This window comes from Oncorhynchus keta, chromosome 29 (genome assembly GCF_023373465.1).
Source record: "Oncorhynchus keta strain PuntledgeMale-10-30-2019 chromosome 29, Oket_V2, whole genome shotgun sequence".
Lineage (NCBI taxonomy): Eukaryota > Metazoa > Chordata > Actinopteri > Salmoniformes > Salmonidae > Oncorhynchus > Oncorhynchus keta.
The window spans coordinates 51815706-51884521 of NC_068449.1; the positions used below are offsets into that span (position 1 = coordinate 51815706).

Consider the following 68816-nt stretch of genomic DNA (forward strand, 5'->3'; position numbering starts at 1 on the left):
AATGTACTTAAAACACAGATACTGTTCATTTGTACCGCTAGAACAAGCAGGTAGAGGTTGATTCATTAAAAACTGCAGTAGCCAAAGATGTCCATTTCTTAATTAATAATATAATTAATTAATATATATTCTATTCAATTGTTCTTCCACAGAAAGTCCTGACAGTCCAACAGACTTCTTTGAAAAGATTCAGTGGAGTTGCCATTTTACTTTATATCAAATATTCTTTTGGGAAGACCATTTCAGTCTGCAGTGTCCATCTACTCTCCAGTTATCAGAAGAATACATAATGGGGTAACGAATAAAAATGTCTTTATTTATTTAACATTGATCAAGAGGACATCCAATGTTACAAAATTTAAATGGATGCCAAGACCTTTAGACATGTCATGAATCAGTCTTAAATTACTGCAATGCAAAATGAGAGAACAAAAGCTCTTAGAAAAATGAAACCGGCTTTTTTGAACGGCAATAGAATAAAAGTATTGTGATGTGTTTAGTACACTTACAATTGTAAAAACCACTCAACTTCAATTCAGTTGACCACTTAAAAAAAGGGCTTTAGAATAGAATATACTTGGCATTTTGTGTGGCCTTTTAAAATAACTATATACACAGCCATAGACAATACGATTTGGAAAATACTGAATTTGTGGTCGTGGTAATAAAATATTTTCTTGTCAATTTGGTACAGAATGATAAAAATTAGATGTGAACATCTAATTTTCATAAATTCTGTTCAGAAAGATTGACCGTCAAATTTGGATCTATAAAACCGGTTTCCAATAAAACCCCACTGTTTTGCACATTCCCACACAACTGCGATGAGCATGGTCACACCTAAAGAATTGATTAGAACTTTAGATACTCATTCCATGTCATTTCAGCAAGCCATTTCTGTATTTTGAAACATAAGATTTCCATTCCTGCAACATCATTTTCTTTACATTTTATTTGAGAAATTAAGCTAATTGATTGCACCCAAGTTGGCCCTTGTAATTTATAGGATTCACATAATATTCAATAAATATAGTATCCAACATCTTACTTGGACCAAAGGTTTTCCTATCAAACGCCACCCAAGTACCCCCCACCCCAATGGTCAGTATACAGCATCAGTTCTGTCTAACAAGTAGTATGGAGCTGCAGCTTGTAATGTATTCCCTCTGAATCAGGTGTTTCAACCCAACAAATGGCAGCTGAGTGGGCAACACCTATGGTGCAATTCTCATGAAACTTTTCCTACAAGCCCAAAACTCTGAAGTGGGCTAGTGACTAAAATGTGACAAAAGCCCTAACAAAATCATAAACTATTGCATGGCAGTCGTACGTTTTTTAAATATCATTATTTGAAAATATATGTTGTGTGATTAGCAACTTGTACCATTAAACCCAACACCATTGCAAAATACTATACAGTGTGTGTTTGGGACTTTTCCCATTGAACTGCTGTAGCCTAATGGTTTGTTTATTCACCAGGAATGGTCAAACTAATCCAGACCTTTTTTTAAAAGGAACAAACCACACAGAGGGGCTGTTTCCTGGACACAGATTAAGCATAAGAGAAGGACAACCTGAATTGCTTTCATGGAGGACTAGCTTGAATTATGAGGATGGCCACAATTTAGTTTCATCATGAGCAAAATCTATTGGTTTTTCTACCCAAAGTTGCAAAGTAAACTGCATGGCAATTTTGTGATCCATGTTTGGTACAAGGGTCACAAAAGGTGTGACCCATGTAATAAACACAAGAGACAAGCAACATGGATAAAAGGGTGTGGCAGTAGCAGGAACAGCGGCATATAGTAGGAAAAGCCTGGTACTCACACTAATTTATGGTAATGCCAGCGACTTCAAAATGGCTATTTTCTCTGAACAAGGGGAACCCCCCCACCAGATTCACAGGAAATACATTATAGGATGAAGAAGCAACACTCCAAGCCACAGCTCCATACTACTTTCTAGACAGAGAACTGATACTGTATACTGGTTGTGGGGTGCAATTGGGGAGGATTGTGAGGGGTATGTGGGTGGCTATTGGATTCCTCATGTCTTATTCATTGGTAAGAAGAATTATGGTCAAATGTTACTATATTTATTAAAGATGATTTAAATCCTATTATTTTAAATAGCCAATATGGGTGCAATCAATTCGCTTAAATTCTTAGATCAAATTATGTTCCAGGAATGCTAATCTTATCTGTAACTACAGAAACAATTTCAGCACAATCTGAGATAGTGGGTGTCAAAATCCTCCTTGTTCTTTTTGAAGTGATAACGACCCGATAACTAGTCTAAGCTCAGACATCATTGAATGTCTAGGTCAACAAGTATGCAGAGGAAGTGTGTCTGAACCACAGAAATACAAGAACCGTTCTAGAAATATAATTACTATGGTTTGATCGAAGGAGAACCATTCCAATATGACTGCCTCTATGGCATGTCAGTGTACAATCAGTCACAACGGTGGATACCATATTTTGAAAAATAAAATAAAAAGCTAATATTGTGGTAAAACGAAAAAATGCAATCAATGTGCCAATTAAATAAATCACAATATACCAAAGCACCTCTTGAAGAGTATTTCAGACATTCTTCACGGAACACAACTCTTTAGCATTTTCCAAACATACCCGTTCAGTAAATACATGTCAACTGTCTTGGTGTTGTAAGGCACCTTAAAATGTTACTTTCTTTCCTATATCCAATATAATGGATTGTACATCATTGCTGGGGGATATCTATTATTATTCTGATTTAAAGTTAATGAACGTGTTGATGAACGCATAGTACTCGCCGGGCAGGGAAGGTGAGACTTGAAGGCATAAGAAAAAGTATGAATTTGAGAATGGGAGTGTGTCATCATCGACTTCATGGATACCATGTATAAGGTGACAGTTGGGCGAGATACAGCCATAGATGGTAGCAGGCCAGGCGACCCTTGGGTTTGGCATACAGCATCTAGACGTAGATTGTCAGGGATGACGAGACCCCTCTTCCACTAGCCTGATCCAAGATCTGTTTGTGCGGTCTTCCCAACAATGTTTTGCTGTATAACAAACTTCCACAGTTTGGTAATGACTATGACCATATAAAGGTATACAGCACAAACAGCTCTGGGACAAGGCTAGTCTTCCACAGAGTATACAGGCTAAGGTTCTGGACTACAGCATCTCCACATAGTTTTCAGGGATGAGGCCTTTCTTCCCCTCCAGCTCTCCTTCCAGCCAGCCAGGTTCTCTGGAAGGTGCCACTGCAGATGGGAACAGAAGGTACCAGGAGACAGGGTGAGATAGGGGAAAACATACTGCATTTCATCAGTGTTAGAAAACACAGATGGCTGTGTCAGTGAGAGAGAATTTTGCTCAGAGCTTTATAGTTGACATTTTATAGTCGGCATAGATAGAGTATATAAACAACCATCATCTCAGCAAACAATGAAATTGTGGTGGAAATAAAAATTAAACTTTCTGTGCTCTGGAAATACTCAGCAACTACGGAAAGTGATGGGCAATGTCCCCTTGCCATGTCATCCTCATTTTGTCCGTTCAGGTAATGTACCCCATTTGCTGGGAGAATGACTCAAGAGGGTATCATTGTAGGCTGTGTTTGGCACAGATAAGCTTTTCAGAGAACAGGGACATGTTCATTTGGCACTAAATGGATTAAAACAGACATACAGGGAGGGACTTCTCCAATCAGAATTCTTCATTTCAGTTCTGCATTGCAAAATGTTTGAAAACGTTTTTAAGTTGGTCTTCCCATGGTGCCGGACCATCTTCAGACTGAATATGAGATGAGTCGGAAGTAAATTGGCAGCAAAATACAGCACCATTGGATTCCTACCCAAACTCTGTATATTTGACTAAAGTGAAATGGGCTGAGATATGTTGATGCATAACTTTAGTATTTTCTAACCCATCTCTCTAAAATGTTTATACTACGTGATATTTGGCTCTCTTGCTTGTGGTGTATATTTTTTAATGTGATACGATTTCTTATGAGATGGAAAACTCAAGATAATATTAAAACAAGCTGTGCCATTATTAAAACTATTATTGATAAAATAGGTTGAGACCATGTTTGGTTAGGTATGCACAAGCCAATATAGGTCTCTAGTCAAGCGATTGGCCATATTTGCCCTCATACTGTAACACTTCTTTTGACAAGGGTTCTTTCATTTGTCGACCCATGCACTGCCAATTGACTGTGGCTTTGAGATAGTTGGATTCTCAATATGAGACAGTGAATCATATTTTTCAAATATTTTTGGCTCGAGGGCGTACATTTTATATTTTCCGTCCGAGTTACAATCTCAAATACCTCAGTTAAACTCAAATTGGAAAACAACCCCATACCAGATAATATTTTATTAGTAGAGTGTCTTACTTGCCTGACCACTCACCATGAATTTAATTCCTCTGCTCTATTAAAATTGCTATATACATTCAGTCAATCTGACATCCTAGAAGTCATTGAGGGGAGTTGTACAAACATTGAATTAGCGATTCAATCATCTCTAACAAATCAAAGTTGATAAAGTCATCATGGAGGCTGGCTCTGGCCCAACCCATCAGTTTCTGGGACCAATCAGAACTGTCAGAATGTGTTCGCATTCTAGAAATCATATGGCAAATATCCAGACTCATCGTTTGGCATGAGGCCTATGGATGGGTAGCTAGGCAAGTGTCTTGCATCTTCAGGAACCCCAGCCCATATGCATACTTGAGTAAGCCCTCAATGATAATTGACTGGTAATACCCAGCCACGGACGCATCTTATCAACAACAATTACATATCCTCTTGTTGTGAAAACTCATATCAAGTCCATTTCCCTTGACTGACTAGAGCTCTGTCAAGTCCCCTTTCAGATGGACTGGAGAGTCACGACCTCTCCTCTCTCCCTCTATCCATCACTCGGTCTGATTCAAGATCAGATTGGGCTGTCCTGTTACTGGTTCCCTCACGGAATCCAATATGCCCGGCGGTTCTTTGAGATTTGAGTGAGCGACCGTTGTCGGAGCGATAACACTTACCGGCGCTGAATATTGCTCCGACCTGGAAGGATAACTCAGATTCGTGCTCGGCCTCGCACGGGTACACCGCCATGGCTCTCTGGCCGCCGCCACCGGTGACACTGAAAAATGAAGAAAATCAGTGAGCTGGCGGGGCTTTGGGAGAGATCAGAGGATTACTCCACGGTTCAATCTAGGCTAGGTGATCAGTACTGAAACAGCAGGGAGAAAATGAGCAAAAGGACTATGGGCATCTCAGGGGCTGGCTCGAACCAAGAGGACTATGGGTATCTCAGGGGCTGGCGCGAACCAAGAGGACTGTTGTCTGGCCGCTATCTGAACCTGGCGAGCGAGTCCACACACCACCGTCCTCCTCTGAGACACAGGGTCAGTGTGGATGCATCTCAGACTGCAGGCATGCACCAGGCCACAGCGATAGACACCCATTATGGTTCTACTGAGATAAAGAGCGGGGCAATTCTAAAGCAGGTTTCTACACACACAGAAAAGCCGAATGGAATTCCTGAGTTCCTCTCCTGGCACGGTTTTATGAAAAATTCTACCCGTAGTGGTTACAGACCTAGACACCGAGGCTACATTCTTAAAGTGAATGTGAGGGAAAAGGGTTGTCTAAGACATATGCATGCATAGCCCTACAAAGGTTAGAGAAGATGCTTTTCTGGCCTTGACAAAACAACGTGTTTATTCTGCAAGGTTTTTGTTGTTGTTGTGCCCCCTTTGCAAATAGTAATGCCTGCTGCCAGTTGAGAACTATGTAGAAAACTCAGCCTTCAATACCTCATACCCTGATAAATATTTCATATAGCTACACTCTGCAACAACAACAACATTGGAGAGCAAAACATAACATCTATTCAAACTGAAAAACTTTTGCGGATGCCGAGTTGTCACCGCAACAATCTTCACCTGCACTTTGGGATTTGTTCTTTTGAATAGAAGGTATTCTTACTGCATCTGGAGGAACAGGCCTTTTGTATATATTAAATAACATAATGGATTGCCCATAACGACTTGGCCATGTGCAATTTCCTCAGCATAATTTGAAAGCTTGAATTAATCATTGTCTGGTAGGTAGCCCAACTATGGGCTTCATGTCTACAGAGTTCCCACAGAGTCCATTCAAATACCTGTGTGTGCGCGCACGCTTACCCATCCACTGTCTTGTCCCCATCAGAACTGGCTTTGGTCAGGGCTCCAGAGTTGAGCCACGAGGCTGCTACAGCAATGCAGGCCCTGCAGTCAAGAGGGAACAGAGGGTCAAACATCTATAACCAGATACCAAATACCTACAGTCGCATCCCAATGACACCAGACAGTGGTCTGCCAACAATGTCATTGACCACTGCATCCACCCAGTAGTGGGTCTTAGTCTTTTCCCTGGCCCGTGTGAAGCCTATGAACTCAGATTGTTGCGGCATGTTTAACTGAATGGTTAATGTCCTCCCATCTGTATTTTACTGCAGTGAGAAGGTCTAGGTGACCGCCATCGTTAAGTTGAAAAGTGAATTCCTTTCTCAAACGCATATTTCAAGTTGGTTAAGTTAAACATGCTCAATTCCCTGTAGTCACCAACATAATAAAAAAAAAAAGTACACAGCCATCTCAAAACGACTGCTATAATTTACACTGAAATCATTAGCAATTGTCGGGAGTGAGAAGTAGAGTGAGGTTTTAATGGCTAGTGCCCTTGAGCTGTGGGGGGGGCAAAGGGATTTCAGCAGGGGACAGTGTGTGGCAGAGAGAAGAGGCTGGGAAGAGCACCACACTTAACAGCTAGCTACTTTCGCACACAGCCAATTAATATTCCACCTCTAGAATCTACACAGCCTTGGCAAGGCTTACAGAAACTCACAGGTTTTGTTCTAATTACCTTTGTTTGTACAGTTTTTGTAAAAACAATTCTGTAGTGAAGGGCACATTTAGAAAATTCTACACAAGTTTATTTATGTGAGATAATAAAAAGAAAGGACAAAATCAGTGGAGTGTTTCAAAAAGGAAAGAGCAAAACAAAAGGAGAGATTTGGCCCTTTGAGAATTACAGCAGAGCACAGAATCAAGGTTCATCACTATAGAAAAAAACTATTGACAATTCATCAGATCTAAAAAAAAAAAAGAAGTCTCATATTGGGGCTGAATTAACACGGGCTGTTTCTTTGATAATACCCTTGACCCCTCGTCTGACCACCACACCTTCTCAGGGCAACTGCCTTTAACATGCTGATTGCAGAATGTCTGGGAGAGCAAATTCTCGACAGAGGAACACATACACCGAGAGAGGAACAAAGAGAGACTAGCGGCACAACCCCCTGTGAATAAAACATTGAGAGTAGGTGCAGAATTATTAAAATCTGGGGAAGTTCACAGCTGTCTTTATGAAGCATTGCTTGAATATTCTTGAAAATCAATGTCCTACATTTTAACCACTTGTTTTACTGATATTTGAAGTATGGATTAGTCCAATGGTATAAAAGTACATGCGATTGATCCATTCTTCTTCAGAGCGATAAATGATCTTTTCCCCCTAGGAACAACTTCCACTGTTCTCAGGACAGACAAAAAAAAAAAAAACAGTATCACCAACTTAGAAAGTTAGAGAATGTTCTAGAGAACTATTACCAGAGGTCCTTTAGCCTGAACACAGTGTAACTGGAGGGGAAAACAATTCCCTTAACAGTAAAGCCTCCACTTCCCCACTAATTCAACTGTCCTCTATAAACTACCTGGGGAGGTCACAGCCCATAACAACATCTGTTCACTAAATAGATATAAGAGGAGACACCCTATAGACATGACCATTCACCCTAAAACAGCTATACCAATCCTATTAACCATTACTAGTAAAGATGTCTTGTGCCATACGCTAAAGTAGGGGGACGGAGGGGGCAGAGTGCATCTGCGCTCTTATGCTCTCTGCATCAAGTCTCGTCCTACTTCAACCTCCAGAGACGGAGCAGGGCCAGCCAGGGCACAGAGGGGCTGAGAGGGACAGCCAGAGTCAAGCCGCCCTCCCTCCTTCCCTGCCCGGGGCCCATGCTAATACAGCGTAATGAGTAAATTGCTTCTAGCCGCTGCTCCCATAGAGACACTAAAATACAATTAGAGGGAGCAGCTTGGGAAGGCCTGGGGGGCAGGGGTTACAGGTGGGATGGGAATGAGGGAACATAGTCCCTACCTCTCTCTGGCCATGACTTCTGCTATCAGTGTGGTGTGATTGTGTTCAGATCTGTCTGACCACTTCAGGAGGTGGTCAGGGCTGCATTGTGTGTGGATTTCCTCAGTCTGGACGCAATCACGTCATCAGCACTCCTCCCACGAGTCTCCAGAAAACGTGTTTTGGGAGAGTCACCCTTTCATTATAAAGTCAGAGGAAATACGTTCCTAGCGTGTGAGGAACGTGTTTTCTGGACTCAAATGCTAGCCAGCTAGCTTACATTTTGAATAACTCCAGCCAAACAAAAAATTGTTTGTCTAACCTATTTGCAATCCATTTAGCTTTGCTTGCTATAGGGGTTAGCTGGCTAGTTAGCTACAGTAGTTAGCTACTGCCAACAAGTTGTTGTTGTGTTACCATATTTAGCCTATTCCAACATTTGTAGAATGCATACTGCCATTTTAATATAGCGGGAAAAAGGAAACTGGACACCCTGTGGCCATGGTAGACAGTTAAAATGTAGGTGTAGATGCATGAAGCGTTCAGAATTCCACGATCAGAATACGAAAACTGTATTAACTCAAGTGCAGACATGGCATCTATCCGTCCCCCCTCTCTCCAACCTCTCCCTCCATCAGGTTCAGTCAGTGGATGCCGGATGGTGTGGGTGATTTATAGCTCTGCAGTGTGTGTGGAGAGGGGCCACTGGTGTCTCAGCTGCTCCACGGGGACGGAGCGCTGCAGCAAATCCACTCATTAACCTCAGTCTCCGTCCGCACAGCACACTGTCTGCCTGGCCCTCTGCCTGGGCCAACAGCAGCACTGTCACTTCACCCACCTAAGGGTTGGTGCTGAGATGTACTCTTTACTGCTAAGGTAGGGTGATGAGGGGGGAAAGGGGGCAGAGTGGATGTGTGTGTGTGTCCACACACAGTATACAGGCAAACAATTACATGTTAGTGTGTACACGAGGGTACGCTCACCACACACAAAAACGAACAGAATCAAATCATACACTCAATCAAAATATTCAGTCACAAAAGTCGTGACTTTACTACACAAGCGAAGGCTAATAATGAAATGGCAATTATTAAGATCTGGAACAGACCTGTCAAGTAACTAAATACTGAAATGATTACAGGATAAATGGTTGGGAAAGTATTCAACATGGTCACCCTAGAAACCTGTCAAATTAACAGAGTGGAAAATGGATTTATGCAAAAACAAATTACAACTAAGCCACATCCGTTACACTCACCCCCCCTTTTGACCTTCCTCCTTTTCTGCAGCAACCAGTGATCCGGGTCAACAGCATCAATGTAACAGTATAACTTTAGACCGTTCCCTCGCCCATACCCGGGCGCGAACCAGGGACCCTCTGCACACAACAACAGTCACCCACGAAGCATCGTTACCCATCACTCCACAAAAGCCGCGGCCCTTGCAGAGCAAGAGGAACTACTACTTCAAGGTCTCAGAGCAAGTGACGTCACCGATTGAAACGCTATTTAGCGCGAACACCGCTAACTAGCTAGCCATTTCACATCTGTTACATATGTCCTGGGGAAATTTAAAAAAACTTTCAACATCATGCTAATCGTATTAGCCTACGTTAGCTCAACTGTCCAGAGGGGGTATGGTAGTATGTGCCTGGCGCACCAGTTTGAGTGTCAGGAACTGCAACACTACTGGGTTTTTCATGCTCAACCGTTTCCCATTTGTATCAATAATGACCTACCACCCAAAGGACATCCAGTCAATACAACTGTGGGAAGGATTGGAGTCAACATGGGCCAGCATCCCTGTGGAACACTTGACACCTTGTAGAGTTCATGTCCCAACTCAAGCCTAGTTATTCTGTGTCCATTGTGAAAAACTGAAATTCGTCCAACTGCCCATCTAAACCCCCCACAAATAAACACGCACGTTGAGAAGCACAGGGTAAGCCCCAGAGCAGTGCCTCTGGATTGAGAGCAGAGCAGTGCCCCTGGATCAAGAGCAGCTTTGGCATTAAGTGCCTTTGCCCAAGGGCACAACAGCAGGACAGGAGATGATACCTGGGATCAGACACTAGCAGCCCTCCGGTCACCAGTTCAGCTCCCACTAGTTTTATAATCGTGTGGCTATGGGGGCAGTCACTGTACAAAAGAGGTGCACTGCTGGTTCCCATTACCGTATGGCACGAAAGGAATTCAACCCCACAGCCTCCAGGCCTGGTAGGGTCTGCCAATGGGGGACTTTCTACTGCTCCTCTTTCTGGGCTAAGAGAGACTTTCCACATCACTGATTACTGGAGGAGTGGTGGGCAGGGTCTCATATGTTTTAACTGTACTCTAAAGTGACTAAGATACCTTAGAATAGTATAGTTGTGTGTAAATATTGCATCACCCATCTCATATGTATATACTGTATTCTATATCACTCAGTCCAATGCTGCCACTCTGACATATGTATATATTCTTAATCCCTCCCTTACTTTGATGTGTATTTTGGGTACATCTTGTGAAACTGTTAGATATTACTGCACTGTCAGAGCTAGAAGCATAAACATTTCACTACACCCACAATAACATCTGCTAAATACGCATATGTGACAAATACATTAGATTTGAGCTGGTAAGCACCAACAAACAACTGCCTTCAATCTGGGTGGGCAGGAAACCCTGTTTTATTGTCCACAGTTGTCCACCAACAGAGAGGGATGGGGAGGAAGAGGAGAAGAGGCAGAATTAGTCTCACTCTCCAGGTCTGGAAATGACTGCCACGGGGAGATCCAGTTAGTTAATTTGCAGGAAATAGTGTTTGATGTAGAGAGTTGTAGTTGAACTTGTGTATAAAATGTCATTTTTTTCAGGTAAAAGCTTAACAGATGTTATTCTAGCCTGGTCCCAGATCTGTTTGTGCCGTTTTGGCAACTCCTATGGTCAATGTCACCGTCAAGCTAAACAGGAATTGCCAAGGCAGCACAAATTGATCTGAAAACAAGTTACCTACCGTACACACTCATCCCACGCCTTTTTTAGGTGGCAAGTGACAGTGCCGTGGCCTCTGCCAGAAAGGTGCTCCCTGCCACGCTCTCACACGGCAGTCTTCATAAAGGTCAGAGCTGAGCTATAAGAGTGAACTAGAATATCTCCCAAAGCCAATACGAGTTACACGGCTGACGCACCGCCACCTGTCTCCCAAACAAATAATGGCGATATTCACGACCCCCTCCCGGTCACTCCTTCCGTTCCACTGGAGGAGAGGCGAAGCCACAATGTGGGAAAACATTGAAAAAACGAGTCTTGGTTATGTAACCCACTGTAGCGCCGTCTGTCTACCATGGTGACTTGGAGCCAAGGCTAGCTAGAGTTGCGACACAGAGAGCGAGAGACACCTACATGTTGAAAACCAAAGCGAAATCATATTTTTCTCCTCAGGTAAGTATGTGCTAATTTTGTTGTTTTTACAGCTCGTATGCCTTGTGAGAAGAACTCATTGCACTCTGAGCATCTCAGAGAGAGAAAGGGAGGGAAAGTGGGCGAGGGGTAGGGAGAGTCAGAGAAATAAAGTTTATTTCACAAGGTGAATCTGCAGACATGAGAAACTGCAGAGACAAAGAGCAGCCAAACATCTGCAGTCTAACCCAATATTATTATTAGCTCTCGCATCAGCATTCAAGGCAAGCTGTGGGCTGGAGACAACTAAAGGAAACGAAGGACTTCAGAGAAGGGTTGGATAGAGGGGGAAGAGAGCGAGCAGGGGAGAGCGAGCGAGAGAGCGCGGGGAGAGCGAGCGCGGGGAGAGCGGTGAGAAAGCAAGGAAATTGAGAGACATGCATATGTACATGGAGACTGGGAAGGGGTAGACAGGAGGAATTGGGCACCAATTTACTTCCTGTGCCACATAAAAAAACAAATAAAATACATATTTTCTTGGGCAGGTTATGACACTAGCGATATATTCAGCTCAAAGAGTTTCTCAGAGACAGAGATAGAGTTTCAATGAAAGAGATATGAAGGTTCGCGGTATGAATGGAGCCAGCAACACCAAAATGTCCCCGTCAGTGACTAAGTGGTGTGAGTAGAGAAAACAACATTCAATCCCACTGCAACACGTCAGCTCTTCCAGACTGTCTGAGTTTGAGAGGGTGAAGCCAGACGGCTACAGATCTTACTGTGGATGGTAGTGGGGGGGGTGGCTTGGGGGAAAGTTAGGTATGCAGAAGAAGTTTAGCTAGAGTGATTAAGAATGAATGACTATTTCAGGAGAGTTGGTAGCCTGTATTAGATACAGCATTTTAAAGAGGTTAGGGTAAAATAGCAGGCTTCTCTTTTGCCATGGAGCGATGTAATGATGGCTGATCCTATAGTGACACCAATCAGGATACATTACTTGCAACTGAACTTGCCAGAATATCTGAAAAGACTGATGCTGAGGTTAACCGCAGGCATTTCTCCATGTAGACCCACTTACCCTGGGCTGTCTGTGCTGAGGCTGGCGAGAAGGGGAGCATGGTTGGCCTTCTCCGGAGGCGTCCCCGAGGCAGTAGACTGGGACGACACCGACTCGTTGCTGCCGAGCGACGCCTCATCCGAGTTGGAACAGACATCAGGTGACGTCGGTAACACTGAGAGGAGAAGGCTGTTAGTCATTGAGAGCAAATTGTTGGATGAGAACGTCTTTGTCCTTTATTTAGGGGAGCAAGGCTAAACGTGGCTCTGTGGATGACCCTGTGCCGCTACAGCAGCTGAATGTGGCAGTGGACGACCAGGAGATCATCATGACTAAGGGACGCTAGGAGGTTCCAGGCCAAGTACAACTCTTAGTTCCTGTTTTTAAAACTGGAGGGACAGACGATCCTAAGCAGCAACTAAAAGTTAAAAAAGGAAGTTGCTTGTTTAAAATTTGGAAGTGTGTAGTTTCCTTTCCCACCACTCCGATCAAAGCAACAGGGCAGTCATTCTGGATTATGGGAGTCTATATTAAAGGAGTGATGTTCAGGCAGGGTCCCCACGTACTCCACTAAAAGCAAATGGCTGACAGCGCTGTGCGAGAAAGTGTTTGCAGATTCTGTCGAAGATAATCATGATCATAAAAGGGCCGTTCATGAAATACTGTAGCTTTTCGGCCCGTATACAATTGGCCTTATAGATCAGATGACACTGATATGAAAAATCCATATGTAACATCTAGCCTCGATTGTATCAAAACAACAAGCCTCTGGAACCAGTTAAACCCGCTCTCTTCTACCATTATTAAAAACGTTCACTACCGTCAGCTGTATAGAGTTAAGAAGAAGCATCTATCAAGAGGTTATTGCAGTCAAAACAAAACTCATGTTGACACGATCCAAATGAGCTATTCAGAACTACTTCATTACTTTACTAGAAAAGTCAACCCAAATAGAAGCAAATAATCAAAACCAGAGACTTCTTGTAGAATGTAACATTTGCTTTGTCCACAATGCCTGGGCCATTATGCGGATTAATTACCTTACGCATAATGGCGTGGTGTCGGTAAAATGAATTATGCAAATAAATTCACCTGGTACTTCCGGGTTGGAGCGAGCGGTCGCATCCGCATTTCGCTCCGCAGGTAGTATAACTTTTTCATTACATTTCATTATAGTACAACGGTTTGATTTGTCTAATCTTAGCAATTTCTTCTTAGCTAGCTACATAGCCGTCTTTGTATCAAAGATAATTGCGTAATTATCGTATTTCGTCGTCCTAACGTAGTCTTCACTGCTCTGCCCAGCAGCTAGCCAGCTAGCAAACGTCCACCGATTAGCAGCACTGTAGAAACTATTACACTCAACTGAACGACTTGATTAGTGTAGTGTTAGCTAGCTACATAGCGGTCTTTGCCGTCTTCGTATCCAAGATAATTGTGTAGTCTTAGAGTGATTATCTTAATTTACCGAGGTTAGCTAGCCAGCTATTTGTCGTCCTTAACGTAGGAGACACTGCTAGCTAGCCAACAGCTAGCCAACGTCTTCCGAATAGAACTCAACAACCCGGTCGCATTCCGCTTCGCTCCACAGGTAGTATCACATTTTCATTTAATTTCATTACAGTACAACGGTTTGATTTGTTTGATCGTGCTAGCCAGCTACATAGCTGAGTTCATAGGAGAGTTCATCAATGAGCTTGATGTCTTGATAAGCTCCTTTCCTGAGGACGGCTCACCTCTCACAGTTCTGGGCGACTTTAACCTCCCCACGTCTACCTTTGACTCATTCCTCTCTGCCTCCTTTCCACTCCTCTCCTCTTTTGACCTCACCCTCTCACCTTCCCCCCCTACTCACAAGGCAGGCAATACGATCGACCTCATCTTTACTAGATGCTGTTCTTCCACTAACCTCATTGCAACTCCCCTCCAAGTCTCCGACCACTACCTTGTATCCATTTCCCTCTCGCTCTCATCCAACACTTCCCACACTGCCCCTACTCGGATGGTATCGCGCCGTCCCAACCTTCGCTCTCTCCCCCGCTACTCTCTCCTCTTCCATCCTATCATCTCTTCCCTCTGCTCAAACCTATCTCCTGATTCTGCCTCCTCTCCTCCCTTTCTGCATCCTTTGACTCTCTATGCCCCCTATCCTCCAGGCCGGCTCGGTCCTCCCCTCCCGCTCCGTGGCTCGACGACTCATTGCGAGCTCACAGAACAGGGCTCCGGGCAGCCGAGCGGAAATGGAGGAAAACTCGCCTCCCTGCGGACCTGGCATCCTTTCACTCCCTCCTCTCTACATTTTCCTCCTCCGTCTCTGCTGCTAAAGCCACTTTCTATCACTAAATTCCAAGCATCTGCCTCTAACCCTAGGAAGCTCTTTGCCACCTTCTCCTCCCTCCTGAATCCTCCTCCCCCTCCCCCCTCCTCCCTCTCTGCAGGTGACTTCGTCAACCATTTTGAAAAGAAGGTCGACGACATCCGATCCTTGTTTGCTAAGTCAAACGACACCGCTGGTTCTGCTCACACTGCCCTACCCTGTGCTCTGACCTCTTTCTCCCCTCTCTCTCCAGATGAAATCTCGCGTCTTGTGACGGCCGGCCGCCCAACAACCTGCCCGCTTGACCCTATCCCCTCTTCTCCAGACCATTTCCGGAGACCTTCTCCCTTACCTCACCTCGCTCATCAACTCATCCCTGACCGCTGGCTACGTCCCTTCAGTCTTCAAGAGAGCAAGAGTTGCACCCCTTCTGAAAAAACCTACACTCGATCCCTCCGATGTCAACAACTACAGACCAGTATCCCTTCTTTCTTTTCTCTCCAAAACTCTTGAACGTTCAGTCCTTGGCCAGCTCTCCCGCTATCTCTCTCAGAATGACCTTCTTGATCCAAATCAGTCAGGTTTCAAGACTAGTCATTCAACTGAGACTGCTCTTCTCTGTATCACAGAGGCGCTCCGCACTGCTAAAGCTAACTCTCTCTCCTCTGCTCTCATCCTTCTAGACCTATCGGCTGCCTTCGATACTGTGAACCATCAGATCCTCCTCTCCACCCTCTCCGAGTTGGGCATCTCCGGCGCGGCCCACGCTTGGATTGCGTCCTACCTGACAGGTCGCTCCTACCAGGTGGCGTGGCGAGAATCTGTCTCCTCACCACGCGCTCTCACCACTGGTGTCCCCCAGGGCTCTGTTCTAGGCCCTCTCTTATTCTCGCTATACACCAAGTCACTTGGCTCTGTCATAACCTCACATGGTCTCTCCTATCATTGCTATGCAGACACACAATTAATCTTCTCCTTTCCCCCTTCTGATGACCAGGTGGCGAATCGCATCTCTGCATGTCTGGCAGACATATCAGTGTGGATGACGGATCCACCTCAAGCTGAACCTCTGCAAGACGGAGCTGCTCTTCCTCCCGGGGAAGAACTGCCCGTTCCATGATCTCGCCATCACGGTTGACAACTCCATTGTGTCCTCCTCCCAGAGCGCTAAGAACCTTGGCGTGATCCTGGACAACACCCTGTCGTTCTCAACTAACATCAAGGCGGTGGCCCGTTCCTGTAGGTTCATGCTCTACAACATCCGCAGAGTACGACCCTGCCTCACACAGGAAGCGGCGCAGGTCCTAATCCAGGCACTTGTCATCTCCCGTCTGGATTACTGCAACTCGCTGTTGGCTGGGCTCCCTGCCTGTGCCATTAAACCCCTACAACTCATCCAGAACGCCGCAGCCCGTCTGGTGTTCAACCTTCCCAAGTTCTCTCACGTCACCCCGCTCCTCCGCTCTCTCCACTGGCTTCCAGTTGAAGCTCGCATCCGCTACAAGACCATGGTGCTTGCCTACGGAGCTGTGAGGGGAACGGCACCTCAGTACCTCCAGGCTCTGATCAGGCCCTTCACCCAAACAAGGGCACTGCGTTCATCCACCTCTGGCCTGCTCGCCTCCCTACCACTGAGGAAGTACAGTTCCCGCTCAGCCCAGTCAAAACTGTTCGCTGCTCTGGCCCCCCAATGGTGGAACAAACTCCCTCACGACGCCAGGACAGCGGAGTCAATCACCACCTTCCGGAGACACCTGAAACCCCACCTCTTTAAGGAATACCTAGGATAGGATAAGTAATCCTTCTCACCCCCCCCCCCTTTTAAGATTTAGATGCACTATTGTAAAGTGACTGTTCCACTGGATGTCATAAGGTGAATGCACCAATTTGTAAGTCGCTCTGGATAAGAGCGTCTGCTAAATGACTTAAATGTTAATGTTAAAATGTTAAATGTTAAATGGGAGGTGGAAACACCTTTATGCGCAAATATTGATATAATAACCATCATATCACAGTAAACTTGGGAGTCAAAAAATAAGTTGACACGGAAAAGCATGCAGTTTATTAGGCTACAGATGAAATAAGTTACGATGAACTTCACAGGGTGGTGAAAGTGCACGGTGATGAGATTGATGCTCTCCCCCCCCAAAAAGAGATTATTCTGCTGACATGATGATCAATGCTGTTAGGCAAATAAATAAATTGTTCTTATCCATAATAATAATAATAATAATAATCTCTTTTAGCCTATCCGCACTGAGCTGTCGGCTAGAGCGTACATAGGACCAGAATAGGAACATCTGCTATATAACGTAACAGTTTGTGACAAAACCATCAGTAGAGTTGAAAATTCAAATGGAAACCATTTTTTGGGGTGCAGTTGAATTTAACCGCAAAACAATTTGTCAACCACGCACAGCCTTCTCTGCACAATGAGCCAGTTTGATAGAAACATGTCGGGTGGGAAAATGTGCATATCATTTTACACAGATGTGACAATATTCGCATGAAAATCTGTCGCTAATTGGATGGAAACCAAGGTACTGTAGCAAAACCTTTCATACAGAAAGCGCAAACAAGTGTTTAGTATTGGACAAGTTCAAGTAGTCTTCCATTTGATGACTAACGAATATAACCCTGGCTAATGCTAAAAGCTAAACACAGGATTGAACTGGCAACCCCGGCAGTCATATCTTTCACTAACGTGTCAACATATGTTCTGCTTCACCGGAGTTTTGGAAAAATGTAAGATGTCCATCACAGAGAGAAAATAGAGTACGGTATAAAACAAAACTTGATTGTGAATGATTTGATCCAGGAAAATATGATATTCCTGGCACTCCAAACTGCAGTGTCCTCAGAAATCCAATACCTGTTGGACAGTTGCCCCATTGCAAATGTGTTGATACACTTCCCTTTCAAGGGGCTGAAGCTACGGCCACACAAAGACTGGTGAAAATGGATGAGAAACACATACCTTCCTCACGGTCCATTGTAGTCCGTCAAATGTTTATCATTTCAACTTTTAAACACACCAGTTGCATATGTAAAAATGATAGACAAATCTATGGATGCCCTCAGTTCTCCTTCAACCATTTTCTGCCCCATAGAAAAAAAGCCCTTGGCTTATCAGTTTTCCATGGATACAAAATCTAGGTGCGGACGCAGCCTTCAGCGTAGTCGCCCATATCTACTGGGTATATTTGCCCACACATACATTAAAAAAATTTAAACGTTCTCCGCCAGGTAGTTAGACATCACTTTAAAAACATCATCCACAGACTCCGAACACAATATAGTTAAAGAGAGGATTATATATTTTTCATCCCAGGTATTAAAATGCCCCAATGGTAAAAGCCTGGAGCAATATGAAGGGAGGAGAGTCAGTCTGATAAGCAGATTCGGCCTCCTTTAGATCATGTTCCAGGAGGAGGAGCTGATGGGGGCTGGGGATCTGGGGTTTACAGTAGGGCAGCAGGTCAAGTCACCAGGCTAAATCAGCAGGCTCTCCTGGTAGAGCAGTGTGGGAGGAGAGGCCTGGTACAGCTGTCCCCTTTCTATTAGTGATGATCTATAAAAGCTATTGTGCAGGTTTACAAAGGTGCAACACCAGCTTCATATAGTACAGGAATCTTTACTGGGATCGTTTAGTCAAATACCCGAGTCATGAGAGTAGGGGTCCCTCATTCCAACTCAACCTTTCAGCAAGCCTGGCTGAGGATGTAACGTTAGGGCTCTGTCTCTTACCCGTCTGCAGGTCCACGGTCTTTGGGTTATAGACCGCAAGGGGTCGGTTCTGTCGAACAGACAGTTTCTTGGACTGCCTGGTGGGGGCGGAGAGTCCTGGGGAAGACGCGCCTGGGACATCACCAAAGATCTGAAACAAGAAGAGTAAGCGTGTGTGTGAGTGGCGGGGGATACTGTATTTGCATAACCAAAATGTGTTTAACTACTCCCTCAAAGCAAAGACGGAGCATATTGAGCCGAGGCATGTCCTCATTTGACCTTAGTAAAATGTGTTTTGAAGAGCTCACATCTTTGACACAAGTCAGATAGTAAAGCACTTTAGCCTAGCAGCATGGGTATCTCTAGGGACAGTTGAGATGCACTTTGCTCACTAATTGCGCACTAGGAAAACACATTGGATTTTCATTTGCAACTTACATCAGGGTTAACAAATAAGGAAGCTGCTGAAAGCAGTATTGTGTTTATTATAGCACCCAACAGAAAACATTTTTGCAATCGAAAACAAAAATGAACGTTTTCACTGGACAAACGCTTGGTTTTAGCGCCGTTTAGTGCCTAATGAACAGGAGCCAGAGGTGGCTAGGCGCTGCTGACCCACTGACGGACAGTAGATCTGTAGGAGGCTGACGTAGTGGATGTGTTGACATACAGACTAACTTCAGGATGTGGAGTTGAAAGAAATTAGGCAGAGAGGATCAGAGGGAGGGAAGAGAGCAAGGTAAAAGGAAATAAAAGAAAGTTGTGAGGGAAAAAAAGGATGATAGTGTGAGAGAAATCTGATATGGTTGAGAGCAGCAGAGTTTCAGCAATCTCTGCAGATGGATGTGAATGTAAAACACTGTCTGCTAGCATCTGGGGGTATCAACAGTCTGGCAAGAAGGAGAGAGGGGAAGGGAGAGAGGGGAGGGAGGCGCTGGGCCTGAGAGGAAAGCTAATGTCTGTCTGTCTGGCTGCAAAACTCCCTCACCTCTCGTCTCGCAGCTCAGCACTTTACTTTTCTTAAAGTGTCCAATGGTATTACATTCTGGCTCTGACACCAAGTCTTCATTCAAATTGTGCTGTGCCTGGTGAAGTTCTGGAACATAATTTATATGGAAGTGTCTCCTCCCCAAAACTTTAATTGAAGGTTGAGCGCTTTCTATTTGGACTGTTCGAAATAGAGGAGCTCGAAATTGACGAGGAATCCATGGCCAATTCATGTTTTGGAGTTTAGGTGTACTCTTGGCATCTTATAGCTAGCCAGAATACAGATCACATACTAATCTCAACCCTTTCTGTTTTGGCTCTGGGAATTGAGCCCCTCTATAGGATGTAGGCAGATGACTATTTCCATTAATTAAAAGCAGATTACAGTTCTGTTGTAGCATGGCTCAAAATGGGACTTAAACCCTGTAGGCTAGGCAAAGGACCTTCCATGTCATGGTACTCTGACATCTGCAAGGGTACATACTGGATATCATTTTTAAGCACAAAAAAGGGGCAAAGTGAGAATCCCTGCTTTGTACGTCAACCACTGGGCAGGTGGAATGATGTCAGCCAGGTTCTGTCAGGTCAAAGTGATCATCTCTACATTATGTTAAAACTATTTAATGCTTCTTATCAATAAGCTGCTTTACAGTTTCATTCGTCTTAGAGCCCTCGTCAAAGACAAACAGGGATTTCAATACGTTTCTGTACTCATAAAATGTGAAGAATATTACAAACGAGGAAATGCTTATACATTGCTCTGAGTGACATTTTAGGCAAAGTCCTCAAAATCCCATTGCCAGCACTGGAGAAAAGTCACAGCAGTGCGTTTAAGACACGCTTTCCTCTGGTTGCAGCTTTGAGGAACAATATTAGAGGATGGATCTATAGATGTTACTGTGGTCAGGGGGACAAGCTCAGGAGCAACGGTGGAAAAAGTACCCAATTGTCATACTTGAGTAAAAGTAACAATGCCTTCAAAAGGTCTCAAGTAAAATTCACCCTGTAAAATACTACTTCAGTAAAAGTATTTGGTTTTAAATATACTTAAGTATCAAAAGTAAATGTAATTGATAAAATATACTTAAGTATTCAAATTCCTTATATTAAGCAAACCAGAATGCATCATTTTCTAATTATGGATAGCCAGGAGCACACGCCAACAGACAATTTACAAATGAAACATGCGTTTAGTGAGTCTGCCAGATGAGAGGCAGTATGGATGACCTAAAGATGTTCTCTTGATAAGTGCGTGACTTGGACCATTTTTCTGTCCTGCTAAGCTTTCAAAATGTAACAAGTACTTTTGGGTGTCAGGGAAAATGTATGGAGTAAAAACTACATTATTTTCTAAGGAATGTAGTAAAGTAAAAGTTGTCAAAAATATCAATAGTAAAGTACAGATACCCCAAAAAACTATTTAAGTAGCAGGTATATCTCTGGTCACCCCCAAAACCAATTCTTCCTTTGGCCGCTTCTCCTTCCAGTTCTCCACAAAAATCTCTGAAACTGGAAACACTTCTCCCTCACTAGCTTCAAGCACCAGCTGTCAGAGCAGCTCACAGATTACTGCACCTGTACATAGCCAATCTATAATTTAGCCCAAACTACCTCTTCCCCTACTGTATTTATTAAGCTCCTTTGCACCCCAACATTTCTATCTCTACCTTGCACATACTTCCACTGCAAATCTACCATTCCAGTGTTTTACTTGCTATATTGTATTTACTTCGCCACCATAGCTTTTTTTTGGCTTGCCTTTACCTCCCTTATCTCACCTCATTTGCTCACACCGTATATAGACTTATTTTTCTACTGTATGTTTGTTTTACTCCATGTGTAACTCTTGTTGTATGTGTCGGACTGCTTTGCTTTATCTTGGCCAGGTCGCAATTGTAAAATGAGAACTTGTTCTCAACTTGCCTACCTGGTTAAATAAATGTTTTTACTTGAGTACATTCCACCACTGCTCAGGAGTGCGTTCGGACATCTGTTTCGTTCAAGAGAAGAACCCAGCGGTTACCTTCTCGTGTTGCTCGATGAGGATCTCCACCACAATGTTCTGGAACTTGAGGTCCATGATGGCAGCCACAGTATCCTCCTGGGGCCTCATCAGAGTGGGACCAAACACCACACCCAGGTTGGCCACCGTCATCAGGTTCAACTTACTGTGGGCCGCCACACTGCATGGGGAGACCAGGGAGGATAACAATTCATGAATTCATAGACAAGGGATTTAGAGTGCTTTTCCCTGATGTTTAAAATGTTTTCCTTAGGGGGATATACACTTTAGAAGGCCTGTAAACTGTGAAGAATTCAGCTAGAAAATTCTAATTTGCTTTGAAGATCTGATTACTCCATGTCTGACAGCTTACTAACATCTGTCTGACAGTTTGCCAAGGAAGGAAGGTGTTGCTACCACCTTGTTATGTCAGTCAGAGGTGTCTCGAACAGCATCTCTGGCTTGGCCTCATAGGTTTTAGCTAGAGTTCTTACTGACATCATTACCCAGTTCATCACCACTTCATAGATTGTTCAAGAACATTGACCTTCCCTTCAAACTGAACTTTTTCAGTTGCATTTCAGCCGATTCACAGTAAGTGGACGGTAAGTTTTTTTTAAACAGAGACGAATCAAGTGAATCAACTGTTACGATTTTGGATCGTAAGAAATGTACATTGTTCATAAGAAGTTAAGACAAATTAAATTCAAAGTCATATTAGACCGGTTAAGATATTCTCCTTAAGTATAAAATGACAAATTGTCATTCAGCAGAGTGATGGTTGAAATGCATGAAAGGGAGCCTTTGCAGACCTAAATATGTCACCGAGTGACGACCTTCCTGTATCACATCTCTCAAACCATTTCAGACAGCGGTGTGAAATTCCAGCTTGCCTCTCTCCCTGCAGGACAAACTCACACCCCACACACGCAGTCAATTTAAAAAATAAATAAATTAAAAAATAAACTCGTCGGATGAATTTCATGCTGGATAATCCAAATTCAATTTCAATTGCTGCACTTAAATGCCTTTTTACTTCTACTCTGAGAACCCTGGGGCAGGTTCTCTAAGAACTAAGATCCTCCAGACTGATTGCCTCAGGGAACAAGGATTATATACTTATCTTCAATTTGCTACTATTTAGTTTGTCGTAAAAAAATAAAAAGAGAGTTGCTGAGGTAAAACCTTGTAATGTTAGCAAAGATTATTTTGAAATCTCAGATCCTATCTAATCTCTGAAAGGGCGAGTTGTGTAACAGCTAACAGTCCAGTTTGGAGAGAGGGGTATACCCAGAGGAGCGGGTGGGAAATGGAGGGAGCGGGCCATTTCATTAAAGGCAAAGAGAACTGTTGAAGAAGTTTAAACGTCTGACTACTATTGTGGAGGGTGCTGGGATGTTCTAAGACAGGGTGGGGAGGGAGTTCTCTGCCTGCACTTAGTTGGAACAGAACATGAGAAAGGAAAAATGGATGGGGAGCGAGAGACAGACACACAGAAGAGAGAAAGATGGGGGGGATGGAACAAGGACAGTGGAGAAAGAGTACGAGACAGAGGCTGCTAACTCACGTAGCCAGGTGTTTCATCAGTAGCCCCAGGACCAGACGGTTCTTCTCAGGCAGCTTGTGGACCAGGCAGTGGATGGCTTGGCTACGAGACTCTGGACTACCACCCTCTGTTTAAAAACAGGACAAACAAGGTTATTTGACAGCCGCTTACAGAAGTGCCATCATTTTATGTGGACCATGCGGGAATCAAACCCACAACACAGGTGTTGCCAGCACCATGCTGTAGGAGTCACCTTTATTGCTCTGCAGAAATCCTGTTGAATCCAAATTGGTATTTAATGAAGGTAAAACTAAGTAAATGTTATTTTTCAAATCACATAAAAAGTTGTGAATTATGCATATGTACTTTGGATGGAGCCCACATTGACTGTATCCCGACTTATAAATATCTGCGCAACTGGATTGACAAAGCTATTGTTCTAAAAGTAGGTTGATGAGTTAGTTAAGGAATTGCGAATTAAAAGGTTTCTATAGGAGCAAGTCCTGTCTTCTGTTAAATAGCAGAAAACCAATGAGTATGTCAACATTCTGGTTATTGACTACAGTCTATGAATGCAGCTGCCACTGTATTGAAGCCATTGGATGCAGTTTATCACAGTGCATTGCACTAGTCTATAAAGCCCTCTTTGCATAAACTTCCACCACACCTCACTGTTAACCTTAAATATGTCTTAAGTTACTAGACTCCGGGATGGCTAACCCTGGAGATCCCTTCAATCGCCACAGAGAAACTCAGCTTTTAGTTTTTTTGCACCTCATGTGGAATGATATACAAATTCAGATGGACATTAGGAAGCTTTTTAAATGAAGAATGCATTTGTGTTGTTTGCGCTTTCATTTATAGTGTAATGGATGTGTATATGTATAGTGTCATTGTTGTTGATTGATGTGTATGCAGGGCTCATCTGCGAAAGAGACTGGTCTCTTTTTACAATTGGAATCCACCAAAAACAGAACAAACATTTACGTGTTATTACAGTGCTGTACTATCCATTCCTTAGGGGGGGAGAGACTCCACAACGGAGAAACTGCACAGCATAGAACAAGAAGGATTTGGATTTCCCCGTGATAATCCATCCATAGACATTTTGGATTGAGCTGCAAGCGCTCTGGTGCAGTCAGATCTCACTCTGGATGGAGCGGTCACAGTAGATGTGGAACCACCGACTCCGGATCTATTCACTGGAGACACAGGGTCGTCCGTTTTAAATATCGTCGGCAGCTCTAGTCAATATTGGTGCAGTTACAGTAAGGCAGGTAACAGAATGTGGAGACAACCATTTTTCTTCACTTTAAAAATGTATGCCAAACAAAATCAGATTATTTCTAAGTTAAACAAAGTACCACAACTCAATGCACAAGGACGACTTTGGAAATTGTTCACTGAAAAGGTTACAAAAATACATGTAGTTGAAGAACAGTGCAGATGCAAAGTTTGGTAACAGAATGACAGCAAAAAAGTCAGTTTAGCCCAGTACAAGCTACCATACAAGAAAACAACAGATGCGGTTTACATTGCCTTAAAACCAGCTAGTGTAGGCTACAACGGGTTGTTTCATATTTAAAAGAAAGCAGTAAAGGGTTAACACCAAATAAAAAGAGTATGGAGATGAAAAGCAAACTTCCTGTTTGACGCTGATATTAGACATGAGTGCATTTTTGCCAGAGGATATGTAGGCTACTGTTGCTGGCTATAGAGAGATAGCTTTATACTACAGAAGCTACCGTGTAAAAGGGTTGTGATAAAACCCACAAGATCATCCCTTAAACATTTCCTCACACACCCACACAGGCATCTGATGGCTACTGCCCACACACACACACAGAAACAGCCGGCGTGCACCCCCCTCCCCCCATTACTATGGGAACGACACAAATTTAAATAAGGGAATAAAGCTTCTTAAGGATGCTGTCATCTTTCAGAAAATATTTATTGCTAATGCATTTCTGTACCTGCATTATGAGGGCATTGCAAACAACTGATAAAAACACTCCATCGTGATCCAATTATGGGACTTGAGGGTAATTCATGTTAGGAGGATCACTCAGGACATGTCAGGCAGGCTATTGGAGTAAGATTATATAGGGAGAGAAATTTCATGTTTCTCTGTTCAAAGTCACTGGGCCATTTGAGGACATTAGTGTAGGATACTAGGATTTATAGTGTTTAACAGGTGGTAACATTTCCATTAAGTTACCTTAATTGCAAAGAACCAAAGGTTACTTTAAAGGCAGATGAAGGTTGAATTAAAGTGTGTGTGTGTGTGTGTGTGTGAGCGATGAAGACATCTCTCGGTCACATGAAAGGCTTTATGGGTACATGCTGGGGCACTTTTACAGAGGAAAACAAGCATTTGTTTAGACTACAAGATGCGAAACATTCAAAACAGTTACGCTGGCATCCGTTTTCCATAGAACTACTGAGACAATGAAAATGATTCATAACCAACCCAACTACACTGGGACACTTAGACAATTAATTTTATCAGACAAACACTTGCTAGTCATGCACACAGCATTGCACTCATTGATAATGTGCAATAAAATAGAGAAGTATTCCTTTGCTCTGCTCAGACACTCCTGCGAATGGTTTTACATCGGTTTTGAGCAGAACTGTATTGCGAGTGAGGATGGCCCAAACTTACTTGCAGGGGCGATAAAGTCTTTGTAGAGTCCATAGGTCATCAGTGGCTCAGGAAGACTCCTAGAGACAGGAAAGAAAGAGAATGCATAAGAGAGCAAAAGTGAGAAGAGCAAAAGTGAGAAGAGCGAGTAGAAGAAGTGGAGACCAAAAGAGAGCGCAGAAAAGCGGGAGAATGGGGGGGGGAACAGGGACAGAAATAGACGCAGCACTGTTTTATAGGGTCTGCACACAACAATGATTAATGTGGCCGTGTCGGGATGGAATTAGATGGCGCACCATGCCACAGTGAGATAACCAAGTTCTGAAGGTCCTTTCACGGTGCTGCACCAGGCCCTGTGCCAAGGCTACTTAGCCTCCCCTGAGGAACCAGAGCAGCAGGGGAGGAGAGAGGCTGACCCTCTGGCTCTGCAGCAGGCCAGAGGAAGACAGATGGAGGATGGAGCTGCAGGACGATTTACAGTAAATCTACTGTCTACTGCAGACTTAAGCCTGTAATAAGGTTTCAGCTGACTCAATGGATGAGTTTAATTACATCATATGATTGGATGGTTTCCTAGATTGTTAGATTGCTTGTGTAAAAAAAGTTACACATTTTATCATATGACGTGTGCAATGTATAAATGACAGTCACATTAACAGCTGCAATATCTCAGTAGCAATCTAAATGTCTTAATTATAATTTAGTGAGTGCTTATAAAAGTGTATTAATATGCATGGCTGAGTTGGAAATATCCCAACTCTCCCTGAGATACCATTGGAGAATGGGGCAGGGTCTGCCACTAACATAGACCCTGGAGAAATTAGGGTTAAGTGCCTTGCTCAAGGGCACAGACAGATTTACCATCCTGTCGGCTCGGGGATTCAAACTAGCGACCTTTCGGTTACTTGCCTGACACTAATCCCACTGGCTGACTGTCAGGTTTCATTATGAAACAGGAAAAACTCCTTGACATAAACCAGAAAGGCAGTTCGCTGCCTGGGACCAGATCTATTTCTGCAGTCATGCAAATTTACAGCAATTTTTTATTGAACCTTTATTTAAAAAGGCAAGTCAGTTAAGAACAAATTCTTATTTACAATGATGGCCAACCCCAGCCAAACCCGGATGACGCTGGGCCAATTGTGCGCTGCCCTAATTGTGCGCTGCCCTATGAGACTCCTGATCACGGCCGGTTGTGATACAACCCAGGATCGAACCCGGGTCTGTAGTGATGCCTTAGACCACTTCGCCACTCGGGAGGCCAACGAGCATAGGAGTTGGCAAGAGCTTACACAGATCTGGGACCAGCCTGGGAGAGTTAGTCCCATGACCCACAGCAAGCAACATCAAAATACTTCCTGTAAGGGTTGCGGGCAGGCAGCAAAATCTGGCCAGTCACAACACAAGGTGCCGTGACTTCTGACCTGCTAGCCTATCAGAGGACAGACTGACACCATTCCAGTTCCCATGCTTTTACATTGACCACTAAGCTAAAATCCTCTTTATTTATGGTTCAATTGATGGAAAAATTGACTTGGCTCACTCAGTTTATTATTTAATAGGCTATATGGCAATTGCACTGGTGAACTTGCCAATATTTTATAATTTAATTTTAATAACTAAACCTTTTAGTTATCAATCACCACCTTCCGGAGACACCTGAAACCCCACCTCTTTAAGGAATACCTAGGATAGGATAAAGTAATCCTTCTCACCCCCCTTAAAAGATTTAGATGCACTATTGTAAAGTGGCTGTTCCACTGGATGTCATAAGGTGAATGCACCAATTTGTAAGTCGCTCTGGATAAGAGCGTCTGCTAAATGACTTAAATGTAAATGTAAATGTTTTACAGCACATGGAGGACTGAACAAGCGTAATGAACTAATTCCAAAACAAGTGCAGAAGAAAGTGTAACGGACTGGCATGGGTTAACGATAAGTTGGCTATAATTTTATTCAGTAAATCGCTCCATAACGAACCAAACTTCTAACATCCCTTCAGTTTATGCAGCACTACAGAGTGCAAATATCACTCATTAGTTTCCAATGGACACCGTAATTGCATTGGTGTCAGAATATGCAGTGAGAGTTTGTTTCAGTTAGCTAACAGAACTTTGGCTTAGCTTTTAGGGTACATTTAACTAGTTACCTTGCAGATAGTGTTTTTATTTCAAATCTAGGACTATCAGTTAAATTAATTGCTATTTGAAAAAGCAAGCAATAACTTAATCTATATAATTGATTGACTCATCTTTGAACAAAAAAAAAAACAAACAGGACTCCTTTAATATGTGGCATCCAACCTATTTTGAGTGATTGATTTGATCAGAGGAGAAACAATGACACTAAAATCCCTATCAAGTTAATGTATTCATATCACTGCTTGGTTGTGTGGCAGTAAATTATAGTTAAAATACCTGCCACAGGACACCATTTTGTTTTTCACCTGGTCACCTAATCAATACATTCAAAGATGGATGATAAACTACCTGAAGCCAGGGATGCAGCTCTTCTTCCTAGAAAGTGGCCAAGACTCCTTACCAATTAAGTCTTAGGTCAACAACAAATTTCTTAGAACACACAGCGACTGAGAATAATGAAGTCAGAGAGACGGGGTTGGTTGATGAAGTGGATTGATTATGTGTCTGAATTTAAATGCATGGATGTCTATGCGGCAATGTGAATGTCCTGTTGCATTGCAGGAGTTGAGCTCCAGGAAGTGATTTTATGCTTCTACCCCCGGAGTAGAATAACTTCAAACTCAGACAATGACGAACAGTTATCATAAAGTTTCCACAGCTTGCTAATAAGACATAATAGCCGACATGAATACATAACCTAGCAATTATGTAGCTGACTGCAAGTGATTCATTCACAAAAGGATCCTTACCTCAAATACAGCTTTAGCGTGCTGGTGATTGTTTTCACATCCCAGTCCTCACACGTAGACAGATCCACATCGTTACTCTTCTCATCTGCAATATCAACAAATTATACAAAGCACCAATACTTTTTACTTTAGTAGAGTACACTACAATTCCCATGATACCCTGAGCCTAAACTTGTTTTGTAAGTCAACATTTGTATTGTAACTTAACCCTATGGTGAAGTGAATGGCTGCAAAGAAGCTAAAATATAAATAAAGTCAAATATGTCTTATGTGGATAAAAGCAATGCAATAGTCTTGAGGAGCAATTCTGCCCAGTGGCGATTGCTGGCTGGCTTAAAGTATAGCCTTCTCACACTACAGAGTCAAACTGGACCGAGCTAGGCTTAACTATACTGTTCTGACCTGATGAATAATCCACCAGTTGAGTGTGTTTGAGTCAGAGGTTGGTGCGAGGCCAAGCCCCAGGTCACCAGGAGGTCTCCAAGGGGTTAGACTTGGTGGGAGGTAGGTTGCTGCTCCGGGCCATTTATGTACTTCATTTGACTGTATTCCCTTCAGTACTAAAACCAGAAGGGCTGTGTTTATTTACCCACAGAACAGTGGTCTGTCCAACATCAACAGGCTGGACCAAATGTTTTCCTAGAAGGCCAACAGCCAAATGTGTGTGTACACAGCTACAGATGGTGGGAGAGTGGTGTGTGTGTCTTTTAGCTACTGTAATGCGGACATCAATATGAACTAACCCACATATACATCTGTTAGAGAACTTTGGACATGACTGACTACACTAGTAGTATCCAAGTCCTTTTACCTCTATTCCCAGCAGTGAAATTCCCAGCTGTAAAATAGCCATTCTCTATGCTAAGCTTTAGGAGTTCCGTCAATCCACTGTCAGAGATTTGTGAGCACAGTGGGAAAATAATGTGATCCACTTCTGCTGTTTTGGCCTCGTTCTAACCCCTCCATTGAACTGGAGTGTTTCCCTACATCTGGTCCAGTGAATTGTCAACTACACGCAGGGTGGCGATTTGGTCACGACTAACTGTAACCACCCCCCCCACCGATCGGACTCTGCCCATGTTAGTGGGTGAGATATGAAAGGAGGTGAGGGAGGAAGTAAATCTAAAGGCTTTCTTCAGGGTCTCAGCCCGGTGCTGTGTTTTGTTAACCCACACATCATACACTGATTTGGCTGTTGGCGAAATGCTTGTGTTTCGTGGTTAGCGTAACAAAATAAATGACTGGTGACCTAAATTTCAACTACCTCAGAGTTACCCGTGTCCATATGGTATTTGAAAGAAAACCGATACTAATTGAACCCAGTCTACACCAGCAGACAGTGTGCCAATGGGCTGTGAAGTATGAGTCGGCAGGTTCAGGTGGAAAGTTTGGAGTGGGCTCCGGGACAGCCTGGTGGCAGACTGGGTTTGTTACCATTCAGATTCAGAACACACAGCCGACGAGACACAGATGGTGTCTAGAGAGGGCAGTCGTCGAGAGGGGGAAAGGTAAGAAAAAGGGGGGTAGAGGATAAAGAAAGATGAGGGGGATAAAAGAACATTAGGATGGTGGGGTAGAAAGAATAGGAGAAAGAGAGCAAGAAATAACATTTCCCGCTGGCTTACATCGTCGTCTAAGTCCCAGGAAACCATTACTCGGAATACTACTAAGTATATTAGACAGGGTGCACAATGCCTACTGTATTCATTTAACTGTCCAGAGGTTCCAGATTTTTATGAAATATGACCTATAATTAATTACAATATGAGTGAAATAGTTTTCCTCCCATCCCCAAAATGTTTTTTTTTTTTTAAAGCAGCTTTTGTGTGTGTTGGAATGGTGTGGTCATACCAACAGAATATTAACTTCAGTGATTCTCACTGGACAGTTACTTAAAGGGTGCTAAATGAGCATGTCTTACCGGTCATTAGGCTAAGGAGCTTCTGGACTTTGGAGCTGACCCCCACCACTCTGTACAGGCCCTGGTCATTGATACCTGTCAAGACAGTTTACATGCCCCTTAATAGCACAAACAATCATAAGAGGATGAATGGATCAAATTTGAAAATACAGTTTCTCAAATCAAAAGACTGGCTTCTTCACCGAGTGTACAAAATATTAAGGACTCCTGCTCTTTCCATGACCAACTGACCAGGTGAAAGCTATGATCCCCTATTGATGTCACTTGTTAAATCCACTTCAATCAGTGTAGATGAAGGGGAGGAGAAATGTTAAAGGATTTTTAAGCCTGGAGTCAATTGAGACATGGATTGTGTATGTGTGCCATTCAGAGGGTGAATGGGCAAGACAAAATAGTGCCTTTGAGTGGGGTATGGTAGTAGGTGCCAGGAGCACCTGTTTGAGTGTGTCAAGAACTGCAACACTGCTGGGTTTCTCACACTCAACAATTTCCTCTATCAAGAATGGTCCACCAGCCAACTTGACAACTGTGGGAAGCATTGGAGTCCACATCGGTCAGCATCCCTGTCGAATGCTTTCGACACCTTGTAGAGTCCATGCCTCAACAAATTGAGGCTTTCGGAGGGCAAAAGGGGGTGCAACTCAATATTAAGAAGGTATTCTTAATGTTTTGTACACTCTGTGTATATGTTGCCCCACTACCTGTAAACTATGAACAGTGGCCACAGCACAAGATGACTGGATATTGGTCCAAGCCTGCCCTCATGTGTTAAAAGGGAGACATCACAACATTTCACAAAACCCTCTACCCCAGGTGTGGCCAAACTTCAGAACGAGGGAGGTTTGAGTAAAAAAACAAAAATAGCACAACCATTGGCCACTCTTGAACCACAAACGTGATAGAAAGTATGTATAAATAACAGATTTATATTTTCAATTAACTGCCATAAATTGCTTTTAACATAAAATCAGTCCGGAAAAGAAATGCGCGGCCCTCGCCTGAAATTTGAAACCCCGATCCCCCAGAGGCAAAATTAATGCCCACCCCTGCTCTAGCCAGTCAGCTAACCTCAAAGTACACTTCTGTAGGCTTTATATTGCCTAGGCCTTCCATTGTCATCATGCATCGTCTTACCTCTCGTCTCAATGGCGTTGATGGCATTCTTCACAAATGACAATCCTACGTCATCTAGCTGTGCATCGACTGCAGAGTCATGACAACAGTTATTTAAATTATTCAAAAGTCATTTGAATTATCAGAGATTACATTATCACAGAAATGATTGAGATCAGGGGCTTCTAAATCATTGTATACTTACTTCCACGTTCTTTTGAATAGGTTTTACCCAAGTACTGCCCAGCCTGTAAAAAATTTATTATATGTAGCTTTCCACAGATCATTTGACATCCAAGAGGGCACCACAAACCAAAGAAGACTTGTTGGCATTAATGTACCACTTTCACAGAATTTCAGTAGAGTTCAATCGACACTACAGTGGAGCTGTCAGGATTATGTGGTTACTCACTGGTTCTTTCCCACCCATGGCGTGAATCCAGAACTTGTGGTCATCTTCCGACAACGACTGGACCGTGAGGACCGTTCCCGGTCTGGGAACAGAACACAACGCACAAGTATTTATTGTAATAGCCTTGTGATTGTTTTCTTTAAATGGCGTGAGCGTTTGTTCTGTTTTTAATTATGGCGGCTGTATGACAAACTAATTTCACCCTTGGTGATTGTAAAGTACAGTCAATCTCATCTAATTCTCTCTGTCAGACTGGGCCTGGGGTTCCAACAAACTACTATTACTACTAAGTCAATTCATGTGTCTAAGATTGATCTAGAATCAGGCCTAAAAATGTGCCCGAGGGGCTGGGCTCTTAAATAGCAAAATGACAGGAGTACCTGACCTTCATTTACCCTAGTTTTTAATAATAGGCTACCACATCAGGCTAACCCTAACCTGTTGCACTCAGATACCAAATACCTTACATCTGCAGGCTGACAAGCAGGCACCGGGAGTGCAACACACATTTCAAACCCTCTAAGCTTGGGGGTTGCGGTTGCTAATAATACCCCAGACAGAATAGCAGTTTGGTTCAGCAGAGTGACATAAAGAGCCATATCTATCGCAACCAAGTGTAGCAGAGGAGCATAGAGAATCCTCTCAGCTATGTGGAGGGGCCATCTTCCATGACAAATCCTCTCCAACCCAATCCTGTGTTAGAGCTGCTCTCTAGCCTCTCAGCTCTACTGTACACAGGACCTGTGTGGAGCGAAGGCTTCAAGCAGAACTGTTAAATGGGGAGTGTTACTGTGTATTTGGGAAGGCTGCCAACAGTGCATGAATAAGCTACAAGCGTGGCAATGTAATCACATTTTCCAGGTCTAATGGCAGACCTCGCCCCCTCTCCCCCCCACCCTAGATGGTACTGACCAACCCCCCCCTGGTTTATGTACTAAATGTATGAGTCAATGACTTCTGGTGATCTTGAGGGGAATCCATCTAAAAATCCCCCTTATTTCCTAGATGAGACGAGATACTTTAACAGGTGGTTGTGGAAAGTTTGTCTTACCACAGAGAACACATGATGACTGAAGTGATTGAGAAGTGTAATGGGTGTAGTGCGACGCGACGACATACCGGTCTGTGATTTCTATATCGAGACAGAACCGCCTGTCCAGCATGTCTGTGGTTTTGCGGACACAAGACTTAAGGGTGACCGACTCAGTCTCGCCCTGAGGGAGAGAATCACTGTTCAGAGAGCCTGTTCTGATGGCAAGAAAGAGTTGTTCCTTATAAAATGACTACAGACTGCACTTTTAATGCAGGTTTCAATGGTAATTGTCGATTTGACAAATTATGACTTCATAGATGTATTTGAATAGGGATGGATACACACATTGAATAATCAATCATTTGATGTGATACTTGGACCATACTCTGTATAGCTTCCAAAACCTGTCTTTGATTGTATGGGTCACAACTCACCATCTTTCCTCCTGACCTGTGGTCAAAGGTGACCATGTGTAGGATTTTCTGTTCCTTCACAAACGTGCAGTAACGCTTCACCCAACTGGAACCAAAAGGAGGGGGCCCTGGGGACGAGAACACACATTTAATTGGAACACAACCAGTTTAAACTGCCCTCCCCTCTTGGACACACGCGTCGTTCCTCTATCCTTACGTTTCTCCTGGACGTAGAGGTATCCTTCGCTGCTGATGGGGCTGGTCTGTCTGTACTCCTGGGGAACCTCCCTTATCCTCTTCATCAGCTCAAACACCTCCACCCGCGTGCCCTCAAACCGACTCCGTGTCTATATGGGGGGGGTCTTGTTACTATCGGGTCAAGCGGGAAAGCAACTTCTCTCCAAACTGATATGAAAATGAACCACAACCGTGTCTACCCCCCTAATCTTATACTTAACCCTAACCTTAATTTAAGGTTAATTGTTTTGTTTTTTTGTCAAGTTTCACAATGTAGTACATTGACTACAGGGAGACACCCAAGGAAGGAAGACACCCCTTGTGACCCTAGCTAAAATGGTCATGCAGGGGTCAATCACACAATGCAAAGCCACTGGAAAAGAAAATCTGCAGAGCTCCCTTTGGAGTGTGAGTGAAAGTGAAAGCTTGGGGTCAAAGAACATAATCAAAACACTAAGACTAACCAAACACCATTAACAATAGTGTGAGGGAGTCAAAAAAAAAAGAAGCACCTCAAGTACCTAGGGAAAGTCCCACTAGAAGCAGATCAACTTTATAGATATATGAGCCAACATTCAAATGTAGGATGTATATAACATGGGGTGTATGTACAGTTTTTGTGATGAGTGTGTAATCTATAGTATTTAGAGAAATACTCTGTGTACATGTCCCTCTAGGACAAAAACAGATTATAATTCTAAAATTGTTGGAAATGATCACCTCATTTAAAATGTTTGTCATTTAGCAGACACTTCTATCCAGAGCGATTTACAGGAACAATTAAGGTGCTTTGCTCAGACACATGCCACATACCTACCTACATGTACACCACTTTGTCTCATAAAGTATACTGGCATCCTTGTACTATGTGGTTAAAAATGTAATCCTTAAATGGTTAAAAAAAAATCATGTCAGACTGGGCTATTACGACAAAAGTTAGTGCAAAACACCCCTCCCACCAGACATCATTGCATGCTCGATAGAATAGCCGAATCTGCACTGCAGAAATGTTGACCAAAAACAAAGGTTCTGGGGGCAGACAGTGGCGCTGTTTCCCCTTATGGGGGATTCCGTCTTTAAATAGAAATCTAATAAGACCTGGATGATGACTAAGGTCTCACATTTTGTATATTGATCTGTAAGGCTTTCTTGTAGTGGTTAAAGTCATTGGCCAGCTCAAATCCCTGGTGGTAGAAGGTGAACACTGTCTGAAAGAACGCCAGCATCTGGGGAGAGAAAGAACATGGGACACGAGTGTATAAATGACATTTATTTTAATGCATTATAACCTGGGGCTGTCAACACTTTTCACATTGTTTCTCAGGTTTACAGGGAATGAAGACTTATCTGATTTTTCACACTCACTTTCAGGGCTGGTTTATAAACACACTTCATTTGACTGCTCGGGAACCTATATAAAAAACTAACTGTAGTGTACACTACTTTATGAGCACCAAGTTAATGAGCAATGTAAAAGAGAACTGCTGACCAGGCTAGACAAGTACTATAGGTGCATTCGCCAGCAGTTCGTTCACTCATTGGCTCCAAATGTCATGATGCAAAACTTGTCATACTGGCTGTGTTTCTGCCTGCTTGAATGCTGAACAGCTTTTTAAAAATCACTCGCATGTACAAATACAATGTAACAATAAAATAAAATGGGTGAATATTTCCTTTAAGGCACATTGGGAGTACAACAGACAGTGTACAAAACATGAAGAACATGAGACTGACCAGGTGAACCTATGATCCCTTATTGAGGTCACATGTTAGATCCACTTTAAAATCAGTGCAGATGAAGATCCGGGGACTGATTAAAGGCTCGATACATGGATTGTGTATGTGTGCAATTCAGAGGGTGAATGGGCAAGAGAAAAGACTGAAGTGCCTTTGAATGGGGTATGGCTGTAGTTTGTGTCGAACTAAAACGCTATAGCGCATTTCACACGCTCAACAGTTTCCTGTGTGTATCAACAATGGTCCACCACCCAAAGGACATCCAGCCAACTTGACAACTGTGGGTTGTGCAAACAATATTAGGAAGGAGTTAATGTTTTGTCCACCTGGTGTAGAGTGTGTGATTATGTATTTTCTAACACTCACTGGCTCCACACAGTCAAACTTCTTCCTCTCCTGGATCTCCTGCAGTTTGCACACGTAGTCCAGAGACTCCTCCTGGAAGTGCTGTCTAATGGTCTCCACCTGGCTGTCCGCCTGCACAACAGAGGACAGAGAGAAAGCGAGAAAATGTCAGCGTTATTATACAGTTCAGTCAGGTGTACACAGAGAGATGGAGAACACAGCCTAGCTTCAGCTGTACTGGATTCAGACAGAGTCCCAGACAGACCGAGAAAGTATGAGCTATGAGAAAGTCTGAAGGGCTAAGACACTGATGACATGTGGTGTATGACAGCCCCCCCAAAAAGTGACCAATCAACTGGCGAGTATCGTTTGGTCGACTAATAAGCTAATTGATTAGGCTATATGGTTTGTTGACTGGATCGTCACAACATCCCAGTATTCAATGTTATTTACCCCTTTACTGTAGGATGTTCAATATGTTATTGTATTCAATCCAGTGCATCAGTTTCCATTAGCGGCTGGTAGTTTTTCCCCTGAGTGCCATAGGTCGGGCCTGTGCTTCGGGCCAGTCACATGACGAGTGTACAGTATGACATCAGATTAGTTGAGTTTAGACTGTGCCTCGCGACTATGGACACTCATATATATAAAAATATATATATATATAAAAATATAAATATATATATATAAATATAAATATACATATAAATATATAAAAATATTATAATAATTGGAACAGAGATTGTAATCGGGGCACAGTAGAATATAATATATATATATATATATAAATATACATATAAATATAAATATATAAAAATATTATAATAATTGGAACAGAGATTGTAATCGGGGCACAGTAGAATATATATCTATCTATCTATATATATACACTACTGTGCCCCGATTACAATCTCCCCGATTACAATCTCTGTTCCAAACACAGAACCCTGGGGTCTGTTCAGGAGGGTATCACAACACAGAAATGTAATGCATATAACAGATTGGCTCTCAGGTATAATTTGGAATTGTGTCAGCTCTCTTCACATTTCTACCTGAAATGTTCAGAAAGTTTAATCTTACTGAATACACAAGAGTCAGTGAGGGAACAGAACAGTTCCCACAAGGGCAATCTATAGGATACAAAATAATTTGTGAAGGGGAGTTTAGGTTATATTACATAGACATGCAGTCTGGTACTAGATTGTGTAAGGTACTATATGGTAAGTTTAGTATATCCTTACACAAAGGATAGCTCCACAAGCCTTCACAGTGAAATGCATATAAACTACAATGATAACCAAAAAGGTTTGTTTTTCCATTACCAACCCCAATATAATCCACACTAGGTCTGTAAAGCTTGATACTGTATCTGCAATCTCAGGATGTCTTGAGGCGCTCCAAAAGCTACTGCCTCAGAGGTACGACCTTAGTGGCTGGTACAGAAACACTGAACATGACTTCCCTTTCAGAGCAGGAAAGAGAAACTCATCCGTACTCTAACCCTAGGCCTGTGGACACTCACACCGCTCCACACACTTCAGCGCTACAGATGAGACAAGATGTCACCCTATCCCCTACCGTGTATGGTCAAAAGTCTCTGGTCAAAAGTAGTGCGTTATACAGGGAATAGGGTGCTATTTGAGAGGCATCCTATGGGTCAGGATTCAGGAACTTCTCCCTAAGCAAATATTCTTTCCAGCCATTTTGGGGTTGGGAAGATGTTGGGGCCCGTCTTTTTGGCCTGTTTTCCATTTTCCGTAAATATACGCACGAGAGCGAGGGTAAAAGTATTAAACAAAGTACCTCCTGTAGCTGCGGTTCCTTCTTCTTTGCTGACATGTTCAAAAGCTTTTCCAAGGAGCTGTAGTACTTCTCAGTTTCCTTCTCATACTTCTTCCTTTCCGCCTTAAAAGGGCATAGCATAGAGGAACAGATTGAGAAAGAGCATGGTAAGAGAGAGAGATGAGAGAAGTGAGCAGGACAAACGTCATCTTAATATTGCATTAGTTTCACTGACCAAAGGAATGTTCAGAACATGATATCAAGAGGTACACATTGCAATTAAAAGGGGATTTTGATAAAAGATACTGTCTAATACCCTTTTCACATTACTGTGCTGACCCAAAACGTACTTATCTGGCTCTGATATTTTCATTTCACATTCCTCTTTCCAGCATGGTTTCTGCAACTATGGTGGATGCACAACCAGGCCAGGGCAGTACAGCTTGGTTTGGCTCAGTGTTGAGAAAAGGGTATTACTTTATCGCACACAGGATTGTGCTTGTATGAGCTCATTAACAAGTAGACTGAATTAAGCAGTGGCATATGATAGAGTACCTTGGCTGAGCCCAGTTGCTCTTTTCTGAACTTCTCCAGCGGTTTCATTAGCGTTTCTGTAATATTCCTCATCTGAGAGAGCAAGAGATGATAAGACATGACCATATTAGGACATTCCACAAAAGTGTTTCATTTATTCACAGGTACAGTGTTACGCTGGACTTATACTCTACCTACTAGGCATTCTCTGTAGATGCTCTACAAGCTCATCATGGAGATTTCAGTGCATGCCAGAATTTCTATCATTACGGAAGAATCAGTGACGTATTGCCAAGACGACCGTTTGAGTGTAAACCCAGCCTAAGAGGCGGCAGGTAGCCCAGCAGTTAGTGAAAAAGGACAAATATAAGCACCGTCCGATTTGACATAACATTCCAATGGAAAGCCAAAGGTCACAATACTTGCAGAGGGTTAATGACAGCATAAAGTCAGTGAAAGTTGCCTGTTGTTGTATATCTTTTTACAAGCATCCACAACACATTCAAGTACACTAGTCCCACAGTCACATGACAGCTGGAAATCAACAGCGCTGTCCTATTGATCACTCGCCCTGCCATATCTCCTCCTCTCTGAATCATACCTACCTCCCTCTCTCTCTCTCTGCTAAAGGTCCTGTTGCTGGGGGTCATGTCCATGTAAAAGGACCCATGAGCACCAACATGTGAAGCTTAAAGGAGCATGTCAAATTTAGTGTCAAATCAAAGCTAGAGTTCTAGATTTTTTGTTGTTGAAATCAAGGCATATATACTTTGGTCAACCATTTTCCCATCCAAAGAAATGTTGATTAAGCAAAGGTTTTGATTTCTGTTTTTCTTAACGTATTAGAAATACATCAAAACAGTATAATGTTGAATTAAAGTAAAGACCCCTGCCATCTAATATCAACACATATTTTGGAGAAAGAACTCTGCCTTCTGTAAGTTTAAGAAACTTTGCCTCGCATATCTTTCAAATTTCTCTCCCTCATGAGGGAGGATAATGAAGGATCAGAAGTCAAGGTAGGCCTATCAGTTGTTTATGAAATATGAGCAATAACTTGAAATTCTGTTATCAAAAATCAGTAACAGAATATGTACAATTGAATTGGCACAAATGGAAAATCATAGTAGTCACTAATCAGAGTTGGGTTCAGAAGTGTGGACAGCACAGTAGAGTACAGTACACTGCAGAGAACAAGAGTTTAACACACTATAATGTACACTACTCACAGAACTCTACGGAGGGTAAACGCATTAGGAACACGTTCCTAATATTGAAATGCACCTTTTTTTTCACTCAAAACAGCCTCAATTCATTGGGGCATGGACTCTAAAAGGTGTCCAAAGCGTTCAACAGGGATGCTGGCCCATGTTGGCAACAATGCTTCTTGCAGTTGTCTCAAGTTGGCTGGATGTCCTTTGGCTGGTGGACCATTCTTGATACACACGGGAAACTGTTGAGCGTTATAAAATTAAAAACAGCAGCGTTGCTGTTCTTGACAAACTGGTGCGCCTGTCACCAACTACCATTTCCAGTTCAAAGGCACTTAAATATTTTGTCTTGCCCATTCACCCTCTGAAATGCACACACACAATCCATCTCTCAAGTTGTCTCTTTAATCCATCGCCTCCACTTTATCTACACTAGAGGTGGACAGATGATTTTTTAACGTCGATACAGATTATTGGAGGACCAAAAAAGCCAACACCGATTAAAATCGGCCGATTTTTACTTATTTATTTGTAATAATGACAATTACAACCATACTGAATGAACACTTATTTTAACTTAATATAATACTTCAATAACATCAATTTAGCCTCAAGTAGATCATGAAACATGTTGAATTTGGTTTAAATAGTGCAAAAACCAAGTTGGATAAGAAAGTAAAAGTGCAATATGTGCTATGTAAGAAAGCTAACGTTTCAGTTCCTTGCTCAGAACATATGAAAGCTGGTGGTTCCTTTTAACATGAGTCTTCAATATTCCCAGGTAACTTGTTTTAGGTTATAGTTATTATTGGAATTACAGGACTATTTCCCTCTATACCATTTGTATTTCATTAACCTTTGACTATTGGATGTTCTTGTAGGCACTTTAATATTGCCAGTGTAACAGTATAGCTTCCGTCCCTCTCCTTGCTCCTCCCTGGGCTCAAATCATCAACACAACGACAACAGCCATCATTGAAGCAGTGTTACCCATGCAGAGCAAGGGGAACAACTACAAGAAGGCTCAGAGCGAGTGACGATTGAAACGCTATTAGCGTGCGCCAACTAGCTAGCCTTTTCACTTTGGTTACACCAGCCTCATCTCGGGAGTTGATCGGCTTGAAGTCATAAACAGCGCAATGCTTGACGCACAACGAAGAGCTGCTGGCAAAATGCACGAAAGTGCTGTTTGAATTCATGTTAACGCGCCTGTTTCCGCCTACCACCGCTCAGTCAGATACTTGTATGCTACGTCAGATTATATGCAACGCAGGACATGCTAGTTAATATCTAGTAATATCAACCATGTGTAGTTAACTAGTGATTATGATTGATTGTTTTTTTATAAGATAAGTTTAATGCTAGCTAGCAACTTACCTTACTGCATTCGCGTAACAGGCAAATCTCCTTGTGGAGTGCAACGAGAAAGGGGCAAGTCGTTATTGCGTTGGACTAGTTAATTGTAAGGTTGCAAGATTGGATCCCCCGAGCTGACAAAGTGAAAATCAGTCGTTCTGCCCCTGAATAAGGCAGTAAACCCACCGTTCCTAGGCCGTCATTGAAAATAAGAATGTGTTCTTTAACTGACTTGCCTAGTTAAATAAAAAGGAATACAAATAAAATAGGCAAATCGGCACCCAAAAATACAGATTTCCGATTGTTATGGAAACTTGGAAATCGGCCCTATTAAATAGGCCATTCTGATTAATCGTTCGACCTCTACACGAATTGATATTTTGACCAATCACAGATGTTTTTGCATCAAAGCTGACCTGATTGGTCAAAAGACCAATTAGTGAAGAAAATGTCAGAATTGGGATGCCTCTCTAAATGCAGCCAGACATCTAAGATCGGTTCAGATTTGGTCTTGTTTGGGGGCAGATCTCATTAAAATAATAGCCAGCGTGTAGAATAGGATATTGCATATTTATACATTTCTGTACCTAGTTAGGATACATCACCATGAAGAGAATAACATTCATATCCATAGTTGTACATTTCTGGGTAGTACAGATCAGGGACCCATGACAAAATTCAGTTCCCGCAATTCCACTTACTGTAGTTCAATAACCAAAAGACATTCTCAAAGTCAATGTGTCATGTCATAGCTGACACTATTTTTGCAAACATCATTGAATCTTAATTCGGAGCAGCTATTTAAGAGTTTTGGGAAACCGTGGACCCAAACTTTGCATCTGCAGTTTTTCCAGTAAATGTGTTTTTGTAAAATGTTCAGCGTATATTGTTAAAAGTAGTTATTGTGAATAGAGTTATGGTTTGCTAAACTTTGAAATCAAGTTTGGCATATATTTTAAGTGAAAAATCGGAGTCTCGGCGCAAGTCCGTTACCGTGGAATTGCCCTGGGTTGATAGATAGGAAGGCTACTACTCTGCAGGCTACTATCCAGGTCTGTACCCAAACAATTAGAAATTCTACTTTTAGAATTTTAGCGTTGCCGCTTGCTATAGACCACCCTCTTCCCCCAGCTGTGCTCTGGACACTGTATGTGAACTGCTTGCCCCCGTGATATCAAGCTTTTCAGGGAAGTTAGGAACGATATACGCAGGCAGTTAGAAAAGCCAAGGCTAGCTTTTTCAAGCTGAAATTTGCTTCCTGCAACACAAACTCAAAAGGTTCTGGGACACTAAAGTCCATGGAGAATACGAACACCTCCCAGCTGCCCACTGCGCTGAGGATAGGAAACTCTGTCACCACTGATGAATCCACTATAATTGAGAATTTAATTAAGCATTTTTCTACGGGTGGCCATGCTTTCCAACTGGCTACCCCTACCCGGTCAACAGCACTGCACCCCCCCCCACAGCAACTCGCCCAAGCCTTCCCCATTTCTACGAAATCTAGTCAGCCGATGCTCTGAAAGAGCTGCAAAATCTGGACCCCTACAAAATCAACCAGGCGACACAATCCGGACCCTTTCTTTCTAAAAAATTATCTGCCGAAATTACTGCAACCCCTATTACTAGCCTGTTCAACGTCTTTCGTGCCGTCTGAGATTCCCAAAGATTGGAAAGCAGCCGGTCATCCCCTTCTTCAAGGGGGACGACGACAACGACACACACTCAAACCGCTACAGACCTATATCTATCCTACCCGGAGGGCCTGTTGTCCGGGCCTCTGGCAGTCTACGGGGGGTGCCACAGGGTTCAATTCTTGGGCCGACTCTCTTCTCTGTATACATCAATGATGTCGCTCTTGCTGCTGGTGAGTCTCTGATCCACCTCTACACAGACACCATTCTGTATTCTTTTGGCCCTTCTTTGGACATTGTGTTAACTACCCTCCAGACGAGCTTCAATGCCATACAACTCTCCTTCCGTGGCCCCCAACTGCTCTTAAATACAAGTAAAACTAAATGCATGCTCTTCAATCAATCGCTGCCTGCACCTGCCCGCCCGTCCAGCATCACTACTCTGGACGGTTCTGACCCAGGTATTTGTAGTTGTCCTCATATTCTAGGTGTCTGGTTAGACTGTAAAACTCTCCTTCCAGACTCACATTGAGCATCTCCAATCCAAAATTAAATCTAGAATTGGCTTCCTATTTGGCAACAAAGCATCCTTCACCCATGCTGCCAAACATACCCTCGTAAAACTGACCATCCTACAGATCCTCGACTTCTGCGATGTCATTTACAAAATAGCCTCCAATACCCTACTCAACAAATTGGATGCAGTCCATCACAGTGCCATCCGTTTTGTCACCAAAGCCCCATATATTACCCACCACTGTGACCTGTACACTCTTGTCGACAAACCCACTGATTCCTGGTCATCTACAAGACCCTGCTAGGTAAAGTCCCCCCTTATCTCAGCTCGCTGGTCACCATAGCAGCATCCACCCGTAGCACACGCTCCAGCAGGTATAGCTCACTGGTCACCCCCAAAGCCAATTCCTCCTTTTGCCACCTCTCCTTCCAGTTCTCTGCTGCCAATGAATTGGAACGAACTACAAACATCTCTGAAACTGGAGACACTTATCTCCCTCACTAGCTTTAGGCACCAGCTGTCAGAGCAGCTTACAGATCACTGCACATAGCCCAAACTACTACCTCATCCCCTACTGTATTTATCTTGCTCCTTTGCACCCCCAGTATTTCTACTTTGCACATTCATCTACTGCAAATCTACTATTCCAGTGTTTTAATTGCTATATTGTATTTACTTTGCCACCATGGCCTATTTATTGTCCTACCTCCCTTATCTCACTTCATTTGTTTACATTGTATATACACTTTTTCTACTGTATTATTGACTGTTTGTTTACTCCATGTGTAACTCTGTCGAACTGCTTTGCTTCATCTTAGCCAGGTCGCAGTTGTAAATGAGAACTTGTTCTCAACTAATAAAAGGTAATACAATAAATAATAAAATAAAGGTGAAATGTATTTTTTAAAATAAATAAATTCCAGGACATGTCTGAGCCTGCCTGCCCACCCCACAGTCCTCTGCTGTGAGCTGCGTTGTCATCCCATACTGCTATGCGATGCTGGAGCTGAACCAGGCCCTGGTAGAGATGGTTACATACAACGATAGACCCCATCTACAGCGCAAATACAGTACATACCATGCATTGTAAACATAACCTATTCTGATTGCAAGGGGTCAGGGAAGTAAAACAATAATATTGAATGGTTTTTCAAAATGCCATACTGTATCTTGCTACCATATTTTAAGGGTCGCACACATTGCATCGACGCTGGACCTCCCATTCGTCTACCGATTGTTCAGCGTGCTGTTGCGCGACTCTACAAGTAAAATCGGTTTGCACTAGATCCGCAAGTACTCACGGCAGGCAAACACTATTGGCGTGTACGAGCTCTTAGAACTCGCAGAACAAGCCATAGGCTGCATTACAGGAGAATATAAATAACACTACATTATCTATGTTGCATGAGTCACCAAGAGACCACAAGATGTAGCCTAGCCCTTGATTAAAACGTTGAGTCAGCACAACCTACAGTAAATAGAGGTATGGAGGAATAGGGACAATAGAGCCAGGAGCCTTGAGGGATATTATTCTGTGAAACGGAGACGCCCATCTGTTGACACACGAACAACGTGACTCAACGAGAGAGGCTGGGTTGGTTGCAAACTCCAGGGTTACCCTAGGTTGCATCCCAAATGGCACTCTATTCCCTATGTGGTGCACTACTGTTGACCAGAGAAGGAATAGGGTGCCATTTAGGACACAGACCCAGTCTTTTCTGCATGGGTAGAAAACACTAACAGGCTACATTTACAACATTCATTTCAGCTGTAACTTCCTCTATAAATTATAGCAGATGTAACTGAACTTTAACATGTGTCACTGTAGTGTACTAGTATAGCACTACACATCAGTGAGTGTTGAATGACTCCATTGACTCTGGTATGTCATGTCTTCCGAGGTTGTGTTTAATGGTTCTGTCCCACTGCCTCCAGGGGAGAGGTGGGGATAGCACACACAGTGACCCTTAGACAGGTGCAGTGAAGGTGGCTCTGACTCCTCTCCTCTGAGTCATGTTCATTAGACACCAATCATACAAAAACAGACAGCAGGGACTACCCAGACTTGTCTAATAACAAACAAATGGTTTTCTATTCCAATAAGTTTTGCTACAGTGTGCCCTAAATGAACATGGTGTTACAACAGAGGCATCGCTCAACTCTCCACCCACCGAGGAACTGTAATTTACTCACACACAGAGCAGACTTTAGTTAGACACAAACAGAGAGCGGTATTTCCCCTGGCTTTTAAAGCAGGTCTCAACTAGTTACTGCTTACCATCAGCTCTCTTTGGTCTTCCAGGTTCTTAACGAAGTTGGAGAACTCCTGCAAGGATTCATCTGCAAGACAGAGAAACACACACTTTAATAATGTTTACATACAGCTTCACTCATCTCATGCATGTACTGTATGCTATTCTACTGTATTTTAGTCAATGCCACTCCGACATTGCTCGTCCTAATGTTTATACATTTCCTAGTTACACTATTTTAGATGCGTGTATTGTTTTTAGATACTACTGCACTGTTGGAGCTAGGAACACAAGCATTTCGCTACACCTGACATAACATCTGCTAAATATGTGTGTGTAGTATCACACACACACACACACACACCCCCTCAAACAGGAGACGAAACAGGACACACACCAACATAAGACCACACAGAGAAAAAGAGAGAGACATAAGTACTGGTGTTTCCATCTCTAAAGAAGCCAAGGGTTTGGGAAATTACACATGCAAGCACTTCATTTGGTGGTAGACAGAACCAAAAACAAAGGTTCAGTCTGTGGTTACGCTGGCAGAACCACCCAGCTGTAGGTCGTAACAGCACCACACTCACCAATACACCTCTCATCGTCGGTCTTCGCGTCGCCGATGTACTCAAACTGGAATTCTCCGAGGGACTGGGCAAACTTGCGCTGGGCCAACGCAAGCTCTGAAAACAAAACAAAAATAATTTCAAAAATAACCCTATGGGATTGATGTGATTTCGGATGCGACTTTCTCCATGACCATATTTTGACATCAAATGCACTGCGGTCACACGTGCTTCCTATTTACAGGCTTGTATCAATGTGTTTTTTATTTTATTTTAAATTAGTGGATATACTGGCTTGATAGATATTAAATCACATTTGAGTTGGCCCAAAGCACAAATACTGAAGACTGAAAATAAAACAAAAAACAGAAGTAATTTATTCAAGGCCTGGCTGACATGCAGGCAGTAAGGCGCCTTCTGTAACCCAGTGGTTAACCCACTCTGCATACATCCTGTTGCCTCTGCTGTCAGACTGTAGCATCCTGTCCCTGTATAGGTTATGAAGAGACAATGCCTGCTGGTCCATTGATGGTGACCGGCGTTTACATTTGAGCAATGCATTAAACATATGACCCTATGGAAATTAGCCTTATAGGCCTGGTTTATCTATGGGGGTGTGGTGGGTAATGGCTCAAGGGTTAATAATGAGCCAACTGATTTACAAACATACATATTAGCCTACATAGGCTAACCTTTGATCTTTACCTGCTTGTTGTATAAGAAAACCGTATTAATAACATGTATTTTTTAGGATCATCGTTTAGGCTATGCGCTAGCCTTACCATGTTGTGAGGAGGAGAAGAGGGGCTAAACAACAACCACATTCGGATGTAGCCTAGCCTGGAACCCCACGGTGCACCATAGTGAACTTCGGAGCGTTTGTTTTCCAGGCATGTTGAGCCCGCTCTGTTTTCTAAACAGACAAATATTCACAGTGGTGTGGATCTCAGACTGATGACAGTCCCATAAGGACAGCATGAGAGAATGTAGCAGGGTATTTTTAAAGACTGGAGCTATGACTGGTATCCAGAGGAGCAGTATCATTAGCTTTGGCAGCTGGCTGGGGCTCCCACTCGCCTCAGCTGGGAGTTTTGAATACAGCTGGGAGTTTTGAAAACAGTGAGAATCTGATAGCCATGATGGGCTTGTTGACAATGGAGGTAGGAAGCCTGGTTTTATTTTAACAGTTATTACCAGCAGGTTAGCATTTTTTTGTCATGACCCGGAAGCCAGCCGCAACTGACGACCGAAGTCAGCTTGCAAGCGCCCGGTTGGCTACAAGAAGTCGCTAGAGCGAACCCCAGGCTGTAGTGGCGCCTCAGCACAGCGATTCAGTACCTTCGACTGCTGCGCCACTCGGGAGGGCCTTTTACATAAAATTTGCTATTGTAAAAATGTGACTTTGCAGCTGGCATAAGTGGAAATGGCTCAGTCCTGCCTCCAAGACAAGACTCTTGACAATAAACCTGCATATTGCCATGAGTCATAGTCTGCAGTATCTTACGCACATCTAAAATGTGTGACAAAAGTATTCACGCAATACTGGGGCCTATTGATTACGTTAACATCTACAAATGATTGTAAGTCAATCTTTAAACAGATGTTGAGAGAATTGCCACATTAAACAAGTCGCAGTCTATCAACCTCATCACGTGGGCCATGTCAACCAATTCCTCTACAGCAATAACCCTGCCAATTAAGCGGCTTGCTAACACCCACAATTATCACGCCCCCCAAAAATATTAACTTTGTCACTCAGTGCATGCGAATTATAACGACGAGACCCAAAGCTTAATCACGTGACTTCTGCACAATGACTGGTATAAAGTGCCTACCCCTAACATCTGCCTGACTGATCCCAAGCCTGTATTTCTTTCAATGTTTCAATCAATTCCCCAAACTGATCTGAGCTGTGTGGACCTTAGACACAAGGAAATCGATGTAGGCTGGCTAACCCACTAGGATTGGGCTTGTTCAACATTAAAACTGCTGACTGACCTACAAATCTTGCATACACATATGTAGATCAGTCAGGCAGTCAATTTACCCACAATGCATCATGGATTTGATACTCTTGAACACAGCCACATTCTGAAACCCCACCGTCTCAGTTGACTCGTAATTTGTAAATACATTTACACACATTTGGAAACCATTTTTACGTAGTACTAAGACCTTGGTACGTTTGTCGTCCAAGTTACTACAGGAAACACTGTTGCATTCTGCTCTACAGCCGCATTGTTTACAAGTGCTTGCTCTGAGTTAGGCCTGCTTTATATAGCACCTGCAGGAAGCTAGCTTTTCCTTTTTTTCACCCTTTTTTTTTTTTTTTACTGGTGAGGTAATGTAATGGTCGTTCTTAGAAAAGTTCAGCAGCGATGACAGCCCATTAAAATATGCAGAAAGTAAAGTACAAGCCAATGCACTCCTCAGCTGCTATCAAACCATGACAGATTAGCAATAGGCCAGGGGTCTTCAACATTCTTGCCCACGGACCCCCTCCGTGCAAACCAGCGACCCCCATTTAAATCACGTCGTCTTATCAATATCAGGTGAATGATCATGGCAAGGAGAAGTAATCAACATTTTAAAGTGAATAGATTTAGTAGAGTTTCATTATAACTAGAAGAGTAAACTAACAGCCTAATAGCTAGAAGGGTAACGCCAAACACATTTTCGCTAAGAGCCATGTGTTGGCAAAAATGTCCAATTTAAGAAAGCTTACCAGCAGCCAGTGGCACTTGCTACACTGTTATCCTATTTGCGGGTGCTTATTCAAAGCCTATGTCATACTCCAGCAAGTGTAATTGGCTCCAATGAGTAATTTTCTCAATATTAAAAAAATATATATATTAAAAATAAATGCCACTTATATTAGCAGTACCCCCGGTTGAATACGCGCAAGTATAGTTTTCCTTCACAGAAAATAGCTTCATTTTCATCAGATGACAGATGTGCAAAGCTATTTGGCTGGTAGCCACAAGTAAATGAGCTTATAATGAAAAGGATATGTTTTAGTTAACTAGGTAAGTCAGTTAAAAAAAAAAACTTAACAATGACAGCCTACCCCGGCCAAACCCTAACGACGCTGGGCCAATTGTGCGCTGCCCTATGGGACTCCCAATCACAGCCAGTTGTGATCGCCTGGAATCGAACCAGGGTCTGTAGTGACGCTTCTAGCACTGAGATGCAGTGCCTTAAACCTCTGTCACTCGGGAACATGTGTGTTTACAAAACGCAGCAAGATACTTACTGGTCAGTCCCTGTATTGGAGACCAGATGCTGCTGGAAGTGGTGTTGGAGGGAACAGGAGGCGGCACCCTCTGGACAAAAAAAAATATCCCAATGCCCCAGGGCACTGTGTAGGGTGCAGTCCTTCAGATGGGACGTTAAAACCTCTTATGACTCCCCATCCCGGATCCGGGATCGTGACTACTGCTCAAGCTCATTACCATAACGCAACGTTAACGATTTCTGAAAATCGCAAATGAAATAAATGCCTGTTCTCAAGCTTAGCCTTTTCTTAACAACACTGTCATCTCAGATTTTCAAAATATGCTTTTGAACCATAGAAAATCAATAATTTGTGTAAGAGTGTTGATAGCTAGCTTAGCATTTAGCACGCAACATATTCACAAAAACCAGCAAAGCAATCAAATAAAATAATTTCCCTTTGAAGAACTTCAGATGTTTCAATGAGGAGACTCTCAGTTACATAGCAGATGTCCAGTTTTTCCTGAAAGATTCTTTGTGTAGGACAAATCGCTCCGTTTTGTTACTACACATTTGGCTACCGAAACGAACCGAAAATTCAGTCACCTAAACGTCAAACTTTTTTCCGAATTAACTCCATAATAATCGACCGAAACATGGCAAACGTTGTTTGAGTCAATCCTCAAGGTGTTTTGTCAAATATCTCTTCATTGATATGCCGTTCATGGAAGCATGTTTTTTCTCAGAATCCCATGGAAAAATACCAGCAGCTGAGTTTTGCGCACCAATTTCCATGCAGGACACCGTGCGGACACTTGGCAAATGTAGTCTCTTTTGGTCAATCTTCCAATGATATGCCTGCAAATACGTCACAATGCTGCAGACCCCTTGGGGAAACGATAGAAAGGGTAGGCTCATTCCTGGCGCATTCACAGCCATATAAGGAGACAATGCAAAACGTTGATTTTAGAAATCCTGTTCATTTCCTGGTTGCAGAAACATCTTGGTTCTGAAGCTTTTGTTCTAGGGCACTCAGTGAAAATCTTTGCAGTTCTGGAAACGTCAGAGTGTTTTCTTTCCAAAGCTATCAATTCCATGCATAGTCGAGCATCTTTTCGTGACAAAATATTGCGCTTAAAACGGGCACGTATTTTTATCAAAAAATGAAATAATGCCCCTAGAGTCTTAAGAGGAACGGGTGTCCTGACTCTAGTCATTAAAGATTCAATGGCACTTATCGTAAGAGTAACCCTGGTGTCCTGGCTAAATTCCTAATCTAGCCCCCCCCCCCTCTCCCCTGTAACTATTGTAACTATTCCCCAGGTCGTTGCTGTAAATGAGAACGTATTCAGTCAACTTACCTGGTAAAATAACGGTTAACTTAAAAACGATAATGCGTTTCTGGCAAAAAAACAATTCTGCATCAACGCGACCAAAGTTTAACTTGCTCGTTAATCTTAGTGAGTGGCGCAATTAATAAGGTGACAGGACATCATATTGTGTTAGCTTTCTGACATGTTTGAGAAGTCAAAGCTCTTTGGATGGATTATTTGTACAGCTACAAAAGCTGAAGAACATGCACACATCCAGGTACTTAACGCAAGTGCTGGAGTTGTAGGCAAACTCATCAAAAACAGAAAGGACATCAGGAAGCACTGGTATATTATTGATACTGACCCACAATTGAAACCTATTTTTTAAATATGCCCCACATATGGTTTTTAAAAGACCCCCCAAACAAGAGATAGTGGTTAAATCTGATTACCCACCAGAGAAAAGGGGAACTTTTTTGGACAAAGTTCCAGAGGGTAATAACAACAACATGTGGCCAATGAGCTCAATGCAGCTTCACGTACAAATGCAACTCATTTACCCACCCCTGCACGGGACAAAGATTAAAGATCAAGGGCCTGATTACCTTCATGTCCACCAATGTTATTTACATGCTGAAATGTCCCTGTGGTCCGTCTTACATAGGGAAAGCCCATAGAAGCCTTAAGAGACGGCTCAGTGTGCACCGCAGCAATATAAGGCCAGGTGAGACAAAAAAAATAATATATATTAGTTACTGCTCATTTTGTACAAGCTGGACATCCTATAGTTCTGAGATATTGGAATATAAATGGTCACGATGTCATGCAGGAGAGGGTACATTGAGAGGAAACTTCAAAAGGGAATCATTCTGGAGTCACAGTACCCGTCTCCTCATGGCCTTAACAAGGAGCTAGACGTGAAACTGTTTTTATAGTTTCAATGTCTAAATTGTGTGGGGGGGGGGAATCCTAATTTAATATTTTGTATGTATATTACTGTAAATATTGATTACATTCCCTGTGTATGATCATATATTTTGATACATTATATATATACACACACACATATATACATACACACACATACATATATACACGTATATATGTATATACACACACACACACATATATTTTAAACCTCCTGCTTCAGGAAGTGATGTCACGTTGCTTGAGCCATTATTGTTATTTAGACAAGCACGCTTCAAAACTTTGTTCATTTGCATAATGTGCATCGTTCACATTCGCTAGTAAAATGTTCAAACTCACCATTGACTTTTCCCCAGAATTCAACCATGCTATGAATTGTTTATTACTACATATTGGAGTATAATGGCATTTAAAATTAGATCTCATATGCTTCTTGATATGGCCCAACCCTAATTTCCACTGAACATTTCACAAAAACACATTTACTTTAAGAACAGCGCAGATGCAAAATTTGGTAACAGAATGACTTTTGTGCTATCAGTAACCAAACTTTGCATCTGCACTGTTCTTAAAGTAAATGTGTTTTTGAAAGTTTGTGGAAATTGACAAGTAATCCTTGTGCATAGAGTTCTACAGTTTGTTTAATTTTGCAATTACTGGTTTTTGTTTGAAAAGAAAAACAAATCAAATATCTCACCTAGACTGACCTAAGGCTAATCCTTAGAGACATCTCAAGTTGGACCCAATCCATGCCTTGACAGAAACTTGAGTAGAGAAACAGAATGGGATGGTTAGGCCTACTCAGAAGCACCTAGACACTAGCCTGCTATGCCAAAGGTCCTCTCTTAACCACTGATGTGGGGTCAGGAGGAATGTGACAGACATCCCAAAATACTGCCTCTGATGAAGTAATATTCAGTCACAGCCCATCTTGGGGTGGGTGACTACACTAGGCTAAATTACACAGGGAGGGGGAGAAGAGACCACCTCGCACACAAACATGATGGCATGTAAGCCGCAGCAGTGCGCTTCCTTCCTCTGACGGGCTGACTGATACAAGGCTCAACGAGAGCTCTGACCACAGATTTTTGCAGCCTTGTGCCTGACTACTAAAAACACACCAGGGCACAGGTTGAGCATCGGCTGCAGACAAAAACCCACCAACCAAGAAAGACACTTGAAGTAGTTTAACACAGAGGATCAAATCTCAAAAGTTACGATTCATTAAGATTAAATAACAATAAGCTAAATAACAAATCAGCTGCTGAACATATACGCCATAAGCAAAAGGATTAGGCATTACTGCAGTAATGTTAAAGCTCGTCATGTCAGTTGTTGAGATCTGGAGTACGTCTCCTGTACACCGTAAACATCACCTTCTAGCAGACTTCTACACAGACTAAGAAGTTGATCATCCAGTAGACTGGTAGTCCCAGTGATGTACATATGAACCGTGGTAGTAAAGTATGGGTTAATAGCCTCGATGCAGTGTTGTCAAAACAGAGGTATAGCCAGGCCAACAAGTCAGACAGGTCATTATTTTGTTAGCAAACATACACTGCTGAACATAGCAATTAGCTTTCTATCGACTGTGGAACTCGAGTGAGTCCAAAACACTTAGGAGGGATCCAGACCTCTGAATCTGGCCAGTCCTTCCGCTCTCACTCTCATTGAGCTGAATTATCACCTAGTAAATCAGGTTCCCACTGATTAAGAGACTGATTAGTTTGACCAGCTTTCATCTTCAGTCACTCCCAGCGAGGGCATTCCATCCAGATAGGCTATTGCTGGACCAGTCTGCCAGTACCACAGCGGGCATCAGTGCTGTGCGCAGGCTGATCCATAATTCACAACAAGCAGAGACAGTGTTTGTCTCAGCGCCAGGGATATGTGAAGAGCTATTCTACCTAACAGAGCCAGTGTCTCATTACCTTTTGACATATGCAATAGACACACCTCATTACCATGGTATTGCTACAGTATATCTGTTTTGTTAGCCACTGTGATTCGAGGTACTTTAGCACCAGTTGGCTAGCTCAACTGGCTTAGGCTAAATGTCAATGCCATGGTGATGCGGTTTAAAACGAGCACTTCAGATGTGCAACCTGAAGCAAATCAAACACTAGGACACCCTATGTGAAGCCTACAATCTGTATGTGTCAGCTCTTACCAGATAACAGGCCTAGACGTAAAACAGCCGCAGAGTCCATCTCCAAAACATCGGGAGGTTTCCCTCTTATAGTGTAAAAACAACTATATGCATTCTGAATACAGTTGAACCTTTAGGTTGTAGTTAGTCCTATAAATACTATATTATCTCTATACCATTTCATATACCTTTGACTATTGGATGTTCTTATAGGCACTATAGTATTGCCAGTGTAACAGTATAGATTCCGTCCCCCTCCTCGCCCCTACATGGGCTCGAACCAGGAACACATCGACAACAGCCACACTCGAAGCATCGTTACCCATCGCTCCACAAAAGCCGCGGCCCTTGCAGCGCAAGCGGAATAACTACTCCAAATCTAAAAGCGAGTGATGTTTGAAACGGTATTAGCGCACACCCAGCTAACTAGCTAGCCATTTAACATTGGTTACACCAGCCATTAGGCTGATAGGCTTGAAGTCAAACAGCGCTGTGCTTGCGAAGAGCTGCTGGCAAAACGCACGAAAGTGCTGTTTGAATGAATGATTACGGGCCTGCTGCTGCTCAGTCAGACTGCTCTATCAAATCAGACTTAATTATAACACACAGAAATATAAGAGCCTTTGGTCATTAATATGATCGAATACAGAAACTCATTTCGAAAACAAAACGTTTATTATTTCAGTGAAATACGGAAGCGTTCGGTATTTTATCTAAGTCTAAATATTCTTGTTACATTGCACAACCTTCAATGTCATAATTACGTAAAATTCTGGCAAATTAGTTCGCAATGAGCCAGGCAGCCCAAACTGTTGCATATACCCTGACTCACCTGGTTAATATTGCCTGCTAAACTGGATTAGTAGTTATAACTACTGATTATTATTGTTTTTTCATAAGATAAGTTTAATGCTAGCTAGCAATTTAACTTGGCTTCTACTGCATTTGCGTAACAGGCAGGCTACCCGTGGAGTGCAATGGTTAGAGCATTGGACTAGTTAACTGTGCGGTTGCAAGATTGAAACCCCTGAGCTGACAAGATGAAAATCTGTCGTTCTGCCCCTGAACAAGGCAGTTAACCCACAGTTCCTAGGCAGTCATTGAAAATAAGAATGTGTTCTTAACTGACTTGCCTAGTTAAATAAAGGTATAAAATAAAAATTAATAATCTGAAATCGGCACCCAAAAATACAGATTTCCGACCTCTAGTGTCACATCAGCAGTGAGAAATCACTTAAGGGCCCGATTCAGTGTTGACATCATTGGGAGAGAAATCTGATTTTGTAGTTGGGAAGAGAGCTTGTGGTTTAGACATAGAATAGGCTAACGTAATATGATGCCCAAACATTGAAGACATTCCTTTAAACTTAGTTTGTCTAACAGAATCCATGGTTTGGTGGGGGAAGACAGCTGTTGGCCATTATAGGCTATAGGATAATGTGATATGACGTCAAAACAAGTGCATGCTTCCCTATGCAAGCATTCCTTTAAAAAAGGTCCAAAGGACAGCCGTAAAAAAAGGACACATTCTTTATTAACAGACGAGTGCCTTGAAGTACTCAGCTGAGTGGAGGAAGACACTGGAGGGAGCTAGACATGAGCCAAGTGGGACACACTGAATTCTAGATATGATATCGATCTCTAGCTCAAGTTCTACTATCATGACAAACTATATTAGGGCACAAAGGAAGGGCGTAGTGTGGATGGATGTACTTCAGATATCCCTGTGCTTAAAAATGGGCACTTGGTCATCCAACTGGTTTCTCACACTTTTTTCAGACCGGTTCCTTTCCATTCCATGTGGACTGTTCCATGAAAGTCCCATTTCCTCTCCACTTTCTCTGGTGAGGGGCAGGGTTCAAGGACACAGTACACAGTAAGAGAATGCACATGGGAGGGTGATGTCATCAGAATGCAACAGTTGACATTGATTAGCCCCATGTGTGGTGTGTCCTCACCTAGACTCTCCCATTGATTCCTACTCTGGTTACAGCTACAGTGGTGTCACTGACTGAATCGTTCCCTCTGTCCGTATTCCTCTTTCCCTCCCAGAAGGGTGGGTACTAGCAGAGACAGGAAGAAAGCAGCTAGCTCAACCATTACATAACACCCTTCAACCTAGTATTCTGGTGGAAAAACAAAACCTGGCACCCGCATAAGTTTGGTGCTATCACGGGGTGTATAACTTCAAGACAATTGCACAGAGCAGCTGCAGGCACACATCAATGGTATATCAGCGGAGCAACAAATGTGACAGGCGAGAGGTCTGTACCTATTCGATCCCAGAGATAACTGTTATCCTAGTGACAGAACAAATACCAATAACACCCGAACTTCTGCCGAAGGCCTAAGAGGAAGGCATCTTGTTTCTGGTCCTAGCCATGTTGCCTTTAAAAAGGAAAGGCTTTTCAGTAAAACAGGCAAATCATTTCAGTTAAACTGGGAACCGGCGACTTTCATCCCCACCACTTGTCCATGTAAAAACCAGAGATCCTGCTTGGCTGTGTGAGTCATGATGCCACAACCTTGCATTAATCTGATATCATGAGTCAAGTTCTCTCGAACAGGTAAAACATGAAGGGGCCAAGCGATGTGACAAACACTTGTTGCAGTGTGTGTGTGTGTGTGTGTGTGTGGGGGGGGCAATGGAGTGCTACAGCTCTGGAAGTGTATTGAGACATCTCCTAGCCAGGGTTCCCCTCTTTGGTTACATTAAAACCAGGAGGTGCTCTAGTCTACAGTACAGCAGAACTGACCAATCAGCATCCAAACTGGAGCAAAAGACAACTGAAGTACAAATGGTGGGACATTAAATGTTTGTTGCTGGTCCTGGTCAGATACAGCCTAGTCAAGATCAAATGCCGGGTACAATAGACACACCTCATTACCATGGTATTGCTACAGTATATGTGAAGAATATAAAGTGCTATGGATGCATGTTTGTATTCACACGGAGCTGGGCTGTATACCGTATTTAATGATCTACCAGTATTGATGCACGGACCGATTTGAGTTTTTACTTTACCTTCTATAAGTGGTTTTGAATATTAGGTCTGTTAATTCAAATGTGATACGCCATGTGCAATGTCCATTTTTATTGTTCACTTTGCTACTCAAGTCGTCCCCCTCCACTCCCTCTATGCCACTTCCCATAGACCTAGCTCTGCCGTCACTCAAGGAGCGCATGTTGTTCCTTGACCACGAGACACTTGTGTTCAGTCTATGGTCAATGCAGCAATGTTGATAACGATGCAGTTTTCACAAGCGTTCTATAAATTACACTATTAGTTTGTTTCTCTTGTTTCTCAAACAGCTAGCTTGTCTTTTCTTAGCAAGTTAGGCCTAAATTGTGTTAGTCGCTAATCGCTAGTTAGCTATTGAGTCAGAGCAAATGTAATTGTTCCTACCCTGTCACAATAACTCCTCCCTGGCAGTTTCTTTTTTAAATGTATTTAATTTTACCCCTTTTTTCTCCCCAATTTTGTGGTATCCAATTGTTAGTAGCTACTATCTTGTCTCATCGCTACAACTCCCGTACGGGCTCGGGAGAGACGAAGGTTGAAAGTCATGCGTCCTCCGATACACAACCCAACCGTACTGCTTCTTAACACAGTGCCCATCCAACCCGGAAGCCAGCCGCACCAATGTGTCAGAGTAAACACCGTGCACCTGGCAACCTTGGTTAGCGTGCAAGGCGCCCGGCCCGCCACAGGAGTCGCTGGTGCACGATGAGACAAGGATATCCCTACCGGCCAAGCCCTCCCATCGCCCCACCCGGTCACGGCCGGTTACGACAGAGCCTGGGCGCGAACCCAGGGTCTCTGGTGGCACAGCTGGCGCTGTAGTACAGCGCCCTTTGCCACTGCGCCACCCGGGAGGCCCTCCCTGGCATTTTCATTTGTCTCATGTCAAACACCATTGAAAGAGCTTATTATATTCTAACTATAGAATAATCATTCTATTTCCATGTAGGGCTGGACGGTATACCGCATTTTATGATATACCGGTATTGATGCAGGGACCCGTTTGAGTTTAACTCTACCTTCTATACTGGTATTTAATGTTTGGTTTGTTAAAATGTGAGACGACATGTGTAATGTCAATTTTTATAGTTTACTTCGCTACTTAAGTAATCGCTCTCCGCGCCACTTCTCAGACCTAGCCACGCCCTCTGTCACTCAAGGCGTGCATTTGCTGTTCCTCAACCACGAGACACTTAGCGCGCGCTAACAGCGGTTCAAACGTCACTCGCTCTGAGCCTTCTAGTAGTTGTTCCTCTTGCTCTGCATGGGTAACGCTGCTTCGAGGGTGGCTGTTGTCATTGTGTTCCTGGTTCAAGCCCAGGGAGGAACGAGGAGAGGGACGGAAGCTATACTGTTACACTGGCAATATTAAAGTGCCTATAAGAACATCCAATAGCCAAAGGTTAATGAAATACAAATGGTATAGAGGGAAATAGTCCTATAATAACTACAACCTAAAACTTCTTACCTGGGAATATTGAAGACTCATGTTAAAAGGAACTTTCATATGTTCTCATGTTCTGAGCAAGGAACTTAAACATTAGCTTTCTTACATAGCACATATTGCACTTTTACTTTGCATTATTTAAACCAAATTTAACATTTCATTATTTATTTGAGGCTTAATTGATTTTTTTTATGTATTAAGTTAAAATAAGTGTTCATTCAGTATTGTTGTAATTGTCATTATTACAAGTAAATAAACATAATATATATATTTTATAAATCGTCCGATTAAATCGGTATCGGCTTTTTTGGCCTGCCAATAATCGGTGCTGAAAATTCATAATCGGCCGACCTCTAAATTGAACAGTATAAAACGAATCAGAATGGAGAAAGACTTGAATGTATGCGATGCCACCCTAGGATCACTCACTACTCAGAAAGCAAATGTAAAACATTATTCAACAAAAAAGTGCTATAATATTTATCCCATATCACCCAGTCCTAAACTTCGCCTCACTTAACATTCATCAGCATAATCCGACTGCTTATTCATGCTTTATTCAACCCCACCCTAAAGCGCACTGCAACCGGTTCCATGTTTGTGCTGGACCTTCAGTACCACACTAGTGTACAACCTGTTGCTCATGACGTGATATTTTCCCTCAGAGCAGCAGAGTTAATACAACCACATCAACCAATCCAGTTCAGGTCCGGACATAAACACCCCGTAAAGTCCCATAGTGAATTCAATGAAACCATGACAAGCTAGCAGGACTAATATGCATTTTGACACATCCCTTTAAAAGTTTCCTGGATTGCTAATGTGACTCACTCCATGCACAGCTGTTCTGAAGGAGGAGTGGCAAACATAAGCAGCCTAGTGAAACTGGGGAGGGTGCATCTTAAGTGTTGAAGTGACCTCACCTCAGACTGTAGCAGGGCGGGTGAATCGTTAATACATTTGCCTCACAGACAGATGTATTTGTGATATTTTTCTCCGCAAAGCTGAATTTCCTGAGATGGCATTCCCAAGGTGGCTAACTTTTGGATACTGTAATGGCTGGTCCACTGTGTAGCTGCAGCCTAATCAAACTACTGTACTTTCTAAACTCTACCAACTTAAAAATAACTATCCACTAGTCTAGTCCTTGTAGTAGGCAGAGTAAAGCCTAACTCCTTTGCCCTTTTGGGTAGAAAGTATCAAAATAATAGCAACTAGAACAGCCAATGCAAACAAATCTTACTCCACTGAAATTAAAATACCCGTTTGGATCAGATGTTTTTCTGTAGAAGAGTCATATTATCAACAAAGTGCATCAGCTTATCTGATGTGCCACTTGGATCAACTGTCAAACAGTCAGAGCAAGAGAGCTGCTGGGCCCAGGGCCTCACGGGCCAATTAACTGTTTACACGGCTATGCCTTTCCCAATCCTTCCTGTTCCATTCGCCCATCTTTCCAGTCAGATTCCACACTCCGCTCTACTCCGTTCCACTCACAGGCACAACCATTTTCCTCTCGGGAGGTCACCCTCCTTCCCCTCTAGTTTGTTCAGAGTTCTGGAATTATTTGTTTTTTCCCCCCATCAATCTTCCATGGTATTACCCTTCATGACAACAGCAGCATTACCCAATTTCTACCTTCAGGGTTCTTTAACATCAAAACATGTCTAAAAATAGGTCAGAGTAATTAATTAAGATCTCCCAGCCCCTGTACATCCAATAGACAACTACAACAGGATCTTAATCTGAGAACTCTAGCTTTCACTCTGACTGGTCAAACTAGTTGCATAGTCTGAGTGAGAATTCCCTGTCCTTGTGTCCACATTTCTAGACATCTGCATTTTATTTTAAAGGGAGAGGCTTCAAGTGGATATGGCCTATCTGGTTTTACCTTGAAGGTAACCTTCACCGAGTCAGGCATTTGAAACACTGGTTTTAATCAATTAATAAAAAAGGTACAGGAGTTCAGAGACGCCCAAGGGAAGGAGGGTGGAGCCTTCAGCAAACTGAAACACCTGCACCATAAATGAGACTCCTGAGTGTCATGACCATGATCAAACCCAGGTAATATACACTGGTATCAGTTTCATAAAAGAACCTTGTGTTGTTTAGAACGGCACCGGACAGATGGAAAAAGTTCCTCCTGCATGACCTCACGTCTGTGTTAATGTGATTTTAATGAAAGATTGTGATGTGGCTCTTTGGCAGAATCAGTAATACGATTATAGGGGAGAGAGCCTGAGCAGCTTGCCAGACCAAATCATGCCCGTACACTCACTCTGGCCTGCCTGCCAACACCCAGCAAAAGCTGCAAAACCTCTTGGCCTGTGTTTTTTACAGGGAAAATGTGGGGAAGGAAAAGACAAAACATTTTAAATTTGCAAGATGTCAGTTGACCAGAGGAAGTCAAGCTGTTGCCATGGTGGACTGAACATAGCCCGCCAGTCACATCAGCACAAACTGATTGACTAGTTTAGTTTCACATGACAGCTTGATACTTTGTTTCTCAATGTACTCGTCTAAAAAAACAAAACTGAGGAATATGAGGTAGGGTTGGGCGATATGGCGTAAAAATCATAACTAATGGGCGATTCATGATATACACCAAGTTAGGCCTGCCGAACCCTCTTCCTGGAGCTCTACTGTCCTGTAGGTTCAGTCTAACCCTAATTTAGCATATCTGATTCAGCTAGGTTTTGTTGAGTAGCTAATTAGTAGAATCAGGTGTGTTAAATTAGAGTTGGACTGAACCCACAGGACAGTAGAGCTCCAGGAAGAGGGTTGGGCAGGCCTAACTTGGTGTATATCATTAATCGCCCATTAGTTATGATTTTTACGCCATATCGCCCAGCCTCATAGTACATTGAGAAACAAAGTATCTCCAGGAAGAGGGTTGGGCAGCCCTGCTCTAAGTGTACAAAACATTTGGAACACCTTCCTAATATTGACTTGTACCTCCTTTTGCCCTCGGGACAGCCTCAAAATGCATTCCACAAGGATGCTGGCCCATGTTGACTCCAATGCTTCCCACAGTTGTCAAGTTGGCTGGATGTCCTTTGGGTGGTAGACCATTCTTGATACAGACAGGGAAACTTGAGCATGAAAAACCCAGCGAGGTTGCAGTTCTTGGCACTCAAACCATACCCCTTTCAAAGGCACTTAAATATGTTGGTCTTGCCCATTCACCTGCTGAATGGCACACATACATACAAGCCATGTCTCAAGGCTTAAATCTTTTTTTAAACAGGTCTCCTCCCGTTCATTTACGCCGAATGATGTGTATTTAATAAGTGACATCAATAAGGGATCATATATATCCCAAAAAGGGATATATATGGTCAGTCGGTCATGGTAAAGAAACACTCAAATCAAATTTTATTTGTCACATACACATGGTTAGCAGATGTTAATGCGAGTGTAGCGAAATGCTTGTGCTTCTAGTTCCGACAATGCAGTGATAACCAACAAGTAATCTAACTAACAATTCCAAAACTACTGTCTTATACACAGTGTAAGGGGATAAAGAATATGTACATAAGGATATATGAATGAGTGATGGTACAGGGCAGCATACAGTAGATGGTATCGAGTACAGTATATACATATGAGATGAGTATGTAGACAAAGTAAACAAAGTGGCATAGTTAAAGTGGCTAGTGATACATGTATTACATAAGGATGCAGTCGATGATGTAGAGTACATTATATACATATGCATATGAGATGAATAATGTAGGGTAAGTAACATTATATAAGGTAGCATTGTTTAAAGTGGCTAGTGATATATTTACATCATTTCCCATCAATTCCCATTATTAAAGTGGCTGGAGTTGGGTCAGTGTCAATGACAGTGTGTTGGCAGCAGCCACTCAATGTTAGTGGTGGCTGTTTAACAGTCTGATGGCCTTGAGATAGAAGCTGTTTTTCAGTCTCTCGGTCCCAGCTTTGATGCACCTGTAATGACCTCGCCTTCTGGATGATAGCGGGGTGAACAGGCAGTGGTTCGGGTGGTTGATGTCCTTGATGATCTTTATGGCCTTCCTGTAACATCGGGTGGTGTAGGTGTCCTGGAGGGCAGGTAGTTTGCCCCCGGTGATGCGTTGTGCCGACCTCACTACCCTCTGGAGAGCCTTACGGTTGAGGGCGGAGCAGTTGCCGTACCAGGTGGTGATACAGCCCGCCAGGATGCTCTCGATTGTGCATCTGTAGAAGTTTGTGAGTGCTTTTGGTGACAAGCAGAATTTCTTCAGCCTCCTGAGGTTGAAGAGGCGCTGCTGCGCTTCTTCACGACGCTGTCAGTGTGAGTGGACCAATTCAGTTTGTCTGTGATGTGTATGCCGAGGAACTTAAAACTTGCTACCCTCTCCACTACTGTTCCATCGATGTGGATAGGGGGGTGTTCCCTCTGCTGTTTCCTGAAGTCCACAATCATCTCCTTAGTTTTGTTGACGTTGAGTGTGAGGTTATTTTCCTGACACCACACTCCGAGGGCCCTCACCTCCTACCTGTAGGCCGTCTCGTCGTTGTTGGTAATCAAGCCTACCACTGTTGTGTCGTCCGCAAACTTGATGATTGAGTTGGAGGCGTGCGTGGCCACGCAGTCGTGGGTGAACAGGGAGTACAGGAGAGGGCTCAGAACGCACCCTTGTGGGGCCCCGTGTTGAGGATCAGCGGGGAGGAGATGTTGTTGCCTACCCTCACCACCTGGGGGCGGCCCGTCAGGAAGTCCAGTACCCAGTTACACAGGGCGGGGTCGAGACCCAGGGTCTCGAGCTTGATGACGAGCTTGGAGGGTACTATGGTGTTGAATGCCGAGCTGTAGTCGATAAACAGCATTCTCACATAGGTATTCCTCTTGTCCAGGTGGGTTAGGGCAGTGTGCAGTGTGGTTGAGATTGCATCGTCTGTGGACCTATTTGGGCGGTAAGCAAATTGGAGTGGGTCTAGGGTGTCAGGTAGGGTGGAGGTGATATGGTCCTTGACTAGTCTCTCAAAGCACTTCATGATGACGGAAGTGAGTGCTACGGGGCGGTAGTCATTTAGCTCAGTTACCTTAGCTTTCTTGGGAACAGGAACAATGGTGGCCCTCTTGAAGCATGTGGGAACAGCAGACTGGTATAGGGATTGATTGAATATGTCCGTAAACACACCGGCCAGCTGGTCGCAGTGGCACTGTATTGTCCTCAAAGCGGGCAAAAAAGTTATTTAGTCTGCCTGGGAGCAAGACATCCTGGTCCGTGACTGGGCTGGGTTTCTTCTTGTAGTCTGTGATTGACTGTAGACCCTGCCACACGCCTCTTGTGTCTGAGCCGTTGAATTGAGATTCTACTTTGTCTCTGTACTGACGCTTAGCTTGTTTAATAGCCTTGCGGAGGGAATAGCTGCATTGTTTATATTCGGACATGTTACCAGACACCTTGCCCTGATTAAAAGCAGTGGTTCGCGCTTTCAGTTTCACACGAATGCTGCCATCAATCCACGGTTTCTGGTTTGGGAATGTTTTTATCGTTGCTATGGGAACGACATCTTCAACGCACGTTCTAATGAACTCGCACACCGAATCAGCGTATTCGTCAATATTTTCATCTGACGCAATACGAAACATGTCCCAGTCCACGTGATGGAAGCAGTCTTGGAGTGTAGAGTCAGCTTGGTCTGACCAGCGTTGGACAGACCTCAGCGTGGGAGCCTCTTGTTTTAGCTTCTGCCTGTAGGCAGGGATCAGCAAAATGGAGTCGTGGTCAGCTTTTCCGAAAGGGGGGCGGGGCAGGGCCTTATATGCGTCGCGGAAGTTAGAGTAACAATGATCCAAGGTTTTACCACCCCTGGTTGCGCAATCGATATGCTGATAAAATTTAGGGAGTCTTGTTTTCAGATTAGCTTTGTTAAAATCCCCAGCTACAATGAATGCAGCCTCCGGATAAATGGTTTCCAGTTTGCAAAGAGTTAAATAAAGTTTGTTCAGAGCCATCGATGTGTCTGCTTGGGGGGGGATATATACGGCTGTGATTATAATCGAAGAGAATTCTCTTGGTAGATAATGCGGTCTACATTTGATTGTGAGGAATTCTAAAATCAGGTGAACAGAAGGATTTGAGTTCCTGTATGTTTCCTTCATCACACCATGTCCCGTTAGTCATGAGGCATACGCCCCCGCCACTCTTCTTACCAGAGAGATGTTTGTTTCTGTCGGCGCGATGCGTGGAGAAACCCGTTGGCTGCACCGCATCGGATAGAGTCTTCCCAGTGAGCCATGTTTCCGTGAAGCAGAGAACGTTGCTGATGTCCCTCTGGAATGCAACCCTTGATGTCCCTCTGGAATGCCACCCTTGCTCGGATTTCGTCAACCTTGTTGTCAAGAGACTGGACATTGGCAAGAAGAATGCTGGGGAGTGGTGCACGATGTGCCCTTTTTCGGAGTCTGACCAGAACACCACCTCGTTTCCCTCTTTTTCGGAGTCGTTTCCTTGGGTCGCTGCATGCGATCCATTCCGTTGTCCTGTTTGTAAGGCAGAACACAGGATCCGTGTTGCGGAAAACATATTCTTGGTCGTACTGATGGTGAGTTGACGCTGACCTTATATTTCAGTAGTTCTTCTCGACTGTATGTAATGAAACCTAAGATGACCTGGGGTACTAATGTAAGAAATAATACGTAAAAAAACAAAAAACTGCATAGTTTCCTAGGAACGCGAAGCGAGGCGGCCATCTCAGTCGGCGCCGGAAGTTGTGTGTATCTTGATATTTTCAAAGTTATGGATGAGTCACAATATATATTTTTTAATGTTCTCTAAATAATGCACAATTTATGCTCAATGCACTGCATTTCAAACAGCCTGGGATAATATATGCATTTAGGATTTGTTAAATTATACCTAGGGTAAATATAAGCCTTCAACCCTAAAAACACACTAATAATTACATTTTATTTCAAAAATAGTTTAGTGCTTTTTGCAATAATCACTGATCTGGTTCTCAAGTTTATCTATAAAAAAATGCCCTTTGTTACTAAATTTGCCAGAACCATGCACAACTTCTGGTAGCAGTCATTATAGAAAATGAACATATCTCAAACATAAGCCCACTTGCTAGTGCAGGGGTAGGCAACCCTGTTCCTGGAGTGCCACCGGTACTGACAGATTTTGTTCCAACTAGGCACCACACCTGACCAGAGGTGGAAAAGTACTCAATTGTCATACTTGAGATGAAGTACAAAGTAATGGTATAGAGAGAAATAGTCATAATAACGACAACCTAAAACTTCTTACCTGGGAATATTGAAGACCCATGTTAAAAGGAACCACAAGCTTTCATATGTTCTCATGTTCTGAGCAAGGAACTGAAACATTAGCTTTCTTACATAGCACATATTGCACTTTTACTTTGTTTTTGCATCATTTAAACCAAATTGAACATGTTTAATTATCTACTTGGGCTAAATTGATTTTATTGATGAATTCAGTTAAAATAAGTGTTCATTCAGTATTGTTGTATTTTTTTTAAAAGTCCGATTAAATCGGTATCTGCTTTTTTTGGTCCTCCAATAAATCGGTATTGAAAAATCATAATTGGTCAACCTCTAATAAAAAGGACATTGTTAAAGGTTAAGTTCTCCTCTATTACAGTAAAATAACATCTGGATGTGTTTCGGTTTCCATGTGACTGATTATGTTGGACCAAATCTGAAATGCAAATAGAGAGTTGAAACTGCTTGTTGTTATTGTGTGGCAGGGGAAGGGCTTGGTGTCTGTGTGTGAGTGGAAATGTGTACACTACACATCAGTGAAGGAGCCGAAAACAAAAAGAAACCCCCCCCCCATTAAAATGAAAACAAAACCTTGATTCTTGCCATACAGGCAAGAATCAGTAGAAGATAACATTATCAGAAATCAAGACTGAGTTTTAGTGGGTAATACTTTTCACAAGAAAGCTCCCATGAAAATTTCAGGATGTACTTTGAAAAGCAGACACTCACCAATAAGAGAGACTAAACCCTAACATAAAGTTTTTTTTTTTAAGTGACTGACATGTTGAGTAGGGGTTGGGTAACAGGGGGTACGGAGCGGGCAGACTTCCTATGGAGGAAACCACTCTTGAAACAGGAGCACATCCTCTGGCCTGTCCCTCCTCTAGTGGGCACTTCCATGTCACAGGCTAGCTCCCTGGCCAAAGGCCCTGTTTGCACGTTTCCTTCCCCCCAAAAAATCTAAGACTTTCCGTTGCGGGACATCCCCTCAGGCGTAGGACTGAAAAGGGTGGCCCAGGGCCAAAGCTGGACCAGAGTAACTTGGGATTTTGGAACTTGAGCAAGACCCAGGGAATTCCACTTGAAGATCCTACAGCAGCGACTGGCCCAAGAGAGAGTGCAACATTCCTCATCCCTAGTCCCTACCTTATTCAAACGTCAGCCTTCATCTAGCCTGGTTTCAGATCAGTTTGTGCTGTATAGCCAACTCCTGGGACCAGGCTACAGTTCATCACTCAACACATGATATGTATACAGGCAGTGACACCAAATCTCTGGATGTTTACTAAATATTAGCGTAATGCTGAATCTGCCCTTTGACAAAATAGCTTTTAATGTTGCCATGAAGCTGATGGGAGGCCCACATGCAATGAGGATTATATGCCATATAAGAGAGCCCGATTCAGCCCCATGGTCTGATTTCATGGTCTGGTTTCAAATGGTGATAAATGACAATCTCACTGAATCCCAGCCAAGCATCTATAAGTACCTAGGTGTCTGGCTAGACTAAACTCTCCTTCCAGACTCATATCAAAAATCTCCAATTTAAAGTCAAATCTAGTCAGCTTTCTATTCCGCAACAAAGCCTCCTTCACTCACGCCGCCAAACTTACCCTAGTAAAACTGACTATCCTACCGATCCTCGACTTCGGCGATGTAGTCTACAAAAAAGCTTCCAATACTCTTCTCAGCAAACTGGATGCAGTTTATCACAGTGCCATCCATTTTGTCACTAAAGCACCTTATACCACCCACCACTGCAACCTGTATGCTCTAGTCGGCTGGCCCTCGCTACATATTAGTCTCCAGACCCACTGGCTCCAGGTCATTGTTAAGGGAATTTTTATCAATGATGACTAATTATGTATACATTTCAATCAGGACTGACTAGTCCAAATGCTATTATGTACTGTACATATATGAATTCTCTCTTGCTCCCATTCCCAAGTGTATATATTCTCTCAGCCTGATGTGTCTCGACTGAATAGCTAGGTTTTGGGCGGCGCGACAGGGTAATATGTTTCAGGAGGGCAGTCGGTGCCAAGCAGACTGACATCCTTTACACGTGGTTTAAAGTGAACGTTGCACAAATAATTTGTAAGTCGCTCTGGATAAGAGCGTCTGCTAAATGACTTAAATGTAAATGTAAATGTATATAATATAGTCAGGAGTTTAGTAACAACGACGGTCTGTTCCTTTGTACAAATGAATGAACTATCTCCAGACTGTCTAGAATGCTGATTTACAATGACTGACCTTGGCTTCAGACGAGGAGGGAAGGATCGAGAACTATAGGGCCTCTCTACTAGTGTCATGGAGATAGAACATTTAGAAAACGCTGACGTCATTTTCAGTTTATAACCTGTGGAAAAATGTGTATGTACCAGTACTCTTGAATTAACGCTGTTACCTGACTTAAGACCGGGGCTCTGTCCATTCTTATAAAAATATAGGGTCTTACAAGCCCTTCGAATGCATTGACAGAGTGATGAATTCTGATTGGGAAAAAAAATAGAGGAATTTAGAATTCCACTAACAATCTACAAGTCCATGCTAGGTAAAGCTCCGCCTTATCTCAGTTCACTGGTCACGATGGCAACACCCATCCTTAGCACGCGCTCCAGCAGGTCTCACACTGATCATCCCTAAATCCAACACCTAATTTGGAAATCTTTCGTTCCAGTTCTGCTGCCTGTGACTGGAACGAATTGCAAAAAAAAAAATGTTTTTAATAAAAAAAATAATAAATAAAAATCGCTGAAGTTGGAGACTTGTATCTCCCTCACCAACTTCAAACATCTGCTATCTGATCAGCTAACCGATCACTGCAGCTGTACAGTCTATTGTTAAATAGCCCACCCAATTTTACCTACCTCATCCCCACAGTTTTTATTTATTTACTCTTCTGCTCTTTTGCACACCAATATCTCTACCTGTATATGACCATCTGATCATTTATCACCCCAGTGTTAATCTGCAAAATTGTAATTATTTGCCTACCTCCTCATGCCTTTTGCACACAATGTATATAGACTCCCCTTTTTTTTCCTACTGTGTTATTGACTTGTTAATTGTTTACTCCATGTGTAACTCTGTGTTGTCTGTTCACACTGCTATGCTTTTTCTTGGCCAGGTCGCAGTTGCAAATGAGAACTTGTTCTCAACTAGCCTACCTGGTTAAATAAAGGTGAAATAAAAAATAAAAAGACTCTTGTCATCCACAAAAGCAAAGACGCTAAAGGCAGATAGTTAAACAAGTACAGCCAATTGCTGAGACATTTTACTCTGATCTCAGACTGTAGGCAGGTTTCCATTGATCGTGGTATAGTCGACAAAAGAAATGTCCATTTAAAAAATTTAAAAAACAGATATGAGAACTTAATGCGCAATTTGCCTAAATGTGTAATGAAAACACTTCAACCACTGCAAATTCTATTGATTTTTTTAAAAGGTGTGAAGTCACTACATCCAGCTGTTTTTAATCAACAGACAAGATAGTTAAATGGAATCACACCCTAGCAGGCAATTGTCACATCTATTTTCTATGCAAACTTCCTAAATGTCATCAACAAACGAAAAGTCTAGCTAGTCAGGGACTATTGATGGGTTAGCTGACAACGTCACAAAAACGATGCACACGCTTCAATGGGGCAGAAGTTTGAGTTGTTGAGATTCTGGATGGCCAGAGCTACCAAC

At 42.9% G+C, this 68816-nt stretch overlaps 1 protein-coding gene across 1 annotated transcript; it reads right to left on the reverse strand.

The window, feature by feature from the left end:
• Positions 1 to 295: 295 nt before the first annotated feature.
• Positions 296 to 46283, reverse strand: LOC118363033 (rho GTPase-activating protein 10-like). Its single transcript, XM_052485237.1, has 23 exons — positions 46243 to 46283; positions 45824 to 46017; positions 45260 to 45321; positions 38285 to 38356; positions 37751 to 37852; positions 35969 to 36079; positions 34987 to 35091; positions 33846 to 33975; positions 33650 to 33756; positions 33302 to 33396; positions 32183 to 32264; positions 31976 to 32018; positions 31792 to 31860; positions 30658 to 30732; positions 28737 to 28821; positions 25868 to 25926; positions 23224 to 23329; positions 21678 to 21837; positions 18689 to 18818; positions 12646 to 12799; positions 6186 to 6269; positions 5037 to 5137; positions 296 to 3253 (listed from the first exon to the last, which is right to left on the reverse strand). Exons 1-23 carry the CDS (start codon positions 46281 to 46283, stop codon positions 3165 to 3167), a joined length of 2256 nt encoding a protein of 751 aa, XP_052341197.1. The 3' UTR covers positions 296 to 3164.
• Between the last annotated feature and the right edge of the window lie 22533 nt (positions 46284 to 68816).

Bases quoted from the DNA above. Each gene is read 5' to 3' on its own strand.
- LOC118363033 (XM_052485237.1), bottom strand. From the start codon at position 46,283: ATGCTACAGTCTGACAGCAGAGGCAACAGGATGTATGCAGA. The intron at 28,822-30,657 runs GTAAGACATGCT...TTGATATTGCAG, and splicing joins GCTCCTTAGCCTAATGACCG to ATGAGAAGAGTAACGATGTG. The intron at 12,800-18,688 runs GTAAGAGACAGA...TTCTCCTCTCAG, and splicing joins GACCGTGGACCTGCAGACGG to TGTTACCGACGTCACCTGAT.